The sequence below is a fragment of the Podarcis raffonei genome, chromosome 16, assembly GCF_027172205.1.
Source record: "Podarcis raffonei isolate rPodRaf1 chromosome 16, rPodRaf1.pri, whole genome shotgun sequence".
Taxonomy (NCBI): Eukaryota; Metazoa; Chordata; class Lepidosauria; order Squamata; family Lacertidae; genus Podarcis; species Podarcis raffonei.
The window spans coordinates 23,297,579-23,362,587 of record NC_070617.1 but is presented as its reverse complement, the minus strand read 5'-3'; the positions used below and the strand labels follow the sequence as shown (position 1 = coordinate 23,362,587).

General features: G+C 45.9%; 1 protein-coding gene across 3 annotated transcripts; it reads right to left on the bottom strand.

Moving 5' to 3' along the window:
• Nucleotides 1-19,069: 19,069 nt before the first annotated feature.
• Nucleotides 19,070-30,482, bottom strand: CIDEC (cell death inducing DFFA like effector c). Of its 3 annotated transcripts, none has more exons than XM_053369530.1 (6): nucleotides 30,323-30,482; nucleotides 24,882-24,965; nucleotides 23,432-23,540; nucleotides 23,194-23,343; nucleotides 22,052-22,239; nucleotides 19,070-19,631 (listed from the first exon to the last, which is right to left on the bottom strand). In XM_053369530.1, exons 2-6 carry the CDS (start codon nucleotides 24,932-24,934, stop codon nucleotides 19,463-19,465), a joined length of 669 nt encoding a protein of 222 aa, XP_053225505.1. In that variant the 5' UTR covers nucleotides 24,935-24,965; nucleotides 30,323-30,482; the 3' UTR covers nucleotides 19,070-19,462. The 3 variants fall into 3 exon arrangements, with proteins under 3 accessions (XP_053225505.1, XP_053225507.1, XP_053225506.1); XM_053369532.1 differs by lacking the exon at nucleotides 30,323-30,482 and adding an exon at nucleotides 28,301-28,377; XM_053369531.1 differs by lacking the exon at nucleotides 30,323-30,482 and having other exon boundaries at nucleotides 24,882-25,239.
• Nucleotides 30,483-65,009: the final 34,527 nt, after the last annotated feature.

Below are 65,009 nucleotides of genomic sequence, written 5' to 3'. Positions count from 1 at the left end.
TGGACCAGGAGCAGCTCACCTGAGTTTCAGACAGGGAGTTGTCCCTGTCCCCCAGTCCTACCTGGTGATGCCAGGTGGCACTTTCTGCATGCAAGGAAAGTGCTCTACCACTGATCTACAGCCCTTTCCTCTAGCAGGGAGGTGAATGTTGGTTCTGCATTTGACCATGACGACTGCTATTTATTTTCAGTTTTGTTTTTTTGCTGCAGAAAGGCCCCAGACAGGTTTTTAAAGAGGCACTTGCATCTGTTCAACATTCTCCATCACTTCCTCCCAGACTTAATATCCCTCTCATTCTCTCAAAGTCCACAGGATGCAGGACGTTCGCTCCTCAACCCCATCAGCGCAATGCACCAAAAAAGTCAGAGATGAATGGCTGCGTTTAAGAGACTTGATAGTGGCTTGACAGAGGAGTTTTCTCATCTGATGGTGAATGCACACATTTGTGTCTGGCTCCCTCCCACCCCGTTCTTCTTTCTTCTGACCACTGTTGCTTCGCGTCAAATGTTGCAGGGTTTTGAAATCATACGGAAGGCTGCAAGACCCATTCCACAGAGAAAAAAGTGGGACGATCATTCCATGCATAGTTAAACTATGGAAATCACTCTCACAGGAATCAGTGGTGGCCACCTACTTGGGTAGCTATGAAAAAACGACTGGACAAGTTCTTACACAGGCATAGGCAAACTCGGCCCTCCAGATGTTTTGGGACTTCAACTCCCATCATCCCTAGCTAACAGGACCAGGGGTCAGGAATGATGGGAGTTGTAGTCTCAAAACATCTAGAGGACAGAGTTTGCCTATGCCTGTTCTTACAGGAGAAAACTATTGATGGCTACTGGCCATAATGGCTGTGCTCTGCCTCCATGGTCAGAGGCAGCAATGCTTCTGAATACCATTTGCTCTTGTGCTCAGGTCCTGCATGAGGGTTTCTGACAGGCACCTGGTTGGCCATGGTGAGAACAGGATGCTGGCCATTGGCCTGATCCATCAGGCTCTTCTTATGTTCCTAAGATGTGTGCATACATCAGGGAACTTTTTCCCACCAGCGGTGTCACATGGTCCAATGGGGAACCATGTCAGTTGTGGGTGGGGCCAGAGGCAAAAGTGGGTGGGGCCGTGGATTAAAAACTCACCTATTCTTGCAAATGCCTAGCTCATGAGTAAGGCAATTGTTTCCATAACTGTTTTTATATGGGGAAGTGATGATATTGCACATTGTTTTCGAATGCCATATGGGAAGCAAATAATGATAATTGTAAGTGAGGCTCTTGTATTTAATATTGCACCACCATCAGGCCCGGATTTAGGTTTGATGAGGCCGTAAGCTACTGAAGGTAATGGGGCTCTTTATACGTCCAGCTGTCCTTTGTCAACAACAAATTGTCACTGTTTTTTGTGTTGAATATATGCTATAGGGTAATTTATGGACCTAATAGGTATCTAAAGCCATTTGCACATAACAAAATAGGAGCCTACACAACACAAAACACTGTTGCTGCATGTAGGTTTTATTTTATTTGTTCTTTATCTTATATTTTGGAAATGTACATCCATTTATTTTTCTTTAAATTTTTTGGGGGCCTCCAAGAGAGTGGGGCCCTAAGCAATAGCTTGATCAGCAATCGGTGCAAGAAAAGGGTGCTTTGCCTGCGGAATCAGAATCGCTGTCCAGGGTGCTGCTGCTGCTGGGATCAGCATTCCCCACTTCCAGATCTTCATTTCGGGCCCAATGCCTGAGGTTTCCGGAGGTGCCCCCTTCTGCATTCCACTCACATCGCCACCCTTCTCCTTCTCCCCGGCTTACCGCTGGCAGTAATTTCAGGCCGGAGAAGCGGCGAGAGGGCAGAGAGAAATATAGATTGTGTGGGTAGAGGGGACAATGCAGGTTGTCTGATTGGTGATCGAGAGCATTTATCTCCACTGCGGCTGGGAGATGGAAAATCACCTCCACTCACCGCGCACACAAAGAGAGAAACACACACAGCCGCATGCACACCCTGCTGATTGTTCAGCTCATTGACGGTCTCGCATTCAGAATGCTGCTGCCACGGCAGAGATCAGAAACTTATGCAACCATCTATCTGGGGGGGGGGGGGAGAGAAAAACCCTCTAGCTATCCAAGGATTGTCTGGCTCTCTCTCTCATGTGCTTTGGCGATCACTCATAGCTGAGTAAGATTGTCTTCCATAAACACAGTTTTAACAATGAGTCCATAAGTGACTGTGGAGGCCAGTTCTGGATCCACACATCCTTCCACAGTGAGGACATTGGTTTCCAGGCGGGAGCTGATCATGGTGTGGATTTGCCAGGGAAACCAAAATGCTTGTTTACAAAGCTATTGTACTACCAACCTTACCGTATGCTTGTGAAACATGGACCACTTATAAACACCATCTCCAACTCCTCGAATGATTCCATCAACGGTGTCTCCAAAAAAATTTACATGTCACTTGGGAAGACAGGCGAACTAATATCAATGTACTGGCAGAAGCAAAGATCACCAGTGTTGAAGCAATGATTCTTCAACATCAACTTCGTTGGACTGGTCATGTTGTGTGGATGCCTGATGATTGTCTTCCAAAACAATTACTCTATTCCAAACTTAAAAATGGAAAGTGTAACGCTGGTGGTCAACAAAAGAGGTTTAAAGATTGTCTCAAGGCAAATCTAAAAAAATGTAGTATAAACACTGACAACTGGGAAACACTGGCCTGTGAGCACTCCAGTTGGAGAACAGCCTTTACCAAAGGTGTCATGGGCTTTGAAGACACTCAAACTCAAGACGCAAGGGAGAAACATGCTAAGAGGAAGGCACGCTTGGCAAATCCACACAGTGATCAAGCTATCGAGCCAGTGTAATAAAGGCATCAGTGGTGGCTGATGAATGTTGACATGGGGGAGCACAAGGAAGGGCAACTTACGGCTGGTTAAGGCCAATTCATGCTTTTGAATTATGGTGCTGGAGAAGACTCTTGAGAGTCCCATGGATGGCAAGAAGATCACACCTATCCATTCTGAAGGAAATCAGCCCTGAGTGCTCCCTGGAAGGACAGATCCTGAAGCTGAGGCTCCAATACTTTGGCCACCTCATGAGAAGAGAAGACTCCCTGGAAAAGACCCTGATGTTGGGAAAGATGGAGGGCACAAGGAGAAGGGGATGACAGAGGACGAGATGGCTGGACAGTGTTCTCGAAGCTACTAACGTGAGTTTGACCAAACTGCGGGAGGCAGTGGAAGACAGGAGTGCCTGGTGTGCTTTGTGATCTGAGGATGAAGGGCAGTATACAAATTATTTTTTAATATATATATATATATATTATTAGATGCAGAAAGACTTTTTTGACCAGTCACTGTTCTCAAATACAGGCATGGGGAACGAGTCACCCTCTGGGCATTTCTCTCCAATCTGTGGCCACCCATCCCCGTTCCCCCCCGAACTGAGAGGCTTTCTGTGACTGCTCCGCTCGGGCCCCATCCTGCCAATGTGTGGTTAGGAGGCTTGGTGTTATTAAAAGGATGCCTGCTCCCCATTACAGCCGGTGACTCGGTGCAAGGCAATCTTGCCCAAGCAGGTTTCCGACAAATTGAATAAACTCTGCCGCTGTTTTGCCGGCTGTTACTCTGATTGTCAGCTCACTTTATCTCTCCCGCCATGTCTTTGCAGCTTCCCTGCCTAATAAGGGAATCTCTCCTGCCCTCAATTTGCAGGCGTCTCTGTCTCTCACCCTGCTTTCTCCCTCTTTCCTTCGCTGAAGGAATAAAAATCATCCAGGCACGTTTCTGTGTCAAAGGGAACATGGATTTCATATCAGGAAGGGGCAGGATCCTTGCAAATTGCGTATAATTGATGCAAAGCCAAGCCAACCACTTTGCATAGCTTTTGCTTACTTGGCTTCTGCTGGTCAGGAGGGCATGGAAGACCCAGCCTTGATCCCTGGAAAAATCTTAGCTCTTCCTTTGACATAACAACATCAGCAAGCCAGTGGTCCATCTATTCCAGCATCCTGTTCTCACAGTGGCCAGCCAGGTGCCCCCTCAAGCAGGACCAGAGAACAACAGCCCTCTCCCCACTTGTGACTCCCAGCAGCTGGCGGAGACGTTCTGCTTTCATACTGGGCCAAATTCAAAGTGTTGCTATTATTATAGGAAGTCATTTAAGAACTTGGGGCCAGTTTACTTGCAAGATCACCTTACCGTATGTACATACAGTCGGCCACTTTGATTGTCAGAATTGACACTGTTACAGGTGCTGCATCATACCCGTTCCACATCTGTAAGATTTTTTTTTTTAGTGTGAACTTTGGAACTCCCTGCCAATTGATACTGAGCATTTTACTTTTTTTACAGTGCCTGCCAAAAATATTTTTTGTTTTGACAAGCTTACCCAGATATGTAGAATGTTGATGTGCATTTTAATCTGTTTTTAGTTTTGCTGATTTTTAAAAAAAGTTTTAAATAGTTGCTTTTAACTGTTTTGACCAGTTGTTTTATTCTCTTTATAAACCACTTTGAGGTTGTTGGGTGTGTGTGTTTTTTATAATCACGTGGGGTATAAATTGTGTGAAATAAAGAAAACTATGGAGGGAGGTATCATGGCTAGAAGCAACTGATAACCGTATCTTTCATGAAATTGCTTAATAGGTGGCTGCTCCCAGACTCTGGAATTCCATCCCTAGAGAAGATAGACTGGCTCCTTGTTGTCTTTCCGCCGGCAGGTAAAGACTCTTATTCCAACGGGTGTTTGGGAACTGACTTTTTTTTTTAATTGAAAAGCTTTTCAATAGCAGTGTGCTGTCTGTATTTTAAGAGGTGTTAAAATATTGTTTTAATTCTATTAGAGTTTAATTGCTTTTAAAAGATGGTTTGTATATTTTTTTTTAGCTTTTTTATTTTATTTGTGCTTTTTTAATTTGTGTAAGCCTCCTTGAGTTCCACAGTTCCCTAACCCTCTATTCTATGTAGAAGAGCCTCTTGATTCCTGTCTTAATTCATTCAACATTCAAGAAGAAGAAGAGTTTGGATTTGATATCCTGCTTTATCACTACCCGAAGGAGTCTCAAAGCGGCCAACAATCTCCTTTTCCTTCCTCCCCCACAACAAACACTCTGTGAGGTGAGTGGGGCTGAGAGACTTCAGAGAAGTGTGACTAGCCCAAGGACACCCAGCAGCTGCATGTGGAGGAGCGGGGAATCGAACCCGGTTCACCAGATTACGAGTCCACCACTCTTAACCACTACACCACACTGGCACTGGTTCATTGGATGGCCCTGAGTTCTTGTATTATTAGGAAAGAGGGAGAAAAACTTCCCTCTGTCCATTCTCTCCCAACCACGCATCATTTGGGGCACCACTTTAAGAACATAAGCTTCGCTGAATGTTCATTTGAAATCAGTTTCTCTGCAATCTCCACCCATTGTCCTCCCTGAGCAACAGAGAACAACCCAGATCTTGTCTGTTATTCTCAGCTGAACAAAATTTCATTACTGTCCTAATAGAAATCCTTTCCCCCACTAGATCTGTCCCTCCCTCCCCTGGAATTGTCGGCAGAGCTTCATTAATTGCAGAATAATGCCCCCTCTTCAAATCCGGCACCTCCTAATTTCATAAAACTGGTAACATTCATGCAACAACGGAGGCGACAAATTGCCTCAGATCAGGCTGCAAAAAAAAAGGCCTTCTAAGTGCTGTTTCTGTGACGGCACAGCTTGGTGTGGCATTGTGCTGGGGAACTGTTTTTGTGAATTGATTCCTTTCAAACAACAACAGCAAAGGAGGACTGAGATGAATTTAAATGGATAATAATTGTGTGCAACTTTCAGTTGAAGTGGGTGATAATTGCACCAGACCTCCCTGACAAGGATGGAATATGTGCAGGTAAGAGATAAATTTGTGATGTGTGGTCTGCAAAGTCCTTTCATATGAACATAAGAGGAACCTGATGGACCAGGCCAATGGCCCATCTAGTCCAGCATCCTGTTCTCACAGTGGCCAACCAGAAGCCGGTGGGAAACCCGAAATCAGGACCAGAGAACAAGATCCCTCTCCCCTTCTGTGGTTTGCTGCCTCCAACTGTGAAGGCAGAACAAAGCCTTCAGGGCTAATAGGTCTCTCCTCATCAGAGTTCTCAATACTCTTTTAAAGCTATCTGGGTTGCTGGCCCTCACTGCCTCCTGTGGATGTGAGTTGTTGTTGTTTTTAATTTACCGTATTTTTTGCCCTATAGGGCGCACCGGCCCATAGGGCGCACTTATTTTTTTGGGGGGGGGGAAATAAAGGGAAAAAAATTCCCCCCCCCAGCCCCAAAGAGCAAAGAAGCCATGACAGCGAGGATCCCGCTCGCTGTCCTGGCTTTGTTTTTACCCTCGGGGCTGGGGTTCCGGGAGCGAAGGCGAGGTTGCGCAACCTCGCCATTGCTCGGAGCTTGCCGGGCTAGGTGTGCACCGACCCCTCTCGCTCTCCAGGCTTCAGCGAAAGCCTGCATTCACCCCATAGGGCGCACACACATTTCCCCTTCATTTTTGGAGGGGAAAAAGTGCATCCTATAGGGCAAAAAATACGGTATTTAATCATTTTTTCAATACAATCAACAACCACAAAAAGCATTACAACACAACAAAAACCATAATAACAATAATAACACAATTTAACAATTCGGATTTAAATACACTGATATACCTATGACTGCAGCCTTTTAACAATATTTCCCACCACTCTCTCCTCCCTCCATTTCCCACCACTATCCGCCTTATCACTTAAATATTCATTCCAGATTTCTTCATATTTATCCATTCTTAATTTGCGTCGACACGCAATTCGTTCATATGTAGCTAATCTGTCCATATTATCAATCCATGTGCTCAATGGAATCTTTTTGTGGATCTTCCAATTCATCAAAACAAGTTTTTTTCTTCTAATATACCACAGGACATCCATTTTTTTTTTTACCCCTGTGGATATGAGTTTAACTCTGCGATGTTTCAGCCAGTGGTGGGTAGGTTGAGATCTGATGATATATGGCATGATTTGTGGGAGAATAGCAAGAATTCTGACTCCCAATTCTTTAACAGTAGTATTGTTATGAGTTTGTACGTGCTGGACTCCTATAATCCCTGGATCCAGCAAGTGTTAGAATTTAATCAAGGCTTGGGGTGTTAAACTGCTTGCCAGGCCTGTCGAATCCCTGGATCTAGCAAGTGTTGAAAGCTGATGAAGCCAAGTTAGCTTCCTGTTTTGAGGTGAGCAGCTGGGTGATGGGCCATTAAAAGGACAAAGGACCAAGGACAAAAGATCATGGGGGCTTGGGGTGAGGTGGCAAATGGATGGGGGTCCCACCCTCAACAGAGAAGGCTGGAGTTTAGCGTAGAGAGGTTAGAGACTTAGGAGTTATGTGAGCTAGAAGCAGGAGAAGAAAAAGCTGCGTGCTGGAAAGGCAGGGAGATAAAAAGATGAGGCGTTCACAAAGTAAAGGAAGGATTGAACTCTGATTAATAAGAATACACACAGAGGCTTGAACCAGCAAGACTCTGGGAAGGGTCCGTACAATCGCCTCCTGTCCATGTGCAGCCCCTGGCCCAGGTCTTTTTATTCACACACAAAAAACTTTTTACAGAGTGTTCGTAAGAACCAATCAGATTTCTTCTGAGCATTTCAACAAAGCCATGTGGGGACAAGTTAAACTACTAAAACTAATTAAGCACAAATATTTCTGGGGTAAACGAAGAACAGAACTACAAAGAAGAGCATTTGGCAATCCAGGAGGGGATAAACAAGCAATATACATGATAAGGAGGATGGCCAGGAGGACAGCGATCATTATCACCTTCATGTGAGATCCGTTTCCTAAGATTAACATCTTAAGATTAACATATTAGAAAGCTACATCAGACCTCACCTGGAGTACTGTGTCCAGTTCTGGGCACCACAGTTCAAGAAGGACACTGACAAACTGGAACGTGTCCAGAGGAGGAACACCAAAATGGTCAAAGGCCTGGAAACGATGCCTTATGAGGAACGGCTAAGGGAGCTGGGCATGTTTAGCCTGGAGAAGAGGAGGTTAAGGGGTGATATGATAGCCATGTTCAAATATATAAAAGGATGTCACATAGAGGAGGGAGAAAGGTTGTTTTCTGCTGCTCCAGAGAAGCAATGGTTCCAAAACTACAATGGTTCCAAGTACAAGAAAGAAGATTCCACCTAAACATTAGGAAGAACTTCCTGACAGTAAGAGCTGTTCGACAGTGGAATTTGCTGCCAAGGAGTGTGGTGGAGTCTCCTTCTTTGGAGGTCTTTAAGCAGAGGCTTGACAGCCATATGTTAGGAGTGCTCTGATGGTGTTTCCTGCTTGGCAGGGGGTTGGACCCGATGGCCCTTGTGGTCTCTTCCAACTCTATGATTCTATGATTCTATGATCAAAGAAGCTTGCCCACTATCTTGATGGCCCAAGATGCCTGCCTGGCGACAACTGGGCTGTGTACGTGACTTGTGAAGGAAGAGAGATGAGCAGTAGAGGAAATGGCCAGAGATGCAGAGGATTGTGGGATTTGATCATAAATTATTGTCAATATATCAAACCCAGTCAACACAATGCATTCATCGTCAACACGATGGCTTGATGTATATTTTATAATTCCTCATGGTAATCCCATCTGTCCCCACACTCTGGATATTTGCACTCCTACAAAAAGAGCCATGGCTGATCTCTGCTTGAATCCAAGGCTTGCACCCCAAGCAAGACCCCTTTTTCGGGGTGTTACTGCTGCGAATCCCCCCCCCACTGTAAATATGTGTAACTAATCCATATATCCTAAAGACACTACAGTCTCCATTGTGCCTTGTTTCCAAAAGGAAACATGGACCCTGGGTAAGATTCCTGGGACTCCTGGCATCTCTCACTGCTGAGAGATTGGGATGGAGAGCAACAGGGTCAACAAAAAGCTTATTCTTCTCACTCCTTCTAAATTAGGCCGCTGAGATGTGGAAGGATGGTGGAGGATGCAGGCAAGGGAGCCAGGAGTTTATTGTTAATGACTCAACTGGTCCTCAGTCTGAATTGGTTGCCTAAAACAGGGACCAGGGACCTATTTCAGCCCGAGGGCCACATTCCTTTTGGGGCAACCTTTGGAAAGTCACATGGTGCTGGTGGGCGGGGCCAGAGGTGCATCAACACCTGCAATTTTTGCCTGTACAATTTTGCCTGCTATTCCTTTTTGGGGTTTGAAGCAATATGCTAGCTGCAGAGTCACTGCCGTTTCTACCCAAGACTCAAACCGCATTCCTTGACATTTCATTTTACTTAACATGAAAGCACTGGTGCTGACCTTATAATAGCAAGCTAGGTGTGTGCATGTGCAGGAGTTTAAATACTGTGACCTAACAAATCTTTGCTGGAATGCCGGTTACAGTTTTGGATCAATAGAAGAGAAAAGAAGACTCTGTTTAGAGAGTCTTGAGAAATTCAAGACTAGCTGAAAGTCTGGTGGGCCACGAATCCAGCAGCAGGACAGAAGTCAAGCCTTTTCGCTCTTTTTTTTTATTCAGCACAGGCGCTACAGAGTCCAGGTTGGGCCAAGATATTTTGCCACCCGAATCTGGAGATGGTCAGATCCAGAAGGGAAGTGGGAAGAGATCAGGCAGTTAGATGACCTCAGGGAGGGCCCTAGTAGGATGGGGGAAGGAAAATTGTGATCACAACAACCGCCTGAGCCTGAGGAGGGGGCCAGTGATTTAGGGAGTAAGGAGCTAGATTCAGGAGAGGGACCAGGCAGGATTGTTGGTGTGTGTGTGTGTGTGTGTGTGTGTGTGTATCTAACGACTCTATTCCGAACTTAAAAATGGAAACCGTAATGCTGGTGGTCAACAAAAGAGGTTTAGAGACTGTCTCAAGGCAAATCTAAAAAAAGTAGTATAAACACTGACAACTGGGAAACACTGGCCTGCGAGCACTCCAGTTGGAGAACAGCCTTTACCAAAGGTGTCATGGGCTTTGAAGACACTCGAACTCAGGACGCAATTGGTCTCCACGGTCACTTACGGACTCACTGTTAAAACCGTGTTTATGGAAGACAATCTTACTCGGCTACGAGTGATCGCCAAAGAATTAGAAGAAGAAGATCTATATATCTCTATCTCTGTATAATGTTATTAATTTTTATTTCATGCCATTTATGTTTATTTCCTTGACATCTGATGGGAGGGTGTTCCACAGGGTGGGTGCCACTACCGAGAAGGCCCTCTGCCTGGTTCCCTGTAACTTCACTTCTTACAGTGAGGGAACCGCCAGAAGGCCCTCAGCGCTGGACCTCAGTGTCCAGGCTGAACGATGGGGGTGGAGACGCTCCTTCAGGTATAGTGGGCTGAGGCAGTTTTAAAAAAATAATGAAACAATAACATTACCGGTGAAAGATATCCCAGGAGCGCAGAGCTTTGTCATGCAGAGCTGTGTCTGTGTTTCCCCCATACAGTTTTTGGCGAATGCTGAAGACACCCCTCTTTGACCCCTGAGATGTGTGCTTATAGGTCCCACCCTATGCTTGTGAATACAATCTGTTTTAACTTCTGAATTTAAAATGGTTTCAGCCCGCCCTGGGGCCTGCTATTGAAGGGCCGGTAATACACTGGAGAAGAGGAAGAGGAAGTACTAATAGCTGGCAAAAGTTTGACCAACAAAGCCCAGTCTACACGACACTTTGTGGTCAACTTTTCTGGAAGATTGAAAGCTTTAAACCACTGGACATGTCACGCTCCTGACCTCTTGGACGCTTAAAACTAATGAGGGAAAGAGGCAGGAGCAGATGGCTTCATTAAAGAGCGGCTGACCTTAGATTAGGGGGCAGTTGCTGGCTAATTGCGTTGCTTCCTTTCCTACAAGACACAGCCTCAGTTCCTGCCTTGGAGAACAAAATGGACAAGGCAAACTTTGTCCATCTACAGGAAACGACGTCTCGATTTGCTGCATGCGACGAGCTGCACCTGTTGAATTTCTGGCTTGCCATGTTATGCAGCCATTTCGCACCCGTTGCAGAGGAGCGGCTAGAGTGTTGCGCTGGGAGACCTGGGTTCAAACCCTGTTGCAGCCATGTGAAGCTCACTGGGTGATATTAGGCCAATCACTGTTTCACAGTCTGACCTACCTCACAGGGTTGTTGTTGAGATGAAATGAAGAGGAGGAGAACTGTCATCTTGAGCTTCTTGGAGGAAAAGTGGGATCCGATATCCAATGCCCTCTTTCATGTCTTGTTTGTTGTTATCTTTTTATAATGCATTTTGTGTTTTTTATATTGTAATTTTATATTATGGACTGAGATCTATGGATGAATGGTGGTATATGAATTTAATAAAGAATAATAATGATCACAATATTTGTAATAGTAACAACAACAACAACAAATTGCTCTAAGAAATAGTTATAATAGTTGTTTATTCCACAAAGAGACTTAGCCAATTAGGAAGCATAGGAATATAAGAATCAGAGTCAGACCATTGGTCAATCTAGCTCACTGTTGTTCACACTCATTGGCACCAACTCTCTAGGGTTTAAAGATAGGACAATTATCAATCAATTATATGCCAGAAAGTGTGTTAAAACACATCAGTGTTCTACATGTCTGGATAGGCTTGCTTAAACAAAAACATTTTAAGCAGATGCTGTAAAGAGTACAGGGGTGGCCACGCCTGCCTGGTGTCAAGTGGCAGGGAGTTCCACAGTGTGGGTGCTGCCATATTTTTTAAAAAAAGCAAAAACATTTCTTAAAAGTGTGGAGGGTGTAAAGCACCATTAACAGCACCCAATCCTCCTGTCCTTACTCCCAAGGAAGCACGCAAAGAATGGCACCCTCAGCCAGGCAGCACTGGGCAACGAGAGACAGGCATCCGTTCTGACCCATCTTCTCCCTGGTAAGCCACACCTGTGTGCCCACGCTTGGCTCCTCTCTGATTACTCTTCCCAGTGCGCACTTTACAAGATGGTTCTTTGAAGGAACAGACGGAAGCAGCAGGTTGCGCTGCAAATCCCAGCGCCTCCCTTGTTTCCCGGCCGCTTGAGGTTGACAGCTTTGCAGAAGTGGTATTAATTGCCTCTTAAAACATGCTGGCTCCCAGGTTGCATTCCCTCCATGAGATGGAGAATGCCGGGGGGGGGGGGGGGCTAGCTCCTAGATGAACATCCAGGCAAGGATAAACATAAGAAAATGGAAAGAGCCTCTCTGGTGGAACAGAGCAATGGCTCATCTAGCACCCTGTTCTCATACTAGCCAACCAGATACCTACGGGAAGCCTGTAAGCAGGACCCCAGCACAAGAGCCCTCTCCCCTCCTGCAGTTTCCAGCAACTGGTATAATAATAATAATAATAATAATAATAATAATAATAATAATAATAATATATTATTTATACCCCGCCCATCTGGCTGGGTTTCCCCAGCCACTCTGGGCGGCTTCCAACAAAACACTAAAATACAATTACCTATTAAACATTAAAAGCTTCCCTAAACAGAGCTGCCTTTAGATGTCTTCTAAAAGTTTGGTAGTTATTTTTCTCTTTGACATCTGGTGGGAGGGCGTTCCACAGGGCGGGCGCCACTACCGAGAAGGCCCTCTGCCTGGTTCCCTGTAACTTGGCTTCCTCCCACCATCATGACCAGCAGCCATGAGAAGCCTTCATGAATTTGCCCAATCCTCAATTAAATATTGCATTTGTTAATTGCTGAAAGTACCTGAAAGCAATCAACACTGAATCCCATAAAAAGGTGGAAGCACAATTCAAATAAGAGAGTAGGAAACACCTAAACGGCCTCTGTCCAGCATACCTGAAGGAGCGTCTCCACCCCCATCATTCTACCCAGACACTGAGGTCCAGCTCCGAGGGCCTTCTGGTGGTTCCCTCGCTGCAAGAAGCCAAGTTACAGGGAATCAGGCAGAGGGCCTTCACGGTAGTGGCACCCGCCCTGTGGAACGCCCTCCCACCAGATGTCAAAGAGAGAAATAATTACCAGATTTTTAGAAGACATCTGAAGGCAGCCCTGTTTAGGGAAGCTTTTAACATTTAATAGGTTATTGTATTTAAATATTCTGTTGGAAGCCGCCCAGAGTGGCTGGAGAAACCCAACCAGGTGGGCGGGGTATAAATAATAAATTATCATCACCATCATCATCATTAATAGATGATTGTCTTAGAATTAGTTGGCTCAGACTGTCATTAATGGTGGCGCCACCTACTGTTGGACTCCCAGCCTCCCGCCCTACCAGTCGCGATGGGCACCAGCCACCACAGCTCAACCTTTCTCTTCCTCCTTTTCCTCTGTTAATGACCTCAGCTCCATCACTGCCCAGCTAGAACGCTGCCTGCGTATTACCTCTCTCTCCTCATCTGAGAGCCGTTGTTTTGTATAAACACGCTAAAATTAGCTTCACGTTTCACTCAATTAATTGCTTCAGCGGGGACACACCTGTGCAATCAGCACTCAGACACCGTGGGATGGATGCGGTCTCCTTTAACCTGTTGGCTGCTCACAGCTGTTCCTAATGTCTCCCTGGGGTGGGGAGTGATGAAGGCGGATGCAAGTGCAGATACCAAGATACCATTTGGTGCCACTTGTGAGTGAATTGGACCATGTCATGTTTTCAGGGGAAATGTGACCCTGAGGGTTAGGGCACCGAGGGCTCATTTTATGGGGTGCCATGAAATCAGGGATTTTCACCACAAAACGTTGCAGGGGGGCTGTTACCATTGTTTGGCACTGCTTGGGAGTGAATCAGGCGACATGAATGCCCTGATATTACCCTCCAATATAGGAATGTCCTATTCAACAACTATGCGGGTGGCACTGTGGGTTAAACCACAGAGCCTAGGGCTTGCCAATCAGAAGGTCGGCAGTTCAAATCCCCATGACGGGGTGAGCTCAGTCCCTGCTCCTGCCAACCTAGCAGTTCAAAAGCACGAAGTGCAAGTAGATAAATAGGTACCACTCCGGCAGGAAGGTAAATGGCGTTTCTGTGTGCTGCTCTGGTTCGCCAGAAGCAGCTTAGTCATGCTGGCCACATGACCCGGAAGCTCCCTCGGCCAGTAAAGCGAGATGAGTGTTGCAACCCCAGAGTCGTCCATGACTGGACCTAACGGTCAGGGGTCCCTTTACCTTTACCTATTCAACAACAGCATTTATACCCCATCCATCTGACTGGGTTGCCCCAGCCACTCTAGGCAGCTTCCAACATATATAAAAACATAGTAAAACATTAAACATTTGAAAAATCTTCCCTATACAGGGCTGCCTTCAGATGTCTTCTAAAGGTTGTATAGTTTCTTATCTCCTTGGCTTGGGGGTTGCATAACTCTCTCATGAAAATAGGGACGTCTTAAGGAAAAGTGGGACATTCCAGGACCAAATCAGAAACCGGGGCGGCTCATGTAAATCTGGGACTGCGCTTGGAAAATAGGGACACTTGAATATCTCCTGAGTGTTTGGATATCTGTACTGGATGCCCCTGAGGTGTTATTTTGCTTCTGGATAGAAGACATGAAATGGAGTAGACCCAGAATGGGAGATCTGTAGCCATGGGTGGATGATGGGGGTTGGAGTTCCTCAACATCCAGAGGGCCACAGTTTCCCTATCCTGGACACAGACTTTTGTATTTCCCAAGTTTGTTTCCTTGACCCTTCAATCGTCAGCTTCATCTGTATTAGCTCTGCCTCCTGCTGTTGATTCTTAGCTTGCTCTGCAATTGCCCAGCCCAGCCCTACTCAAGAAGTAAACCACACTGGTTGGGGTTCTGCTGGACTTGTAGTCCAAAATATCTGGTGGGCACCAAGTTGCCAAAGGTTGCATTAGGTTTTCCAGACACCATTTCTTGTGTGGCACGAAAGAACCAGAAAGGGCTTTGCTATCCTTGGGCTCCATCTCTCCAGGGCCTCCAAGGCATTCGAGATGCTGGAAGTGTCTGAGGGTAGCTGTTAATTAAAGCCACTGTGGATAACGGGCAGCGTAAGGTTGGCGGCAGGGCTGAGAGTGATTTTTAATCTTGCCAGTGCCTCTGCCTTGTCCCGCTAAGCTACTTCCAACCCTGGGTGCTAATGAATGTTACTCACACTTCCTGAAATGTGTGGGAAGCACTGTCCTCCTGTTCAACAGAGAAGTCCTGACTCTGTTCCCCTGGGGGGGCAAGTAGCTCTGCTGGAAATCAGTAAGGACGTCCTTGAAGGATAACGCTGATGAAGCCAGGTGAAAGCTGGGAAGACACTCTGTCTGAAGGAGATATTCTGTGCAAAGTGAAAGCTCGCATCTTCTTGTATCATGAGATGTCTTACCAGAGGAAGGGCAGGCAACCTCAGTCTCCAGGCTCAAATCTGCCTGTCCAGACCTCTGGTCACCTCCCCTCAAAAAGATACTGTAGATTTGGAAAAGGGCAATCCAAACGATCAGCAGGGTGCAGCATTTGGGGTTTTTCAGTGTAGATCAGGGACTCCCAAACTTGCGTCTCCGGCTTTTTTGGTTCTGGAGCAATACCTATTTATCTACTTGCACTTTGACGTGCTTTCGAACTGCTAGGTTGGCAGGAGCAGGGACCGAGCAACGGGAGCTCACCCCGTCATGGGGATTCAAACCGCCGACCTTCTGATTGGCAAGTCCTAGGCTCAGTGGTATAACCCACAGCACCACCCGCGTCCCATAGTGATAGTCAGTTAGAGCCATAACACTATAACTCATTGGGCTGCCAATGAGGCTGAGTGTTGGAAGGTTCTTTGATCCATGCTGAAAGGACTTCTTCACACTGTGCATAGTTAAAGAACTAGTGTGGCATAGTGATTAGTGAGAAACAGCCTCGGTCCAGTATACCTGAAAGAGCGTCTCCACCTGCATCGTTCTGCCCGGACACTGAGGTCCAGTGCCTAGGGTCTTCTGGCGGTTCCCTCACAGCAAGAAGCCAAGTTACAGGGAACCAGGCCAAGTTACAGGGAACCTTCTCGGTGGTGGCACCCGCCCTGTGCAACACCCTCCCACCAGATGTCAAAGAGAAAACAGCTACCAGACTTTTAGAAGACATCTGAAGGCAGCCTTGTTTAGGGAAGCTTTTAATGTTTAATAAGTTATTGTATTTTAATATTCTGTTGGTAGCTGCCGAAAGTGGCTAGGGAAACCCAGCCAGATGGGCGGGGTATAAATAATAATTTTTAAAAGATTATTATTATTATTATTATTATTATTATTATTATTATTATTAGTTGGACTAGAACCTGGGAGACCAGAGTTCAATTCCTCACTTGGCTGTGATGCTTATGGCGTGACTGCAACCCACCCAAGCAGCTGTACAACAATCTCCTTCCAACTTTTGAGAGGTTGGTGGTCCAGCCCACTGAAGGTGGGAGGCCGAGGGATCCGGCGCACTGGTGGAATCCAGTTCCCAGTCCCTGGGATATAGCAAAGGTGTGTGAAAACTTCAGGAGAATATCTCCTTTGAGCCTCCCAACAGCACTGGAAGGCCCCCGTTCAGTGTGGCTGGAGCCCCAAACAGGAGAGAAGGGGGATACGCTGCAAAATTTTGTTGCAGCTCCCCACCGGTTTGTTCCAGGTGTTTTCATCACTGCATCTTCCTTGACATGGAAAGGCTCGGCTTGCTCTGGAAATGGGGGGTGGGGGGTGGGTCGGGGGCGAGACATGAGAGGCCTGCAAAATGAATACACACACTTACACAATCAATAGAGAGCAGAGTCAAAATCACTCTTGCAATTTCAGGTAGTTACAAACATTTCTGAAAGGCCATCAAGCTCTCAAGGCAGAGCCAGTTAAATTCCTTTTCCCGGACTGTCCATCAACTCAACTGTCGGCTGCCAGCAACTGCCTAGCTTGTACAACTCTTTTTGGGAGCTTTCAAAACAAACTTGCATTTTGCAAGCAGGGGAAAAAAACCCCAATCATTGAGCATCCTTAAATGCCTCTAAATGAAGCAAAATAGAGCAAAAGTAACTTATTTGTTTTTGTTTGTTTCTTTCTTTTTGGCTTAGCATGTTGGGCACATCACACTTACCCTGACATAAATAGGATCTATATTTCATTATCTGTGCCAGAGGATAAATGCTGCACACATTTCCTAAGGGAAGAAGCTGGTGCAAGGCTGCCTCTCTAACACAGCTGGCTTCATCACTAACTTAGAGATGGAGCAATCACAGCTCTGTGTATCATGGTGCAAGGGCTAAGAGCAACAGGAACCTGAACTTTTCTCCAGTTTGTCTTTTGCTAAAGCAGGACTTTTTTATAATCCATAAACTAAAGTCACATCCACACTGGATATGTGAAGTGTTTGGCTTTAGAATCCAGAGGACTGTAGTTTGTTAAGGGTGCTGGGAATTGTAGCTCTGTGAAGGGGTAAACTATAGTTCCCAGGGAAGTTTGGTGGGAGAAGCCTTGACTGTTAAAGTGTTATAAATGTACTTTAAATGTCCAGGGTGGATGTAAGATAAAGGCTAAAAGAGGTTCCATCTATGTTTTTTGAAGACCTGGGGACTACCAACGACAAAAAAAAAGTTCAAAAATGTGTTCTGTTTGTGGAAACTGCTTGAAAAAAGTAATGTGTGCAGAGGTTGATTTTTAAAGCAAAGCGATCTGCAACTGAACTTAAATGCTTAGGTAAAATGAGAAATGGAGGGAAGTGAAAAATACACCCTCCCTAGTTATTAGGTCAAATACAAAGTGACCACAGATCAGAAATATGAAGTGACCCATCCCTAACTCCTCTCTGATCACACTGGAGAGGAAACGTTTAACGCAGGGAAATGGAGGAAGCCAGTGTGCCCCCTCCAGATCTTGGTGGACTGCAACTCACACCACCCCCAGAGATGAGGGGGAAATTCAGTTTGCATCTAAAACAGCATCAGATTTGCACTTCCTGTAACATGAGAACCAACCCTGAGCTATCCTTTGAAATTTGCACACATCCAGATTTTGCAGTGCGGTTCTGCCATAAAAGGTAAAGGTAAAGGGACCCCTGACCATTAGGTCCAGTCACGACCGACTTTGGGGTTGCGGTGCTCATCGCTTTATTGGCCGAGGGAGCCGGCATACAGCTTCCGGGTCATGTGGCCAGCATGACTAAGCCGCTTCTGGTGAACCAGAGCAGCGCATGGAAACACCGTTTACCTTCCTGCTGGAGCGGTACCTATATATCTACTTGCGCTTTGACGTGGTTTCAAACTGCTAGGTTGGCAGGAGCAGGGACCGAGCAACGGGAGCTCACCCCAACACGGGGATTCGAACTGCCGACCTTCTGATTAGCAAGTTCTAGGCTCTGTGGTTTAACCCACAACTCCACCAGCGTCCTCGGTTCTCCCATAAGAGACTACAAAAACACACATATCGGGGAACGCATATGTATATATAATATGACCCCTGGACAGTTAAGGCCAGTCAAAGGCAACTATAGGGTTGCAGCGCTCATCTCGCTTTCAGGCCAAGGGAGCAGGCGTTTGTCTACAGATAGCTTTCTGGGTCATGTAGCCAACATGACTAAACCACTTCTGGTGCAACAGAACACCGTGATGGAAACCAGAGCGCACTGAAATGCCATTTACCTTCCTGCCACAGCGGTACCTATTTTTCTACTTGCACTGGTGTGCTTTCAAACTGCTGGGTTGGCAAGATATGGGACATAGCGATGGGAGCTCACCCTGTTTTGGGGATTTGAACTGCCGACCTTCTGATCAGAGAACCCAAGAGGCTCAGCGACTTAGACCACACAGACACCCACATCCTAAATGTGTGTGTGTGTGTGTGCACGCCTGTACATACATTTATGTATGAAAATAAAATGTGTGCATTAGTAAAAAAGAAGTGTTTATTAGCAGTAATTTGTACTAAAACACTGAAGAAATTCCAGGAAGATCTTTTTAAAGGAAGAAATTGGCAATTCAATGAAGAAATATAGAGAACTGAATGTATGGATTAGAAAAGAAGCAAAACAGAGAAGTGAAACTGACAGATTCTTCCATGCCTAGCCAGGGATGAAGGCCATTGTAGACTGAAACAATCTGGAGGACACCAAGGCCACATTCACACCATACATCTGAGAGAGAAACAGGCGGTTTAAGAAAATCCTTTTTAATGCAATATTTATTAACAATGCAATGCAAGCCCACGTGAACAAGACTTGACACCATGCAGGCTAAAATCCCATATCTAAAATAAATACATGGAGGTGAAGGGGAGGCTGGGCTCTGCCCGGCAACCAGCTTCCGCCTGGGAGTTATGGCAATGATAATATCCCATTAAAGAGTAATATAAATTAGAGTGTGGTTAAATAATACAGCAGCAGTGAGACTTCCTGGATCCCCAGCAGTTTCTGCCCGAGGGCCAGGCAGGGGCGTGAATGTTCGTGCTCCTTCCTACAACACCTTAGTCCGCGTGGCTACATTGTGCAGGGGATATCAAAAGTCTCAGCATGGAAAGTCAGAGGCAGGCAAGATTCTCCCCAAACATTACTGCAGCATCTTCCTGCTGGGAGGGGACTGCAGGAGGCACCGAGGGGACGCATCTTCCACCTTTGGCTCCTCGGTGGCATCCAGCAACTGCTGCATGTAACAGGACGTGCCAAGCAACACATGACCCGTCGCTTGCATGGTGAAGAGGGTCCAGCGTAGAGCTTCCCTGGGGGTGGGGGAGAGAGACAGGAGCCTTGTCAAAGATTTGACTTTGTGATGGCCTGGGATTTGGACTCGGAGGCTGAACCTGAGGGATCCCAGCCTGCACAGGATTCCCCGCCTCCAGAACCAGCTGAGCTGGGGCCGGGGCTTGAGCCTGAAGGGTCCTCACCTGTACTGGATCCTCAGGTGCAGGCACCAGCTGAGTCTGCTCTGGCTCCTGAGGTGATGGAGGACCCATTGCTTGCAGGTGCTCCACTCTCAGCCCCGTCAGGGGAGGCTGAGGTTGCCTCTGGGTCCGGTAACCCTCCAGCCTCCCCTGAGCTGCAGAGGCTGAGGGCAGAGAGGTGGAGGGAACCAAGTTCCTGCAGAAGGAGTGCTTGCCTCCAGGCCAGGAGAAACAAGTCACCTGAGGATCGGGGTCACCCTATGCCTCAGGGCAGATAAAAGCCAGCCAGCCCCAGTCCCAAGTTGCGGAAGCAACCTTGTTGGTTGCCAGTTCCTGCCTGAACCCTGCCCTGCACCTAGATTCAGCTTTTACGGACTGCCTCCATATTGCTCCTTCGACCTCAGACTGGACTTGGACCTTGCCTCTCGATTAACCCATGGGACCAGCACAGACTTGCATTCAGGTAGGACTCTGAGCAGAGTTCTGAGCGGGTATGCACAGCGGCAGAGCAAGCCCAGGGGCGGGGCCAGCTGCCCACAGGGCGGGGCGATCCGGGGCAGGACTCTCCACGGGGCCAGTATGGTATAGTGGTTAACAGCGGTGGACTCGTAATCTGGTGAACCAGGTTCGCTTCCCCGCTCCTCCATATGCAGCTGCTGGGTGACCTTGGGCCAGTCACACTTCTCTGAAGTCTCTCAGCTTCACTCACCTCACAGAGTGCTTGTTGTGAGGGAAGAAGGGAAAGGAGATTCTTAGCCGCTTTGAGACTCCTTAAAGGTAAAGGTAAAAGGGATCCCTGACCATTAGGTCCAGTTGTGACTGACTCTGGGGTTGGAGCACTCATCTCGCTTTATTGGCCGAGGGAGCTGGCGTACAGCTTCCGGGTCATGTGGCCAGCATGACTAAGCCGCTTCTGGCGAACCAGAGCAGCGCACGGAAACGCCGTTTACCTTCCCACTGGAGTGGTACCTATTTATCTACTTGCACTTTGACATGCTTTCGAACTGCTAGGTTGGCAGGAGCAGGGACCGAACAACGGGAGCTCACCCCATCGCGGGGATTCAAACCGCTGACCTTCTGATCAGCAAGTCCTAGGCTCAGTGGTTTAACCCACAGCGCCACCTGCGTCCCTTTGAGACTCCTTAGGGTAGTGATAAAGCAGGATAACAAATCCAAACTCTTCTTCTCTTCTTCTTCCAAGGAGTCTGCCTGCCTCATCCCACTCAGTCGCCCTACAGCTGAGGGGGAGGCAGAGGGCAGACCATTTGGGGCAGAGCAGAGCCTGCAGGCGCCCAAGCCACCGCATCACTACTGGAAGAGACATGTCGCTCGGGCGCGATGCAGGCCTCACGGTGAGTGCCGCCCGGCATTTTGTCACCCCCCTCAGTGATGACAGCCGGGGCGGTCCGCCCTCACCATACACACCCCTTCCTCTGCCCCTGGGTATGCATGCTCAGGACACAGTTATGCTTCAAGGGCAAATCTATTTTTGCAACTGGGCAGGGAAGGCAATGCCACTGTCCTCGATGATCGCCCCATGCTTGAGCAACCGGAAGCAGCGGCAGTGGCTACATTCCCATTAGCTACTGGTTTTCTGAAATGCTACAGGAGGACAATGATTTGGCTAAAAATTGGGAGGGGCAGTGTGTTTTACTGATAGCTCAAGTGTTTGAATGAGATAATGTTCTCTCACTTTATATTAATGTGATCTGATGCATGAGTGCAGCATGAGCCCCCTGTTAAGGGGGGGGGATGAAATATAAAATTGGAATCTAAAAGCAAGTTATCTCCAAAACAGTTAATATCCAAATCAATGGGTGAACCCAACTATTCCAGTTTCTAATTTATCCCAGTCCTCAATTCTCCAAATTTCACATTAGTTTGCATTTTTTTAAAAGGGTCCTCATGAAAATCTATCAGCGAATTTCTCTTTATATACAGGTGCTTATCTGCAATTTTGCCCAGCATACACATTTTTGCAATGCAATTTTCTCATTTTCAGTATTATATATATTTTTAGGCAGACTTTACCCTAGTCATATGCTGTTTTCTTTTTTCTTTTTCTTTTTACACATTGCTTGGCTGGAGGACAGCACTACAAAAAGTGTGAATTTTGCAGAAAGACCACATTTCGGTCCACACATTTCAGTTCCAGAAGTGTGAATTAGATAGGTTTGTCTTTAATGTGAACTGTATTGAATTTCTCCTCCATCAGGTAGGTCTAATTCAGTTGAGCTGAGAGACAGACTGATACTCACATCATTATCCTCTTGGCTCCATAGCACTGTACATCATAAGACATGCTGTACGTCCCATAGAGCGTGGCCTTGACATTCAGGCAGCCAATGAAGTCCCGAGGGTCAGTCTTGTAGAGGTCAAAGGTTACACAGGCCACGTCAATCCTGCGCCGGGGCTTGTGGGACAGAGAGAGCTGGTAACCTGCCGTCTACCAGGAAACAAAAAGAAAAGTAGGCTTACAATAGGCCCTGTATACCTAAAAGTGTACCAGTGAAGTCTCCAGGGGCAGCCCCATATGTAAAGCATTGCAGTAGTCAAAACATGTTGTGCACATTAAAATAGCGGCAACAGGAGTAAACATCATTTGCTTAATCCAAAGTCAGAGAAAAAAAATGGACCAACTTTGGCCCTAAATAGTTTATTTTAGAAGAAATCTGCATTGCTTAGACCAGGTGTCGCCAACCTTTTGAGGCCTACGGGCACATTTGGATTTTTGAGCAGCTGCAGTAACCCCCCCATCACCTCTTTCTCTCTCTCCCTTTTCCACAGATCACCTCGCCAAAGATGCAGAAAAAGTGCACCCTTCGTTTCCCAAGAGACCTGGGAATATTTGTTTCCAGTAGATTTTGCTATGCCTCAAGAAAGCACATAGAGTTGGAAGAGAAAATGGGATAGAGACTGGCACTTTTCCCCAACTACAGTCATACCTCATGCTATGTCCATTTCATGTTATGTTCTTTCAGGTTACGTCCCACAGCGACCCAGAAGTACCGGAAAGGGTTACTTCCGGGTTTCACTGCTCACACATGCGTAGAAGTGCAAAATGACATCACGCACATGCGCAGAAGTGGTGAATTGCAACCCGCGCGTGCGCAGACGCGCCGCTGCGGGTTGCATTCTTTTCATGTTGCGAATGGGCCTCTGGAACAGATCCAGTTCACAACCAGAGATACCACTGTACCTCCTTCAGCAATATGTGTTTTTCAAGGGAGAAAAAAGGTAAGCTCTCTCACCAGCTGCCAGGGACTGGACTGAACAGGAGGAATGGGAATTGATCGGCTCCTCTCAGAAGAGGAGGAGGAGTGGGGAATTTTGACCCCCATGTCTCCAGCAGTTTCGGGAGGAGAGGGAGATAGGGGTGATGTACAGCCCACTGGCTCACCTTGGCTGGGCGCCATGTCTGTCCTTTGGTCAACACCAGCAAGACCGTCCCATCCTCCAGAGTCTGGAAGAACTCCTCTGTCTCGACGGTGGTGCCATCTTCATCCAGGACAATGGAGATATTGCCTGCTAATAGTAGGGCACTGCGTACCTAGAGAAAAAACACCGGGTTCAAATTCCACCTGCCCCTTCGCCCCATCCCACCTTGCTCCTGGCAGAGGGCTCCTAGAATCGCTCACCTTCTCGTGGAGATCCCTCAGGCTGTCGGCCATGATCCCTTTGCGGACGGTGCGGTCGCAGTTGCTGACTCGGTAAGGCCGGGCTTGAGGAGCGTTGGCTGACACACACCTGGATGGATGGATGGAATCCATCAAATGTTGGTTTCTCAGTTGGTTCCCCAGTTTTAAGGGCCACTAGCCACCTCACTGCACCGGTTGGAGGTTATTGAATGATAGCCAATGTTTGTTGTACTCAGAGTAGACCTATTACACTGAATGGGCACGACTAACTTGAGTGCATTCATTCCGATGGATCTACTCCAAGCCAAGGTTAGCTGGATAGAGCTCATCATGTAAATTGCCTTGATTAATAAGTTGATGGACTACGCCAAATTGGCAAAAGTGATGGGTAAAATCAGAAACCAGGGAGATGAAAACTTTAATAAGGAATGGGGGAAATTTATAAGTTATCCTGGAGAACACTGTAAACAATTAAAAACATTAGGAAGATTGTGACAACACTTGTAGCAAGAACTAAGGATATGACGGAGGTTTTTTAAAAGAAAAATGGAGGACAATATAAGATGCAACAGAAAGTGGCTACAAGATAACCCACCGGGGGGGTGAGGGTGGAGGGAAGTCCAAGGATTCAGGGAATCCTATATTTTTGTGATGTTAACTCATATTTGAATGTAAACTTTAATTGTAAAACTATTATATATATACACACACAATACGATATATTTATTGTCATTGTCCCATACAGAACAATGGAACTGAAAAATCTACATAAGACATTCAACAAGCCTGCTATTCCAGCTATCCCAGCCTGGTTAGCCCCCCAAAAAACTCTGATACCCCATTTTTAAATACAATATACTCCCATACAGACTGCTTACAGCGTGTTTAAAACCAAAATTGCATTTGGGTAGAAACTGTTTCTCAGGCAGGTAGTGCTAGTCTTTATAACCCTGCACCTTCTTCCAGAAGGCAAAAGCTCAAAGAGATCATTTCCGGGCTGTGCACTATCCTGCACTATCTCTGCAGCTTTCTTATGGCACCTGGAAGCATAGATTTGATCCAAGGTGGGAAGAGCGCACCCAGTTATTCTCTCCGCAGTCTTTACAACCCTGGACAGCACTGTTTTTCCCCTTACCGTGCAGCTCCCAAGCCACACACACAGACCATAAGTTAATACACTCTCAACAGTACAATGGTAAAATGCCATCAACAGGTCCTTGGAGATTGTTTTTCTGGAGGATTCTCAGAAAATATAACCTCATATATATGAAGGCAATTAATAAATTAATGGTAATATTGTGGGGAAGGAGGAGAAGGAAGTTAAAGCCATCACGAATATTCATCAGCATTTTTAGCATGCATTTATTATTACATTTATAGCCCCCCTGTCTGCTCAAGGCAGTCACAGCTGACCACCCTCAGTCGCGAGGACTGCCCTGCAGGTACTTACTTGGTGAGCGACCGAGGGGATAGCAAGCACAGAGACTTCTTTGCGTAGTCCATCCTTGAGAAAGGGTGAATTTTTTGGTCCAAACTGCAGGGAGAGAGAAAGCTTGGTTAATAGAGCTCCGTAGGAAGCTGCCTCTCATGGGAGTCTTTTAAGCTTGATATTGCCCGCACTGATTGGCAGCATCTCTCCGGAGTTTGAGGCAGGCGTGTCTCCCAGTCCTAACTGGAGATGCCAGTAATTGAACTGGGCATATTCTGCATGCAAAGCAGATGTTCTGCTACCCCTTTGCATCGTACCCTTTTGGAGGGTATAGTGTATGACCCTGCCGGCAGCATTAAGGATTGGAGTCAGCAGTCCTCTTAGGCCCCATGTGCACTATATATTTAAAGCAATATTATACAACTTAGTGACAGCTTCCCCCAAGGAATTCTGGGAGATGTAGTTTGTTAAGGGTGCAGGCAGTTGCTAGGAGACCCCTATTACCCTCACAGAGCTACAATTGCCAGAGTGATTTGCCAATCCAACCCTGTTCCCCAAAGAACTCTGGGGATTGAAGATTGGGGAGGGAAAGAGCCCTCGAATAGCTCTTGCAAGTTCCCAGAATCCTTTCTGGAAAGCCATGACTGTGGGTCATCATACTGTTAGATGATGGACAGGTGATTGGTCCTGCTCACCTGTCAAACTTGGCCCGCAGGGATGGGAAGATAAATATGTGACTCTCCAGGCTAAAGATGTCCACCATCTCTGTATCAAAATATTAAGACTGGTGGATATTTGTGGGGGACTGAAACCGGGAAAGGGGTGTGTGGGGCTTGGGAATCCAAAGGGTACATAATTATAATGTGTTTTTGCTTTCATTTTGTTTTGGTAATGTGTATGAAATTTGGGAAATTCGTGGAAGGGAATCTGGGTCGACTTTAGAAAGAATGTCTTAAGAATGTGTATTGAGGTACAAGTGTTGATGTTGAAGTTTGGATAAGGTAAAATTGGTTTGTTTTAAAACGGACTAAATTAAAGGAAAATAAGGTTAGCAAAAATAAATTGAGGAAATGAATGAAAGAGAAAAAGTAAAATAATAATATGTTAAATTAAGCATAGAAATAGGTTAAAAAATATGGATAAGGATTTGCTGAATTAACAATTTGAATTGGAATACAAGAAAGGGGGGTATGAGGAGGTCAGGGAAATATGTTATTGAAAAATAGATTTTGTGAACTTTATGTGTTTTTAATTTTTTCTGCTTTTTGTTTTTCTTTTTTTTCTTTTTGACTTCTTGTTTTTTTGTATTGTATTAAATTCAAAAATCTTAATAAATATATATTTTTTTAAAGAAAATGTTAAACAAAAAAACCCCCAAAATATTATTTGGGCCACCCAAGAAAAAACAGTTAAATATGAAAATCAGTAGACCTAACATTCATATTAATACAGGACATCAATTTGAAAAGCAATTCCTCTCCAACATAAGGTGCCAGCCAATCCAGCAACCTTTTGTTTCAGCAAGTACAGTGGTACCTTGGGTTAAGAACTTAATTCGTTCTGGAGGTCCGTTCTTAACTTGAAACTGTTCTTAACCTGTAGCACCACTTTAGCTAATGGGGCCTCCCGCTGCCGCAGCACAGCCAGAGCACGATTTCTGTTCTCATCCTGAAGCAAAGTTCTTACCCCAAGGTACTATTTCTGGGTTAGCGGAGTCTGTAACCTGAAGCATCTGTAACCGAGGTACCACTGTACACAAGATGGTAAATCCAAAGAGGGAGAACTCAGAGCAGAAGGAAAAGTACAGTAATATAAGGATCGAAACCAAGGCCAATCCAGTGTTTCAGTGGGGCAGGTTTTTAGAGTGTAGTGTTCAAAGGAATGCAGCAATTAGACTTTCCCAGTTGAAAGGCAGCCTGCTGTGCCCCTCACTTTGCACCCAAAATTTACCGTAACTGCACATTCCAGAAGCAGAAGACTTTTGGTACAGCAAAGAGTTCTTGCCAATTGCAGAGAAGACGTGGAAGTCTCATGATAAGGCAGCTCATAAATTGGGGTGATTGGGGAGGGAAGGGACATGATGTTCCAGCCCCAAGTAGAAATGTTGGCAGCTGCCCTATAATGAGTCAGACCAGCAGTTCATCAAGCTTAGTGTTGTCTACACTGACTGGCAGCTGGTCTCAAGGGTTTCAGGCAGGGAACATTCAATCCTGAATGCAAAGCAGATGCTCTACCATTGAGCTACAACCTTTTGACTAAGAATAAATCAAGATTCTAGTCCTTATGGGTCTATAAAAAAAATCCAACAGAAATGAAGTAAACAGGAAGCTGCCCGGTACTGGATTAGCCCATTGTCCCATCTACCTCAGTGTTGTCTACACAGACTGGCAGCAGCTTTCCAGGGTTTCAGGCAGGGGACATTCCCAGCCCCACCTGTTTATTTGTATGTAGCTGAAGCCATTGCAAAACACACAAAATTCATAGATCAGAATAAAATACACAGTTTTGCAAAACTTACCGGGAGAATAAGAAATCAAGATAACAAACTTTTTATAAAAGAATGGAAATGGTTTGTTGAATGTTTACAGATAAATTGTAAACAGATAAAAATACCTGCAGTATATATTTAAAGAAAATAAATAAATAAGTTAAGTTAATTTGGATATGCAGAAGATATTAAAAATAATTTTAAGGCACCACAGAAAGAGGGTGAAGGAAGTCAAGTTTTAAAATATCAAAATGATTGTAAAATCAGCGAAATGTATATATCTGAAAAGTATTTAATTTTTTTTAAAAAAAGAATAAAATATACAGTTAAAATAATGTTTAAAATCAGGCATTATGTCAGAGAAAGAGTTTGCTCCCCTGAAAAAAATTGACTCGGTATCCCCCCAAACTTTCCTCCTTAAAATTGCTGCTCTAAAGACAGAACGGGTCACTTTTTCAGAAAGGGGGGGGCATGGACGGACGGACCTGTTTCTTACTAAAAAGTTAATCAGATACCCAATCAATCTGTCAACCTACTGACTTAAATCTTTGCACAGGGCTGCCTATAAGCCCTTGTAGATTGGGAAAACCAGTAAGTACTGGGGTGAATCTTCAGGCAAACCAGTAAGTACTGGGGTGAATCTTCAGGCACACAACCTACCTGGAGAGACTTGAGGATTGAACCTGTTGTACAAAGCAGATGCTCTATTTCCCAGTAAGCTATAAAACCCGTTCCCCAAAAATAAACTTTCTAGTCCTTAAGGTTAAAAAGAAAAGACCTGAATGAAATAGGAATCTGCCTGATCTGGAGATGCCAGGATTTGAACCTGGGACCCTTCTGCATGCAAGGCAGATGCTGTGCCTCTGAGCTTAATAATATAACTGGCTCTGCTGTCTGGCATGAGACTGACAGACGACCCAAAGTCAAGCAACGCCCGTGGCCTTTTACTTACTTTCACCAGCTGCTCTGCCAGCACTACTGGATTTTGTCCCAGTGCCCTCTCTGTTTATAGAAGCAAAGAACCTCGTCTGCCCTTTGAACAGGGACAGGGTGGGGCTGCCAAAAGGGACAGAGTGTCTGCCAGCCTCACCAGCCCAGTTGCGTCAGGTGGCAAGGAACAGCAGCAGTTGGGCAATCGGGCCAGATTGCTGGGCACTGAGCAGCGTCACCCAATTCTGGGGGCAGGGAGAAAGGAGAGTCATCATGATGACTCAGATCCTGTTATGCCAACAAAGCCTGAATGAATGAATGAATGAATGAACCAACCATTGACCCATCTAGCTCAGTAATGTCTACACTGACTGTCAGCAGCACTCCAGGGTTCATGCAAAGAGTCTCTCTCAGTCCCACCTGATGGGACCTTCTGCATGCGACTTCTGATGCTTCAAGTCATAGCATCAAATAAGTTCCTCATGGTTCTAAAATAAAGGGGTGATTTTAAATTAGAAGCCATTGGTCCATCTAGCTCAATAATGTCTACACTGACTGGCACCAGCTCTCCAGGGCTTCAGGCAGGGGGACACTCGCAGGCATATCTGCAGATTGAACCTAGGACATTGAACAAAGCAGATGTTCAACCATTAGGCTATGGCCCTTCTCCTAAAAACAAAGCAAGATTTTAGTCCTCATGCTTCGGAATAAAGGGATGATTTAAGCGAGAAACTGCTTTATACCAAGTCTAAACATTGGACTGTTTAGCTGAGTGTTGTCTACAAGGACTAAGAGAGACTGTCCGGGGTTTGAGGCAGGGGGTCCCTCCCAGCCCCACCTGGGGATTGAACCTGGGACCTTCTTTGTGCAAAGTAGATGCTCTGCCACTGAGCTATAACCCTTTCCCTAGGAAAAGGAGGAATCCTAAGGTCATATAGGGCTTATTCCTCCGCTCTTTCCAGGCACAGCCCATGCTTTAAAGATCCATGTCTAAGCATCCTTTTTTTCCCCCTCTCCAGAAATTTCCAATGAAACCCTGCTCTTTAAAGCTCAATCGGAGCAAATTGCAGTCTGCAGACAACTCGAATTGACGTTTTAATCTGATTGAGCACTAAAGAGCGGGTTTTCCTGGGCAAACCAACCAACCAGTCTGACATGGAGCTTTTAAGCACAGGCCTGTGCCTGGAAAGAGCAGGGCAAAAGCTAAATGAGGATAATCCCTTAGTCCAGAACTGTGGCACAAATTACCCGAGCGGCCATTCCTGCACTTGGCTACACAGCATATCTGGAGTCCCAGAGCTGAGGAGAGCTACAAAATCACAGAGGAGAGGTGAGACTGGATGGAGCCAGTTGCCCATTTTCCCAGTCCTAAATTCAGCCCTCCACATTCTCATCTCAATTTGCAATGGGGGGGAATCATCATGAAGATTCACCAGCATTTTCGTGCGAACTTCTGTTAATATGCACATTATTGTAGGCAAAGCATTATTGTATGCAATGGGGAACATTATTGTATAAAACTCTCCTAAAGCAATTTAAAATGCTATTTCCACTAATATTGCATTTGCGCGCATGCACACACACACACAATTTATCACAGCATGTGCCTTTTTGTACTTATTCCTAGGCTGAAGAATCACATTGCAAAATTCAGAGGCGGGCGAATTTCAAAGGGCAGCTATGTCTTGCATAGCATATTAATTTGGAAACTGTGAGTTGGGCAAGTTTGCTTTCAAATGCAAACTGGATTAAACCTCCCCTGCCAGGAATCAGTAGTGCAAAATCGCTGCCCCACCGCTGAGCACGGCTTGCCCACAAAAACCTAGATTCAGTCCTGCACATTATCATCTGAAGTTGCGGCGAATCAGAGTTAGTTGGAAGGGACCCAGGGATCATCTAGTCCAACCCCCTGCAATGCAGGAATCACAACTAAAGAATCCTTAACAGATGGCCATCCGACCTCTGTTTAAAAACCTCCATTGAAGGAGAGTCCACTGCCTTCACTATAAGATTATTAAGTCTAAAACTGCCCTACGGTCCTTACCTGCAGTCTCAGGTTGGTACAGTGTGCAGACTGAGACTTATTCCCTCACCAGCTCCTTGCAAGAATGAGGCTTCTGTTTACACCCCAGAAAGCTGAATGCCCATCTCCAGATTACTAGAGCAAACCACTGGCTTTGACTTCAATATCCCTTCTCCACCCTCAAGACGTCAGCTCTTTCCTTCCCCGTCACAAGATGGCCGTGAACTCTGTACTCCTCAAACTTTAGCCAGATGCTATCACATGTTCACTGTCTCTATTCTCCCCGGTTTAGCAACAACTCTCTTCCGCTAGCATCTTTTTTAAAAAAGTATAATTAGAGTTCATAAAGAGAAATACAAAACTTCAAAGGTCTTTTTTATCCAGCGTTAATCTGAATAAGATCACATGATGAAAAAGAGAAAGAAAAAAAAGAGAAATAAGAAAAGAGCTTAAAAGAGGAGATAGAAAAGATAAGGTTCAGAGAACTTCCAATTCTTAATCTGTCCACCATATATAAACATATTGATTGGCAGCTGCCTTTTAAAAAATAAAATAGAAATAAAGGAAGAGTTTATAAAGGCCTTAACAGCTTGGGACCAGTCTGCCTGAGAGATCACCTTACTTCGTAACCACTTCATCCGGTGGAACTGGTGTGATAACAGGTGCCACCTGTTCCGCAGTTGTAAGAAATGCATATTTTAGTGTGGCAGCACCTACACTTTGGAACTCCCTGCCTATTGAGAGCAGGCACGGACCTTCACTGTACTCTTTTCGGTGCCTGCCAAAAACATTCCTCTTTAGAAAAGCCTAGCCAGAGCTTTGTGAAGTTGATGCGCGTTTTCGTCTCTTATTCTTTTAACTTTTTGAAAGTCTCTATTATCGTTGCTATTTTTTTCTTATTGATAATTCAATTGTTTTCTCTTTCTTGCAAACTGCTTTGAGGTTCTCCTTCTTCTTACAATCCAGCAGTGCATGCGTTTTATGAAATAAATAAAATAAATGAAACTCCACGACGAATAAGAGTACAGAATGCAGTACTGGAATTGCAGCTCTTGTGCTAAGAACTAATAGCAAGTTTCTGGTCCTCATGGTTGAAAGAGATGCACTCATGCTTCCAAGGGTATTACCTCCCCAATGTGTGACCACCAATACATGAGTTCTGCAAATTTCATGCGCTATACAGACCATCACCATAGCTGTCAACTTTTCCCTTTTCTTGCGAGGAATCCTATTCAGAATAAGGGAATTTCCCTTTAAAAAAGGGAAACGTTGACAGCTATGATCATCACACATATACAACACCTGGATAAGGTTAATACCAGGTTGTTGGAAATACCTAATTGCAAGGAGCAGAAGCAGCATCACAGAGGTTGAAGATAACAAATGCTGAAAGAATTCAGGACGTGTATGACTCAAAGACATCCAATGCATACTGCAGTTTAAAATTGAATTTAAAGTTGTGCATTGTGTGGGAAGGCAGATAGGGAGAAGTCATGCCCCGCCCCTCTTCTCATAATCCCAGAGCTCAGAGGCATCCAATGAGACTGAATGCTGGAAAACCCAGGTCAGAGAAAAAGTTTTCTGAAAACAGCACCTAGTAAGAAGGATGGGATTTGCTCCCACGAGATGTTGCAATGGCCACCAAGTCAGGTGGGTTTCTAAGAGGTTTAGATAAGTCATGGAGGAGAATAACGCTCTCAGGATGCCTACCTGTCGCTGGGAACTGCAAGGAGTTAAAGAGCGCTGTTGTGCGTGGGTCCCGTTTGTGAGTTTCCTGGAGGCATTTAATTGGTCACTGAAGAACGGGATGCTGGACTAGATGGGCCTTTGACCTGACCAGGTAAGGTTATTGTATTCTTATGGAATTGCATTTGAGTCCAATCACAGAAATGATAAAATAAAATCATAACGTAACGTAACATAATAATTTATTTATACCCAGCCCATCTGGCTGGGTTCCCCCAGCCACTCTGGGTGGCTTCAACTGGATATTAAAAACACAACTAAACAGCAAACATTAAAAACTTCCCTAAACAGGGCTGCCTTCAGATGTCTTCTAAAAGCCAGATAGTTGTTTATTTCCTTGACATCTGATGGGAGGTAATATTTCTGGGTTAGCAGAGTCTGTAACCTGAAGCGTATGTAACCCGAGGTACCACTGTAGTCATAATTCAATCTGGTGGTCAACCAGAAGGTTTGTGGTTTGAGCCCACCCATGGATGGCTGTGCGCAGAATTCCTGCATTGCAAGGGGTTGGACTAGATGGCCTCTTGGGTCCCTTTGCACTCTAGAATTCTGTGATTCCATGAATTTGCCTAATTTTTTCCAAGTCATCCAGATTGTGAACATTACTGCCTCCTGCAGGAGTGAGTGCCACAGTTTAACTATGCGCTTTGAGGCCACGGATCAAACGCCACAGTCAGAGAGAACTTTATATTACGCCATCTCATTCACACATCAGCCTTTTCCCAAGGCTTCCAAGCCACACATTCAACAGCCAAAATAGGAAAGGAGATCAACCGAAGCCTAGAGACAGCCTTGCGTCAACTAGCCCACAGACTTGCAAACTTCAAAGTTACCAGCTTCTATAAATATTTATTATTATTATTATTATTATTATTATTTCAGTACACTAAAGTTTCTATATAAGACTACCTTAAAAGCAATTATAAAGTAAATGTCACAGTCATTGTAAGTAAATGTTAAAACACAGCAAGCTTGCTAAATCATACAAATTCTGTAACACAAATCAAGGCACTATAAAAAGGGCATATAATCGATAAGGCGGGGGAGGGGGACATTAAGTCATTCTTTTGAGTTCTCTAAAGGGCAAGTGGAGAATACAGAAAAGCGAGGGATGGAAGTTTTTAGCTTTCAAAAAGTGGACGGCGCTTTGTCCTGGATCTTAGGCAAGTCAATCAAAAAATCGGTTTTTAAAAAATCAGAAAAAGCTCAGGAACTTTCAGGATGTCCCAGTTTTCACCTTTTTGAAATATGGGAACCCTAGGTCAGTCGGTCAGCCAGGTTATTGTGTTTTAGCAGACAGCCATTTTACACATGAAAAATGATATTTATTATTATTATTATTATTATTATTATTATTATTATTATTAAGATTGACATTTCTGCTCCTTGACTTTTAAAGGATAAGTCACTTCCCAGGGAGTGATCAGAGCTGAAACTCAATAACATTTACAGGACACCATGCTGATTTCTGCTAGGCTCCGAGGTTGCAACTAACCCATGGTCAGGCTGCAAACCCCATCCATGCCTAAATAAGGATTTGAACCCAGGCCTCTCCTGTCCTGGTCTGCCACTACACCACATAAGCAAAGGCAGCCATGTTGGTGCACAACAACAAGCTCTAAAGTTCAAAGTATGGCAATATAGAACCAGTATGGCCTAGTGGTTAGAGCATAGGACCTAGGAAACCAGGGTTCAAATCTCCACTCAGCCAAGAAGGCTCTCTTAAGCCAATTGCTACCTCCCAGCTTTGCCTACCTGTTTTTGTGGGGATTAAATGAGGAAGCGGAGAATCCTTTAAGCCACCTGGAACTCCTTGGAGGAAAAGATGGGCTATAAAATCCAGTAAACAAAATAATTATAACAAAAATAATTGGGGGTTTTTAGGGCCAATCGTTAGAGCTTCCTCACGAGTGGAACAGATGCAGGCAGTTATAAGAATTCTAAGGTCTCAAATATAGATTAAATGTTCACAAATGTACAAGGCAAACACATACATAAGTATATAAACCACGTGTCTGAAATAGTACAGGAGAGCAATCCTGAAGCCGTTTTGACTCTTCCAAATTGACCTCAAATATTTCTCTGTAAGGAGGAAGGAAATCGGAAACCCTCCCTGTGGTCTTTTGCTTACAAATCCTGTCTTAAGGGTGTATTTGTGTATGAATAGGGTGAGCCTGTGACCTGGGACTCAGGAACTAAAGTATTAACCATCACAAAAGAATGGCCAGGCTGCCCAGGTAATGCAATCAGTGACCATTACTCAGGTATCCTAGCAGACAGGATTTCTGCTGTAGACCTCCTCCTTCTGTGATGTATGTATGATATTTTAGTGGGGTGGTCTTGGGCTACAAGGTGGGCAATTTCAAGAGTCTGTATGAGGGCTTGCCCACCATTGTTCAGGGTTCTCCTCCCTCCTATGTGTGGTGAGTGGGGACCCTGTTGCAACAGTTGAATAAAGATCAGGCTTACCAGCCGCTTTGCTTCTCAATATACTCTGGTTGTCCTCTGTTATTTTCCCTTCCGATAGGGGACCCACTTAAGGACTCTATATGGGCTCTTGGATACCCCATAAGGGAAAAGGAGCAGTTTTTTTTTTCTTATAACAAGGCAAAGGATTGCAGCTTTATTAAAGTGCTGGCAACCAGCCCCCAAATTTTTTAGCAACAAGCCCAGAAGTCAAAAGAAAAGCTTATTTGTGGTCAGGAAGCAACGATAAGAACAAGAGGTCACTAGAGCTTAGCAAACCCACAAACCACCATGACTCAGTCACAGCCTTTCAGTCACTTACCAGGCTTCCGGGTCCCAGGCAGAGAATATTTTGCTGATTACTGTTTAGGGCAGAGGCTTGGCTTATATACCTGGACAAATTCTGCCTCCCCTAAATTAAGCCAGCCTCCCATCCTATAGACAAGCACTCTGGGGCGGGGCAAAAGCAAGTTTGGCTCAAAGTGGAAATGATTACTCCGACCTCTGTTTCCACACAGATATGTCAGGATCAAGCCCCTTTGGGAAAGCAGCTTAACTCTCCTCCAGTGAGAAGGAAGGAGCAGATTAAAGAAAGAAGCTCTGCGCAGGAGATGTTCTCTGCCTTCTTCAGATGCAGAGGGGTCTTGGACCTTTAAGAATTGCATACAAGGGTTGCGTCCGTTTAAGGAGATTGTTGCGCAACAAAGCAGCGACAAAGACCTTAGTTCAACAATTTTGAACTGGCAAAATAAGCTTTTGAGAGCTGGCATCCACTTCTAAGGTGCATGGAGTACATTGGTGTATATTTGTCAATGTGCTTTGTATTTCGTTGGGTGTGTTGGCAGGAACTGGTACACAGGGTTGTAAACAGAACACACACACACACATTGTGTGTGTGTGTGTACAGTGCTTTATTCTGGGGGGACGCAGGGGGACGCATACAAACATTTTGTGAACCTTTGTACTTTTGTCCATTTACTGTATTTATTTTCCCCAAGCTGAACTATAAAATGGTGATTTTCTTGAGTCAAAATGAGAGTACCCCTAAACATTTTTTAAAGAAAAAAAGCGCTCTCTCTCTCTCTCGCTCTCTCTCTCTCTCTCTCTCTGTGTGTGTGTGTGTGTATAAACTTCCAGTATGAATTATTGCAATGCATTCTACGTGGGGCTGCCCTTGAAGACAACTGAGAAAATTCAATTGCAGCAGCCAGAAAACTCGCCCAGGTTCCCTTTAGATCTTCACAACTCCTGTTTTAAAACAGTGGAACTGGTGGCCAGTTCGTTTCCAGGCCCAATTTCAAGGCAATGTTAGTGTTCTAATCCTGAAAGGACTCAAATACCTGAAAGACAAATCACTTTCCTATGGACCTTCTCAGGTGCTAAGATCAGCACAGGGGGCCTTCATGGTAATTTTTTCCCCACCCTCAACAGGTGCTGGTGTGGGTGAGGGCCTTCTCTGTGGTGGCCCCTAAGTTATGGAACTCCCTCCTCACAGAGGTGCAAATGGCACCTTCTTTATGCAGCTTCTGGGGATTGCTGAAGATGCACCTCTTTACCCTGGCATTTGATACATGAGGAGTCTATTTTCAGGACCCACCTTGTATATGTGAATGTTAAGTAGTTTTAAGCTGCTTTTAATATTGTGTTTTAATATTGCCTGGCATGCTCTGGTCCATGGGGTCATGAAGAGTTGGACACGACTAAACGACTAAACAACAAATATTGTGTTTTAATGAGTTTGGGATTCCTCCCCCCCACACACACACACATGGGCCACTTATTTTCGGGCAGAAGTGTAAGGATTGCAGCCTAAATTAGAAAGAGAAGAGCCTAAAGGCTGCAATCCCTTACTCTTACTCATGAGAAAGTCCCATTGGACAAGGTGGGCTTTAGGCTGCAATCCTAGCCTCACTTCCCTGGGAGTAAATTCAATTGAATTCAGTAGGAATAAATTTATAGAGTACCTTAAATAACATTGTAAACAATTAACAACGTTGGCAGGATTGATATAACACATAGTTTAATATTTTTAAGGTTGAAAGTGGATATAAACAAAATTTGGATAAGTGTAATTAGATGCAGTGGGAAAAGATATATATTTGAAACCAGGAGTGAGGCAGGGCAGGTCTGGGGATTCCAGGAATCCAATATTTGTCTTTTTTATGTTTGAATGCAAATGAAATGTGGGGAAAAAACGAAAAAGAAGAAGAAAGAGAATTCAGTGGGTCTTACTTCTGAGTAGACATGGTTAGGCTGACAGCCTCAGTTCTAAGCACAATTTCTGTTCTCATCCTGAAGCACAATTTCTGTTCTCATCCTGAAGCAAAGTTCTTAACCCGAGGTACTATTTCTGGGTTAGCGGAGTCTGTAACCTGAAGCGTATGTAACCCGAGGTACCACTGTATAGGAGGTTGGCCTGCTAGGCTGGTTTTTTTTGGGGGGGGGCAACCCACACCCATCTTTCCCTAATGCTGGCAGAGCATAAATTTAAGAACATAAGAGGGGCCTCCTGGATTAACCCAGTGGCCTATCTCGTCCAGCATATCCGTCAGAGCCCGGCCAGCGGATTGGCTGGGGTGTGTGTGTGACCGGGTCCATTTAAATTGGAGGAGCGAGCTGGAGGAGCGAGCTGGAGGTTTCCTCTTTGGCTCGCTTCCTCAATCACCCGCCCTCCCTCCCTATTTTGCAGGTTAGGCAATGGCCTTGCTATGGACTTCGGTTGGTCGCCTTGGTTGTCCGAGGGGCCTGGTAGGAATTTTTCCACTTGCCAAATTGGCACTGGCCACTTGGTTTTCGCCTACCTCGTAGCAATTGTCACAACTTAGTTAGGGTTGCGGTTAGGCATTGTTTGACCTTGAGGGGGGAGGGGAGGTGTGGCCATCACCTGCCCCTCCAAGCTTAAGGGTATTCCGTTAAAGGAATCCGGTGGTGTTGATCTTGTCCGAAGCCCAGGTCGGGGGCTAGGGCCATGACACAACCCCGACGGGAACACCAGGGGGAGCTCGCGTTGGTACGCATTGACAGGGCTCCTCCATCCAGTGGTTTACCCATACCGGACTTCCTGCACATCGGGCAGGAGTCAGATATAGTCGGGTCCAATCAATGCCTAAACAATACCGCTCACATTCTGTAATTCAATAAAGTTGTGGCCAAATTTGCCCAATAACATAAACCTAATATCCTTGTCCTTGTGTGTGTTATTTCCCAATGAGGGGGTGGGATGTGGGTGGCGCTGTGGGTTAAACCACAGAGCCTAGGACTTGCTGATCAGGGTTCGAATCCCCGTGACAGGGTGAGCTCCCGTTGCTCGGTCCCAGCTCCTGCCAACCTAGCAGTTCGAAAGCACATTAAAGTCAAGTAGATAAATAGGTACCGCTCCAGTGGGAAGGTAAACGGCGTTTCCGTGCACTGCTCTGGTTCGCCAGAAGCGGCTTAGTCATGCTGGCCACATGACCCGGAAGCTGTCTGCCGACTCCCTCAGCCAATAAAGTGAGATGGGCGCTGCAACCCTAGAGTTGGTCACAACTGGACCTAATAATTGTGTGTGTTGTTTCCCAATGAGGGGGTGGCTGTGGGGTCTTGATATGCAACCTGTTCTCACAGAGGCCAACCAGAAGTCTCTTGGAAGCCAGCGAACAGGACCAGAGCACAAGAGCCTTCTGCCCTCCTGTTGCTTCCAGCAACTGGGATTCAGAGGTACGTTGCTTCAAGCCATGGAGGCAGCACATATTCTTCAGGGTTAGCAGCCATTGCTAGTTTTAACATCAGTCCATTGGCTTTAGCACTGGTTCTCCCGGGTCTCAGGAAGGGGACATTCCCAGCCCTACCAAGAGTTGCCAGGGATGTCACCTGAGGCTGTCTGCATGCAAAGCAATTTCTCATTGACTGTCAGATAATTGATTCATTTTGTTCAGTATTGTCTATACTGACTTCCAGCAGTTTTCCAGGGTTTCATAGGACGGTCTCTCTCCTAACCCTACCTGGAGATGTCAGGATTTGAACCTGGGACCTTCTGCATGCAAAGCAGATGCTCTACTGCTGAGCTACGGCCCCTTTCCCTGCAGCATAGGACTGCCTTCTAAAATGGTATCTTATGAAACACTGGTGAAGAAACACATTCCTTAACTTTGTATTTAAAATCCAGGTTTTTTTAAATAATAAAAAAACGCACATCACCCATTATGTCTGAAAGACTGTATTTCGTCTAAGATGGTATTTCTTCAATATTGGATTCCCTGAACTTTTGAAAAGCTGCACATCCCGACCCTTTCTTTCTTGAGAATAAAACACGACAGGTGAGGGATTTCTCCCAAACCCAGTGACAGAAAGAGGGGGAGAGATTTGTGCTGAAAACCTCTTTTACAGACAGAATATTCAACCAAGAGGCTGAATCCTTCTGCCAGCCTTCGACTAGAGCCCTTCTTGCGTCGAGGACACATCCAGAAAGGGCAGCAGTCCCTTTTTTTCCCCTCCCTTGTAAATCTCCAGCTGCAGTCCTTTGTACACCTTTAACTACAGAGTCACTGGTGGCTTCTCCATAACTCTCTGCCAGCGCTGCCTTTGCCCTGTCAGTTCCAATGACAGCGAGTCGTGTCTGGCTTTCAAATAACAGCAATTTCTCCAACCGGCGAATCTCCTTGCCCTTGAACGGCTTGCCTGTTGCATGAGACAATGTCACAATCCATCGGATCTCTCTGCCAGCATTTAGAAGATGCTTATCAGGGCTGGTATCTAAGCGCCAGGCACAGGACCTCGTCACTCCCCACATCCCAGATGGAGAGAGTGCCTGCGGCTGAGACAACCAACTTCTAACTTGAATTGGGAGGAGGTGTGATGTGATTTCAATGGTGGATTGGAAAGGCAAGAAGGAATAGCGAACCGTCTTCAGAATTAGCTGTTCATAAGGACATTGGGTGGTGCTGTGTGTTAAACCACAGAGCCTAGGACTTGCCGATCAGAAGGTCGGGGGTTTGAATCCCCGCGGTTGGGTGCTCTTGTCCCCGCTCTTGTTGCTCGGTCCCTGCTCCTGCCAACTTCGAAAGCACGTCAAGGTAAACGTAAAGCATGTCGGGAAGGTAAACGGCGTTTCCATGCGCTGCTCTGGTTCGCCAGAAGCAGCTTAGTCATGCTGGCCACATGACCGGGAAGCTGTACGCCGGCTCCCTCGGCCAATAAAGCGAGATAAGCGGCACAACCCCAGAATCAGTCACTACTGGACCTAATGGTCAGGGGTCCCTTTACCTATTAAGGACATCGAGAGAACCTGCTCAGCATCCTGTTTTCACTGTGGTCAAGCAGAGTCCTGTTGGAAACCTGCAAGCAGGATTCCAGCACAAGAGCCCTCTCCCCTCCTGCGGTTTCCAGCAACTGGTTGTTGGAAGCATTTTTGCCTCCAGGAGGCTGAGCATGGGCCTTCTGGCTATTAGCCATCAATAGCCATCTCCTCCATGAATTTGTCCAATCCTCTTTTAAAGACGTCCGAGTTAGTGCCATCACCATAGGAGCGAGTTGGTGGAGATGGAGACAGTGTCATCTTTAGGAAATACGGTTTTATTTGCAGCCCCGTGGGGTTGGTTTAGGGCCCAACGGTTCTCAACCTGTGGGTCCCCAGATGTTGTTGGACTACAACTCCCATCATCCCTGATCTCTGGCCTTGCTAGCTAGGGGTGATGGGAGTTGTAGTTCAACAACATCTGGGGACCCACAGGTTGAGAAAGGCTGGTTTAGGCCATGAGCAGGCAAACTAAGGCCCAGGGGCCGGATCCGGCCTAATCGCCGTCTAAATCCGGCCCGCGGATGGTCCAGGAATCAGTGTGTTTTGACATGAGTAGAATGTGTCCTTTTATCTAAAATGCATCTCTGGGTTATTTGTGGGGCCTGCCTGGTGTTTTTACACGGGTAGAATGTGTGCTTTTATTTAAAATGCATCTCTGGGTTATTCGTGGGGCATAAGAATTCGTTGCTGTTGTTTTTCAAAATATAGTCTGGCCCTCCACAAGGTCTAAGGGACAGTGGACTGGCCCCCAGCTGAAAAAGTGTGCTGACCCCTGGTTTAGGCTGAGAGGCAATGATAGGCCCAAGATCACCCACTCAGTGAGTTTCATATGGCCAAAGGGCATTCGAAGCCTGGTCTCCCAGGTCCTACTCTGATACCAGTGGTTCCCAACCTTTGTTGGCCCTACCCTGTCTAAGCATCTCTAAAATCCTGATGCCACCTCCCCATGACATATAATTGTTATTATTCGAAAAGTGAACTATTCAAGTGGAGGAAGCCTAAAAGGCTATTAACTTGGTCGAAATAAGCTTCCAAAGAACATGGCATCCATGAAAGAGAAAAATAAAAGAACGAGAGGACAGTTGAAGTACTGAGGAAGAAATCACTAAGAAATTGCTAAATAATAATAATAATAATAATAATAATAATAATAATAATAATAATTCATGCTTAATAACTCATTCTCAAATTGTTGCCCCCCCAAAAAAAAATCAAATTGCCCCCCTGTGGGGCATGTGCCCTATGGTGGGAACCATAGCTCTAACCACCGGTGAAGAAGCTGGTCCCCTTCACAAGGCCTACTGCGTGTGAACAGAGGCGCTTTTGCCTGAGGTGACAGGATGTGTGAAAAATAAGGCATTGCTTACTTTTGGTTTCTCTCCCTGTACAGTATGTTCACTTTAATTCCAGTGGCAGGGAAAGCAGAGTGAAGTGTGCAAAGTGTCTCTGTGTGGAGAGAGAGAGAGAGCGCTTGATACAGCTCCCTTTGGAACTTCTTCATCGACTAGAGTGAGTGGAGTCGCTTGATTGAAACACAGCTCTTTGCTTGCCCAAAGGCTCACATCCAACTCGGCACATTTAATTACTGAAACCCCTGCCTGCCTCCTTCTAAGAGCAAGCTTCTAATCTGGAGACAGAAATAGCCGGGTCTTACTGCTCTGGCATGTAACTCTGTGCTGTGCTGATGGCTAGCAAACACCCCATGTCAGAGGCAGCCAAGAACACCCCCTTTTGAATATTTCCTCCCACTCCACATGTGTCTCAATTTCTTTTCATCTTAAAACCTGTTCCTGCTTCTCAGACACAGTCTGCTGATGTTTCCTCTTTTTCTCCAAGAAGGAGAAAATTTCAGGGCCTTTGGAGAGAGGGATGGATCCAGCTGCCCATTTCACTTTATCTTGGTTTCTCGTTCTTCCTACCTGAAATCCACTTCTTCCTTTTTCTGCAGTGCTAACGTGATTTTTTTAAAAAAAATCCCCATGAAAATTCATCAACATTTTAAAGAGCCAGTGGTGCTGTATGTAGTGGTTAGAATGTTGAGCTAAGTCCTGGAAGAGCAGGGTTCAAGTCCCCACTCAGCCATGAAGCTCATTTTGTGTGACCTTGGAGGCCAGTCGCTGCCTTTCTCAACCTAGGACTCAGCTACACAGCTACAAATAAAACGTTTTAAATGTGTTGTAAAGAGCAATATACAAACAGAACGCTAGATGGCGACAGTGAGCTATGCAAAAATTCAATGTATTTTTCAAAACATTTTTTTAAAGCATTTTCACATTGTTTTTTATATGTGTGTAGATTCCACCCAAATCTACCTTGCAGGGTTGTTGTGGGGATTAAATGAGGAAGGAGAGAACCATGAACACTGCCTTGATCTCCTTCGAGAAAAAGGTGGGATATGAATGAATGAATGAATGAATACTGTGCGTTTCCCCTAAAAAAGACATTTGTGTGCAGCTTTGACAAATACATATTCATTTCACAAATCACGTCCTGTAATATAATAACATTTTTGTACATTGTATTCTCTAATGTACACATTTTTTGTACAGTTTGGTTGGAGAACAGCGTTGCAAACGTCGGGGAATTTTGAAGGATAGCTGTGTCAGCCTATGCACTTGGCTGACAGTTCTGCAAGGAAGGAGGCCAATAAGAGAGAGGGGGGGGGAGGAAATAGTTGACTTGATGTATGGATTAGTTAATCCACTCATTCCTGGGAACATCTGGCCTGGGAGACAGATCACTGTCAAGCTGAGGGTTTGGCCTTTGCCCATAATTCATGGCACAAACCGCGCAAAGGGACGGCAGCGTTAATCCATTTCTGCCTTGACACACAACTGTGCCAGGCTTTTCTCTGCTGCAGCCCGAGGCTCTGAAAATGTCTTCAATAATGTAAGACACTTAAGAACAGAGGGGAGTGCGTGATCTGTTAATTAAGAGCTAGTGGCACATCTGCAACTGAACTTTTAAAGTCCAGGATGGAGGGAGGAGAGCAGACTGGTCATTTGAAGCCAGTGTCCTGGTCAGGCTCTCAGACTGGAGGTGCGGTGGCTGAGCTCGCTCCTCCATCAAGAGCGGCCTCCAATCGCGACTCTGTGGTCACCATCTGTTAAGTCATGGCACTGCTGCTTGCCTGACAATAGAGGGCAGTAGTGTAGTGGGCAGATTCAGGGGTGCTGGGTGCCTTCACCCACGCCCTCGCATAGCCACACCCTCTTCTGAAATTATACAACTTTCTAGGAAATCGTATTATTATTATGCAGTAATAATAATAAGGGGTGCATGCCTGTGTTGCCTTTTAGACACAGTTGTACCTTGGAAGTCAAACGAAATCCACTTTGGAAGTCCATTTGACTTCCAAAATGTTTGGAAACCGCAGCGCAGCTTCTGATTGGCTGCAGGATTCTCCTGAACCAATCGGAAGCAGTGGAAGCCCCATTGGATATTCAGCTTCCAAAAATAGTTCGCAAACCGGAACAGTCACTTCCAGGTTTGTGGCATTTGGGAGCCAAAACGTTTGAGAACTAAGCTGTTTGAAAATCAAGGTACAACTGTAGTTCTATTTTCTGCACATACACACGGGCAAATGATTTGGAGTGCCCCAATATTTTATTTAGGTTGCGTTTTCCTCGAATTCCTATTGTACATAACAGAGGTTGCACCTCATTCTCGTGAAACTGAAGCACCTTGTGTTTTCAGGGTTCCTAAATGCTAAGCTTTGGAGCATACAAAACAACAACTCCTATGTGTTCTTCCTATGTACCTTTCCCTAGATTGGCCCATCAGCAGAGAACGAATTACCGTATTTTTCACTCTATAAGACGCACTTTCCCCCTCCTAAAAAGTAAGGGAAAATGTATGTGCGTCTTATGGAGCGAATGCAGGCTGCGCAGCTATCCCAGAAGCCAGAACAGCAGGAGGGATCGCTGCGCAGCGATCCCTCTCGCTGTTCTAGCTTCTGGCTTAGCTGTGCGAAGCCTCTTCAGGGCAGCGGGATGAAGGCTCCCCCTGCCCTGAAGAGGCTTCGTGTGGCTATATGTGTGTGTATGTATTCCACTTACTTATACTTACACACACACACAGTCAGCATATGCAACAGAACATGTCTCTGGGATTCAGAATTTTTTTCCCCTTGTTTTCCTCCTCCAAAAACTAGGTGCGTCTTATGGTTTGGTGCATCTTATAGAGCGAAAAATACGGTACCGCCTTTCACTCTGATTGGCTCCAATCAGCACAAAGGGTGAGAAGACTTCCTCTCATTGGCTAAAAAGCTCTGCGTACATGCTGATTGGGTGCCTCTAGGATGCTGGAGACAGGGACCCCGCTGCAGAAATAGCACTGGGTCTTCGACCCTGCCCTTCCCCTTGACCCTGGACCATTACTCCATTGTGAGGAGGGGAGGGAGGAGGGGGAGGCAAAGGGAACCTGGCTTGGCATATGCACTGCGCCAACCTGGCTATCCCGCTGGTATGTCAGCACCATTCAAACGTCCCTGCTTCCCCTCCACCTCTGGTAATCAGCAGGAACCTGGAGGTCAAGTGAGCACTGCTGCCACCAAAAGGCCACCTGCTGGTGACAACTCTGGCATGAAGGGCCTAAATAGCTACTCTGCAAGCTATCAATCAAAACAAACTCAAGCTGCATCTGGTCTCTTAATTAGAACTCTTCACCGCAAAGGTCAGCCTAGTCTTCTAGTGAATGCCTTTATTGCAGAACTCCCAAGGCACCATGCAAAGAAGCTGATTTGCAAAGTTGTATGCAACGCTTGCAGCACAATCGCCGTTTAACAAGCCTTCTCAGTGGAGATCTTTATCCCAGCTGGTACCTGAATTGGATTTGAATTGATTTTGCCTATGTAGTGTGTCGTTCTCTTAAACTGAGATGTGTATACTCTAGGGGCAGCCTTTCTCAAGCTGCGGGTCCCCAGATGTTGTTGAACTACAACTCCCATCACCCCTAGCTAGCAAGGCCAGAGCTCAGGGATGATGGGAGTTGTAGTCCAACAACATCTGGGGATCCACAGGTTGAGAACCGCTGTCTAGGGGCTGCTGCCCCTCCCATGCTCCACTTGCCAACCTCACTGACCTGCCGACCTGTCTTCTCCCACACCTGCAGGCAGGTGAGGGTAGGCTGAAGTTGGTGGTGCGCTATCCTGATTTCCCTAACAGAGAAGTCCCCACTGATTCTGCCCCTGGTGAATGTGATCCACAGCCACTCTTCGCTGCCAGGGTCGCTTTTCCAAATCCACTCCCTTGCTCCTGAATTTCTGTGTACGATGCCGCTGGCATCCCTCCTTGTTGGTGTTTTGACCATTACATTCCTCTCTCCCCGTCGTTCCATCACAAGAGCTTCCAGTGCAGCTTACAACCCACATCAAACAACCAATTAAAACCCAAAACAGTCATTAAAAATGGAATATACTACAAAGCAGTCCTAACGGCACCCTCTTCCTGCTTCAAAGAGAATTCTAACTTCCCACTTTATCTGGTGGGTTTCCCCCCATTGGATTTTTCATGGGGTCAGCCCATCTCTTTCCCCAAAAAACTTGAGTGTACCAACATCTGAGTCGAGGGCCAAGCCTGACATTTTGCTCCCTGGAGCTCACAGCTCTTGAATCCCCAGAGAGCAGAGTCCAAAAGCATAAAGGAAGAGGAGGAGGAGGAGGAAGCGTTGGGCGTGGGGCTGGGATGTGTTTTGAGTTCTCTTGGTGATCAAAGCCCTGCCTGTTGATGGGTAAAGAGACCCCAGAGGCCTTTCTGACTTGGGATCAGCACAGATCAAAGGCTGCATTCTGTGGGGGCTTTGCAATGTTTATTAATTAAAGCAAGGGAACAGAAAAATGAGCATTGATTGCTCAACTGAGGATATAAGGTGGTGGTGGTGAAATAAGAAAAAGGGGATGATTATGGGCAGAGCCACACTATACATTTAAATAATATTCCATGCATATTTAAAGCACATGGCTTCCCCCCAAATGATCCTGGGACCCCTTGCAGAACTACAATTCCCAGCGCCCTTAACAAACTACAGTTCCCAGGATTCTTTAGGAAGGCCATGTGCATTGACTAGGCTTTAAATGTATTTTGTGGATCTGCCCTGTGTTATTGCTCTGCACTGGGGAGATTATTTCTTCCTTTCTTTTTTCTATTTGCTTGAGCACAAGTGAAACCTACTGCACAATTAAGGACCCTGCTTTCTTCCATCTATACACAGCTAAAAGTCTAATCCCCTCAAAAAATGATGGACTTTTCTTCATCGGAGCTTTTTAAGCAGAGTTTGGATGGCCATGTGTCATGGATGCTTTAGCTGAGACCTCTACATTCATGATTCTATGAAATAGATCAAATATTGTTTGCACAGCAATGCAGCGTTCATAAACATATAAGCACTTGATATAATAACTGTATTAATGTTATAGGTTTAAAGGGCTGAGAACCCCCTTGAACTCCCTGGAAGAAAGACAGTTTGTTGTTTCATGCCATTTCTATCTTGCCTTTAAAAATATAACTTTTATCCAAGATGGCTTGCAATGCTAAACTAAAACCATATGGGGCTCTGCCCCTTTGAAATCCTTGCTAGCGCTCAGCTTAGGGGCAGGGTTAAGGTAATCAGAAGGCATGCTTCAGTATTTAAGCACTCAGTTACAGCCCTGACCAATGGAGCAATGTCTGCCTTTCTGGGGAGCTCTCCAAGGTGCTGAAAAGCCAAGACATGCCATCCCTCTGCAACCCTTTGACAAATGACCTGGCTTGGAATATAATGGCCACACAAGCATCATGGCAGGCAAGTAAGTATGTGTGGCTGCAACTTAGTTGTTCTTGACATGCTTTCCTGGCCGCTGATATTAATAGTTGTGTTGCAAAGTGCAGTGCAATAAAGGTCTGCTGTGGTGGCTGCTTCCCCCAACCCCTGGCAACGCAGTGTCCCTCACGTCTCTCCCGTTAAAAGAGGAAATGAACTTTTCGATGAAAGAACTGGCTGTTCTGTGTCCGCTGGACCTGCCAAGAAGGCAGGCAAGACGTGCATCTACGTGTGTAAGTGTGTAAGAAAATGGAAGAATATTGCTCAAGGTAACCAAGGCTGGGTGCTAATCATGCCAGTTCTTCTCTCCCCCCCCCCATTCCTCTTAATGTTTAACCTCATCATTGGCCTGAGTGATTTGGGGTTTTTTTAGGGGGTGGGCTTTCTAAAGCAGCACAAGTCATGTGTACAGTTCAACACAATAGGAAGACAGAAATAGTGCAGTGTAGCCATTAGAAATCCAGTGCTTCACTTAGCAATGAAACTCAGTGGGTTGACCTTAGGCCAGTTAAAGGTAAAGGTAAAGGGACCCCTGACCATTAGGTCCAGTCGCAAACAACTCTGGGGTTGTGGCGCTCATCTTGCTTTATTGGCCGAGGGAGCCGGCGTTTGTCCACAGACAGCTTCCGGGTCATGTGGCCAGCATGACTAAGCCACTTCTGGCGAACCAGAGCAGCGCACGGAAACGCCGTTTACCTTCCCACCGGAGTGGTACCTATTTATCTACTTGCACTTTGACGGTCTTTTTGAACTGCTAGGTTGGCAGGAGCAGGGACCGAGCAACGGGAGCTCACCCCGTTGCGGGGATTTGAACCACCGACCTTCTGATCAGCAAGTCCTAGGCTCAGTGGTTTAACCCACAGTGCCACCAGTTACAGCCTCTCAATTTAACCTACCTTGTAGGGTTGTTGTGAGGATGAAATGGGGATGGGGGAGACCCTAAAACCCCCTAGGGGAAGATGTTACCCACTCTCATAGACCCACTCTCATCCCTTTATATACGGACCTACGTGCAGGGGGTGTTCATTCCTGTCCCATAATCCTGGCTGCTTCCTGGTCCTTCTATTGTAACTGAAAATAAATCCCTAAGCAGTTTGCCTAAAATGGTATGAAATATTTATTAAGAACAGAAATAAAAACAGACTTTAATAGCAGCTGACACAATATAGGTAATATACACAGATTTTTACTAACTGATGTGCATAATAAAATAAGATGTCTGGGTAGCCTTGCTTAAACCACCACACACAAAAAAAATATTTTAGCTGATGCTGAAAGCAGTAAAGAACTTGCCTGCTTAATATAAAAAAAAAATCAGTGTGGGGAAGGAAAGAGTCTTAAGAATGGATAAGAGACACTCGGCTTTCCCCTGGAAACTGAATTAGGCTGAAACATAAACTGTAGCCCATGAGTTTGTGAGTCAAGTGAATCTTGGGCTTCCTTTGATGAATGGTGAGAATCGTTTCCTCGGGGAACCACAAAAAGAGAATGTTAAGTCCATTCAATTCAATTAGCAAATTCTAATGCAGGCTCTGGTTAGTTATGGACTCTCCAACATCTAAAGGAGCTTTCTCCCAACTTGGCACCCTCCCCTGCTGGCTGGGGCTTGATGGGAGTTGTAGTCCAAAACATCTGGAGGGCACCAGGCGGTGGTTGGTCCATTGAGATGGCACTGTCCCATCATCCTCTGCCTGCCTTCACCAGCTTGCTTTCTTGCTTACAAGCTTGTCTGTCAGCTTCCTCCTCTTCCCCATTAGTCTCTGGGTTGCCCTTGTAGAACTCAGCAGACAGGGAGAGGGACAAAGCTAGACTTAGTTGGCTCCATCTGTCACTGGCTCTCTGGCGCCACCTTCTGTTGGGCTCCCTGCCTTCTGCCCTACCAGTTACGATGGGCACCAGCTGCCATTGCTTATTCCTTCCTCATTTTCTCCATCGAACCACTTAAGCAATGCGCTCCACATCCAAAAACACTATCCAAACACTACATAATGAATGCAGATGGTGTGTACTTTGTAAATGATTTATAGGTACACATGTATGCAGTTCATTTATAAAATGCAAGTGATCCACTTCCAGACTCATCAGGCAACCTTGATGAAATATGCAGAGGGACAAGAGTGTTTCTATGGTGGGTGGACTGGGAAGCCAACACCACAACCATATGCTGGAGAGAGAGAGATGTGCATTGTTGTTGGAGTCAGAGAACGTGGGAAAGAAAGAGTGCAAGGTTTCATTCTTGAAAGTCTCCTGTAAATTTGCAGCTGAACATCAAAGCATACCTTGCAAGACCTCAGCTGCTTTGCAAAATATACTTTTGGAAACATGAGTTGCTAGAGAGTTCAAAGAAGACTCACTAATAAGTAGAATGGACCAGACTTGGACAATATGGTGGCACCTTGGTTGTCAAACTTAATCCGTTCCAGGAGTCTTTTCAACTCCCAGAACTGTTTGAAAACCAAGGCACAGCTTCTGATTGGCTGCAGGAGCTTCCTGCACTCAATTGGGAGCCACAGAAGCCGTGTTGGATGTTCAGCTTCCAAAAAAGGTTCGCAAACTGGAACACTTACTTCTGGGTTTGTGGCGTTTGGGAGCTGATTTGTTCGGGAGCCAAGCCGTTCGACAACCAAGGTACCACTGTAATTTATAAGATGGAAAAGGAGTTTTTAAAGAAGAAGAAGAAGAAGAAGAAGAAGAAGAAGAAGAAGAAGAAGAAGAAGAAGAAGAAGAAGAGGAGGCGGCGGCGGAGGAGGAGGAGGAGGAGGAGTTTGGATTTGATATCCCGCTTTATCACCACCCGAAGGAGTCTCAAAGCGGCTAACATTCTCCTTTCCCTTCCTCCCCCACAACAAACACTCTGTGAGGTAAGTGAGGCTGAGAGACTTCAGAGAAGTGTGACTAGCCCAAGGTCACCCAGCAGCTGCATGTGGAGGAGCGGAGACGCGAACCTGGTTCCCCAGATTATGAGGCCACCGCTCTTAACCACTACACCACACTGGCTCCCCAAGAAGACTTCAGGCGTACTCCTAAGTAAGGGAGTAAGCCCAATGAACCTAGTGGGATCTGGCTGCATACTTCAGCAAACCTGAAAACACATCTTGATGATGTGTTCAGTTCTAGGACACCACCTGAGGCAGTCAATTCTAAGAACATAAAAGCTGGAACAGACCAAGAGCCCATCTGGTCCATACCCTCCAACATTTCTCCGTTGAAAATAGGAATATCCTGTTCCATACCCTCCAACATTTCTCCGATGAAAATAGGAATGTCCCAAGGAAAAGCGGGACAATCTCGGATCAAATTGGAAACTGGGATGACTTCTGTAAATCCAGGACTGTCCCTGGAACTTGGGGGCACTTGGAGGGTCTGCTAGTCCAGCATCTTCTTCTCACAGTGGCCAACTAGATGCCCATGGGAAGCCTATAAGCAGGTCCCAGAGTACAACAGCATTTTCACCACCTAGAATTCCCAACGGCTAATTGGAGTTATATGCATCTGAGGTATATGCATATGTAGATGCAGAACGTAGCCAATGTATCTAGTGGCCAATAATATCCTTATTCTCCTCCTCCAAGAATTTGTCTACCGCTGCTTTAAAGCCATCTAGGTTGGTGGCATCGCTCCCTCTTTGTGGGAGCAATGCAACTTGAAACGCCATAAGTCAAAACTGCCAATCATTGTTAAGAGGAAAGGACATCTGTAAATTACATTTCGTTCCATTAACTTGCTGGATCCATTTCCCATTGCACTGACTCTCTAGATGCAAAACAAGGCATCAAAAATAAATGAGCAAGCCCTTCACTCCCCGCCTCTCCCAATTAATCAACTAAAGCTTCATATGACTAACCCACTGATTATGGTAGATTAATCTACTGATTAATTGGATGGATAATCTTGCAGGGCCCTGTCATAAGAGAACAGGATGCTGGGCTGTGTGGGTCTTTGGCCTGATTTTTATTTTTATGTTCTTATTTTTAAAATAATAATAATAATAATAACAACAACAACAACAACAACAACAACAACAACAACAATTCCTTTAGTCACTGAGAATTTTGATCAGATCCAACCGATAATGTAGGAAACAAAGTACAAGAAGCCCTTGGGAAATACAATTTCTCCAGGGCAAACTACAAGGTCAGCAGTTCTTAGGAAAACTGCATTTCCCAAGGCTACTGAGCTATCATGCTCTGCAGCACACACTGGACCTGTGAGTCTTGCCTCCATCTCTAGCTATGAGGGTGCCTCTAGAAAATCCTGACTTGGGCACCAGTTGAGGATTTGGCAGTGTGCATGAGCATTTAATTGATGAACTGCCCAATTAGCTAATAGCTCCTTCATTAGCTGGCAGCCTGAGAGTAGATATCATGTGACATACTTAGGCAGGACTTTGTGACATGAAGAGCCGTTCGACAGTGGAATGGACTTCTCTGCAACGCTACAGTTCTGTGATTCTATGATTCTCCCAGCATATTCCAGACTGTGGTCCAGTCTGTTATCTAGGACTGCGCAGCTGAGCTTCCTTTCTACTCTCCCCCACCGGCTACCCCATTCACGAATCGTCTTAATGCACGCCTCGCCAGAGGTAGCTAATGTCATGTCCAATTACGTCTCGTTAGGGGCTAGTCTTCTATACAGTAAGGCAGTGCTCACCTTGAAGGATTCCCAGCACTCATTTGCAATGCCAGGCCTTTGCTCACACCTGCGCTGATGCGGTAGGTACACAAATTAATCAGGAGCTCCAAAGAAGGAAGGAAGGAAAGGGGGGGAGGTGAGGGAAAGAAAGAAAATGTCCCTAAGTTTCTCGCCAATCAGCGATGACAAAGGCACTACAGCATGTGGGAAATGGTCTGCCATTCACTCCCGAACGAGCTGATTGCTCTCGACAAATGGCCCCTGAATAATAAGAAAAGGCACCAGCCGCGTACCAGGGATTCATCAAAGTCACAGCTGCATCAGTCCAACTGAACACAACACATAGTAAGTGAGAGATGGAGCCCTTTTGTGGCTTTCTGTGAGCCGCGGAAAGTTCCAGAAGCAGTCTTCGTGCATGGTAGGTTTGCCTGCAAGGCAGCAGTCCTGAAGACTCATGGCAATGTAATAATAATGATGATAATAATAATAATAATGCAAATCGTTCCCTCTAATAGCAAAGGTGGGTGGTGCGTGCCAATTTTTTCCCCAGCCAGAAATGAGAAACGAGAAGGTATCGACGTGCTCAGTGAAGTGTGGGTGGGTTCCCATGAGGGAAGACACAGCAACAACAGCAAGAACTTTGATTGAACTACATAACTAGGAAACAGAGGCAAAGCAATTGCTTATATACATTTCTGAAAGCCTGGGCCACTCCCACTCCCAACATGATTGGCTGTCTAAACTTCCAAACTGCAAATCATGGCATCAGAATTCAAGCGCCAATGGCAGAGGCCCAAATCCTGAAATGTTCTGTGATTGGACAACATGTATCGAATCAGAACACAGGGGCTCAGAATCCTTAGTCCAGACTCAAGCTCAGCCCAACACAGAATGCTGAATACATAACACTCAGGGCAACCTGAAGGTTTTCAGGGATGTGTGTGTGTGTGTGTGTTGTGCGCGCGTGCGCGCGCGCGCGCGCACAAAAAAGATGAAAAAAAGCCCAATGAAGACTGATTATGCTCAGGAATCATAGAGTTGGAAGGGACCACACAGTGCCGGGGAACCTTTTGCCCAACATGGGACTTGAACCCATCGCCCAAAGATTAAGAGGCTCTACCAGCTGAGCTATTTTTTCCCATAGACTGTTGCATACCAGCAGATTAAACTGGGGTTGGGGTGCGAATGGAGTATTATGGAGGAAGGAGTCACTGGCAGGATCCGACTTGAGGATGTACAGCAGCATTTGGTTGCAGGTCCTTCCACTTCTGTACGTTTGCAGATAAATGGAGTGCAGGGAATGGGGAGCAGAGAGACAACACCACACTCCCTCAAGTAGCCAGGGCGTGTTAGCCTTACCCTCCCACCATCCAAAGGTTGCTGCTTGTCGTCTGGAGGTAAAGATTCAGACGTCTGTCTTCTTCTCTGGCTATGTTCCAGTTGCCAAACCATTCCTCTCCAGCCGCCATGCAAGCAGGTGGGATGCACTCAATAGCTAGGAACTGTCAGCCGTGATTGCTCATTTTAGAAAGTATCTTCCAGCCACCAGTCCTCACTGCAAAACATTTTCCTGCAAATAACATTCTTTTGTACTTTGCGTAAGGTGGTCAACCAATTTGCTGGTTCTGCCACCTACATTTGGGCTTGGCCGCACTTTGACATAAATTTGAAGTCCATTCCTCTGACCCCAAAAATGCTGGGAACTGTAGTTTACCCCTAGCAGAGCTACAGTTCCCAGCACCCTGAACAAACTACCATTCCCAGGATTCTTTGGGATCCTTTAGATGTATGGTGTGTGTACAACCTTTGATTCTGTGATACATTTAGCGGTCTTTAAGGTGCCATTGGAGTCCTCTGTGGATTTGCTACAGCAAACAAAATCAGGCATCCTTTGGGAAGGTGGGGCGTGACAGAATTAGTGTTCCCTGCGAAGAGGAACTGATCATTAACCTGCAGTGTGAACTGTAGCAATGTGTTTCTGAGCACAATTCAAAGTGTTGGTGCTGACCTTTAAAGCCCTAAACAGCCTCAGCGTAGTATACCTGAAGGAGCATCTCCATCCCCATTGTTCAGCCCGGGCACCAGGGTCCAGCGCCGAGGGCCTTCTGGCGGTTCCTTCACTGTGAGAAGCGAGGTTACAGGGAACCAGGCAGAGGGCCTTCTCGGTAGTGCCGCCTGCCCTGTGGAACGCCCTCTCATCAGATGTCAAGGAAATAAACAACTATCTGACTTTTAGAAGACATCTGCAGGCAGCCCTGTTTAGGGAAGTTTTTAATGTTTGATGTTTTATTGTGTTTTTAATATCCGGTTGGAAGCCACCCAGAGTGGCTGGGGGAACCCAGCCAGATGGGTGGGGTATAAATAAATTGTTGTTGTTGTTATAACTCTCAGCACCCTTAACATAATACAGAAATATTGCAAAATTAAGGAAAGTTGAATGGTGTTGGATTGAAATTGAGTGGTTTCTAGCTGTAATGATATAAAGGAACATAGATGGGAAAAAAGGGTCTGGAAAATAAGGTAATATTATAAGCTGTAATGCTTTAAGTGAAGGATTTGCTGAACAAATAATTTTAATTGGAATACGAGGAGGAGAAGTATGAGGAGGTCTGAGAAATTTGTTATTGAAAAGTATGTTTTATGAACTATATGTCTTTTTTAATTTTTTTGTTTGTTCTGTTTTTGTTTGTTTGTTTAAAAAAATTGGAAATTTTAATAAATATCTTTTTTTAAAAAAAACATAATACAGCTCCCATGATTCTTTGGGGGAACACATGCCTCTTTAATGTGGCATGATACCACATTAAATATATAGTGTAGATGGGACCATTTGGTGATCATAAAGACTCAAGAAACCGGAAATGACATACTTGCTCATCACTGCGGAGTGGGATGTTCTAGAGGTTGCTCATTCTGGAGGATTCTCTGCAGCATCAACCAAGCACCTGCTTCCCATCCGGGCCTTATGGGGACTAAGCCCCCCTTGCCTGGAGTCCCTTCTCTGCCCTCCCTCCCTCCCTCCTCCCCTCCCTTCCCACTCCTTTTCCTTTGGCGAACACATCCTGATTTCTCCACTTTGGGCTTTGCCTCCCTCTCCGTGCCCCAGTGCATGTCAGAATGGATCAGATCTAAAGTGGGACAGCTCAGAGCGTGGCTTTAATCTGATACTCTTTCCTTGTTATTTTAAAAGGCAGCCACCACCTTTACATGCGCTCGGGCCATGAATTATTCATGTGCCAAACTTGCCGCTGTCCTATATTCCTGCTCGCTCCTCAGACTTGGGCGGCGGAGACATCTGCTGCTCTGTCCCTCTTGTAAATGAACGAACAAACAAAAAACACCATCCAGGTGAGAGTTGGATTGCCTCTTAGTAAGTCACAAATCTGCTGGGAGCTCAACAGTAGGTGGCGCCAGATCTGACGATAGACAGAGCCAGTGTTGAGCAGAGCCAGATGATTCTGTCTTTGTCCCCATTCTCCTCCCTGCTGAGTTCTACAAGGGCAACACTGAGACTAAGGAGAAGGAAGAGGCCAGCCAAGACCATTCTCTAGTCTGGATTTGTTGTTCTTATTGTTTGCTTGTTTTTTAATTATTTTCTTGGTTGACAAAAGTAGATGCCTTGTGCCTCTTTTTTCAGGTTGTACAGTCTTTCTTACAAATCAGTTGCATTTGTTGTGAGATGTTAGTGCTGAGTACAGTACAGTGGTACCTCTGGTTACGTACTTAATTCATTCCGGAGTTCTGTTCGTAACCTGAAACTCTTCTTAACCTGAAGCAGCGGCATCCTGCGGCATCCTGCTGCCGCTGCTGCACGATTTCTGTTCTCATCCTGAAGCAAAGTTTTTAACCTGAGGTACTATTTCTGGGTTAGCAAAGCCTGTAACCTGAAGCGTCTGTAACCTGTAGCATCTGTAACCTGAGGTACCACTGTATAAGGTTGGGGAAGAAGAGGAAGGGTAGGGTGGTGAGGCATATATTATTTTGTATAGTGTACCTGTGGGGTTTTGTGGCAGCATCAACTGGGTAGATTCTCTTTCTAAATGTTTATTACATTTCCTTGGTAGTGAGGGGTATTGGGGGGCAGGGTGTGGTTGGTTGTCTGTGGTCGGCTGCAGTGGGGTCTGTTTGCATTTGTGGGGTGGGGGGTGGTTGGGTCAGGTTAGCCAGTCTGATTCATATGGATCCTTGTCGTTTTCTTGTTGGGCTGTGTATGTGATAAAGGGGAGACATACTGGGGTGAAGGCGTCCTCTTCTATTTGTCCCCGTCTGGATTTAATTGAGAAGGCAAGTAGGCTGGCTGAGAGCATGTGGAGGCTGCTTGGGGCAGTGACCCCTTTCTCTCTACTTAGCCAGCTTTCACTGACTCCCTGTGTGTACCAAACTAGCAGGAAGAAGAAATCTAATTTTATCACTCTTCTCCCCCATGCATGCTACCTTTCCACAAAGTAGGCATTTGGGGGGGTTTCAAACATGGGTTCCCACACTGGCATCTTGAAGTGGTACAGTCCCAGCAAAGCTGTACCACATCTATTTTCTGAGCATGGATGCCGGCTGGAGGAAAATGCATTTGGCGTCCTGCTACTATTTTAATTGTTTTCTCCCGGCTGTGTGTATAATCTGCAATCTTGGCGCAGAGTGCCTTGCCAAGAAAAGCCGAAGTCTTCCCAGCCTTCGGGGCTAGAAATCTGCTTTCTGAGATGCTCAGAATGCAAACACGATAGGCAGTGTCAATATTTGTGCATTGCTTGGTACAGTCGTGGGATGTGTACTGCACACTGATCTCCCTCTCTCTCTTCTTGTGACTCTCCGTAGGCCACGCCTCCTCCCTGGCCACAAACCTCTCTCTAGCCACACCCACTTCCTCCCAGGCCACACCCATCACCAACTTCGCTTGACGTCCTCGCTGAATGTTTTTGCCTGACTAGGAATGCGTCCTTCCAGTGCTTCTCAAACTTGGGTCCCTGGTTGTTGTGGGACTACAACTCCCATCATCCCTGACCACTGGTTCTGCTAGCTAGGGATGATGGGAGTTGTAGTCCAACAACAGCTGGAGACCCAAGTTTGAGAAGCACTGTTTTGAGCACTGGTAGTGTGACTCATTTGACTGACTGAATGGATGGAGGACAGAGAGGGGTGTGTAGAAACTAGCTACTCTACCAAAATAAAATATGCCCACATCGCTCCGCCCACTTTTCCCTCTGGCCCCACCCACCACTGGTATGCATACTCTCCAACATTTCTCAAATAAAACAGAGACATATTAAGTTAAGTACTTAATTCGTTCTGGAGGTCCGTTCTTAACCTGAAGCACCACTTTAGCTAATGGGGCCTCCTGCTGCTGCCGCGCCGCCAGAGCACAATTTCTGTTCTCATCCTGAAGCAAAGTTCTTAACCTGAAGCACTATTTCTGGGTTAGTGGAGTCTGTAACCTGAAGCGTATGTAACCTGAGGTACCACTGTACAGGGCTGCCTTCAGATGTCTTCTAAACGTTGTATAGTTACTTATCTCCTTGACTTGGTTGCATAACTCCATACCCTCCAACATTTCTCTGATGAAAATAGGGACGTCCTAAGAAAAAGCGGGACATTCCAGGATCAAATCAGAAATAGGGGAGGTTTCTGTAAATCTGGGACTGTCTCTGGAAAAGACACCTGGAGGGTCTGGCAATATGTAACCCTAACCCTAACCCTGGGGCCCAAGAGTCAGAAGACACCCTAAACACAATGTCAGCACACCATGCTTAACAAAAGCCCTACATGCTACCATGAAAACGGGTTGTCAGTTTGCCACACTGGGCCAGGACCACGGCCCATGGGCTAATTCACAAAACCTTGAGCAGCTTCATTCCAAAGTATTATAAGGGCTGCCTGATCTCTGTTTGTTTGTTTGTTTGTTTGTTTGATTATATTTATATCCCACTATTTTCTCCAAGGAGCTCGAGGTGGCATACGTGGTTCTCTGCCGCCCCCCCAATACTTCACATTTAATCTCTGCAACAACCCTGTGAAGTAAGTTAGGCTGAGAGAAGACAGTGATTGGTCCAAGGTGAGCTTTATGGCTGAGTTGGGGATTCGAACCTCCGTCTGTCCCAGGCCCTAGTCCAACACTCTAAGCAATACACCACGACAGCATTCACTAAGATGGGGCACTTCTTCTTCTTCTTCTTTTTTAAATGCTTTTTATTGACTTTTCCCCAAAAAATAAAATAAAACAATCTTTAGAATCATTCTTAATGTCATCTTATTTACATTGCGTAGAATCACGCCTCGACTTCCTTCCTTCCCAGTTGCGGTTTTCTTAATATGCATCTTCTCTTACAGTTTCTTCTACATTTCTATACACGTGTGGGGCACTTCTTGAGGCTCCTCCACTATGCTCCTGAGGTTCCCGGCGGCCATTGCTAGAGGCTGAACCTTTACTGTGGCAGGCCCTGCCCTATGGAACTCTCTGCTACTTGAGGTTTGGCAGGAACCGTTCCTGCCTCCTTTTCAACATCTCCTTAAAAAATGGCACGATTCAGGCAGGCCTTTGCGACGTGCTCTTCTGTTTACTAACCAGTATTTATTAATGCTTTAGCATACATTTTTACTGCTTTCATTGTTATTTAATATGAGATACGCTGCCTTGCTGTATTTTTTTAAAATGAAAGTTCAGCTGTGTGTGGGAAGGCACTGCATGCGCCCCCCACCCCCCGCTGTTGCCTAGCCAAGGTCCCTTCCAGCCGCAGAGGGGGAAAGTTCTAAGCCGCATCGACATCCTTCTTTGCAAGTCCCTAACAATGCAGACTCGTATTATTTATTAAGCACATCATCTAGAGATGCTCTCAGGCACATCTCTAGAGAACAGAGGCTGAGCCAGAGAGAAGATGGTGTGAAGGGAATCCAAATGCATTTGGAGAGACTGCCTGGAGTGGGGAAACTTTTCTCGCTCTCTGTCGTGGGTCTGCATTACAGTGGTACCTCGGGTTAAGTACTTAATTCGTTCCAGAGGTCTGTACTTAACCTGAAACTGTTCTTAACCTGAAGCACCACTTTAGCTAATGGGGCCTCCTGCTGCTGCCGCGCCGCCGGAGCACGATTTCTGTTCTCATCCTGAAGCAAAGTTCTTAACCTGAAGCACTATTTCTGGGTTAGCGGAGTCTGTAACCTGAAGCGTATGTAACCTGAAGTGTATGTAACCCGAGGTACCACTGTACTTCTTGCACCACCTGTTGGAGCCACCTTACCATACCCTCCAGCATTCTTCAGATGAAAACATGGACATTTCTCACTCTCCCACAACTGACCTTCCTTGACACACACACCCCACCATTTTGTGGTGAGTGCCACCCTTCTCTACCAACAGGACACAGCACACATGCTTTCCACCGTCCTGGGGAAGCCCCTTAATCCAGATTTTATTTTATTCTTTGGTAGATTTACAAAAAGCAAAATACACACCAGTAAATAAATGTTAGAAAGGGGCAAGGATTAGACACAAACGCGCGAAGCATTTTTTAAATGATCAGGACTCCTTGCGCTCTTCAGTGGCGGCGGTGATGTTTGGGGAAAGAGGGACATTCCAGAATCAAATCAGAAGCCAGGGTGGCTTTCATAATTCCAGGACTGTCCCTGGAAAATAGGGACAATGGGAGAGTATGCATTTCAGAGTCAAAGATGGAGGGCAGCAGAGCCAAATGTAGATAGGGCATCCACATTTTGTTGTTCCCTTCTGCCACCCCTGTTTTTCTCTCACGCTGTTACTCCAGGAGTGGAGAATCTCAGGCCCAGGGGACCAGATGCAGTCCTCCAGGTTTCTCTCTGTGACCCATGGAAATCTTCCTCAGGCAACACCCCCTCTCCACAGGCCACACCCCTCACTGGCACCACTTTGCACACCCATTTGTTTTTTTCTGCCTTTCTAGAATACAGTGGTACCTCAGGTTAAGAACTTAATTCGTTCTGGAGGTCTGTTCTTAACCTGAAACTGTTCTTAACCTGAGGTTCCACTTTAGCTAATGGGGCCTCCCACTGCTGCCGCGCTGCCGGAGCATGATTTCTGTTCTCATCCTGAGGTAAAGTTCTTAACCTGAGGTACTATTTCAGGGTTAGCAGAGTCTGTAACCTGAAGCGTCTGTAACCTGAAGCGTCTGTAACTCGAGGTACCACTGTATCTCCATGAATGCTGATAAATATGCATATAGACGGGGACGCGGGTGGCGCTGTGGGTTAAACCACAGAGCCTAGGACTTGCCGATCAGAAGGTTGGCGGTTCGAATCCCCACGACGGGGTGAGCTCCCGTTGCTCAGTCCCTGCTCCTGCCAACCTAGCAGTTCAAAAGCACGTCAAAGTGCAAGTAGATAAATAGGTACCACTCTGGCGGGAAGGTAAACTGCGTTTCCGTGCTCTGCTCTGGTTCGCCAGAAGCGGTTTAGTCATGCTGCCACATGACCCAGAAGCTGTACACCGGCTCCCTCGACCAATAAAGTGAGATGAGCGTCGCAACCCCAGAGTCGGTCATGACTGGACCTAATGGTCAGGGGTCCCTTTACCTTTACCTTACCTCTCCTCAAAACTAAAATGTCCCAAATGGTATAACTTTTCCTAAAAGGGGAGTTGCTCCCCTTTATCAATTAGAGGTTGCCATTTTCTGAATCTATGCCAGCTCCACAGTACTGTTTTGGGGACGAGGCAAGCAGAACTGCACACAATATTCTTAGTGCGAACACACCACAATTTTGTGTGATGGCCTGATGGTGTGGCCAGTTTTATTGTCATCCCTTTTCCTAATGACCGCTGGCATGGCATTGCCTTTTTCATAGGTGCTGTGCACTTCTCTGGCATCTGCACTAGGCTATCCACTATGACCCCTAATAAACAAACGGAGGAAAAGAAACCCAGTGGTAGGTAGGGCCAGCAGCTTAAGTGGGTGGAACAATGAAAGTAACATATAGCTTTGTATGGAAAGCTACTGTCTATATGCATCTCGCTTTATTGGTACAGCTTCCGGATCATGTGGCCAGCATGACTAAGCCGCTTCTGGCGAACCAGAGCAGCACACGGAAATACCGTTTACCTTCCCGCCAGAGCAGTACCTATTTATTTACTTGCACTTTGACGTGCTTTTGAAATGCTAGGTTGGCAGGAGCTGGGACTGAGCAACGGGAGCTCACCCTGTCACGGGATTTGAACCGCCGACCTTCTGATTGGCAAGCCCTAGGCTCTGTGGTTTAACCCACAGCGCCACCTGCGTCCCTTGAAGAGAGGTAAGAGGGGAGAAAATGAAATGATGCCCTTTAAAATTATATCCCTCTAGGATGGTGATTAATGGCAGGGAAACAGAAATGGGTTTGTTTTTTCTCTCTTTACTTTGTATTGTCTTGTTTTCTCCCCTCCCAATTTGTTGTTTGCAGATTGCAATAAGAAAAGAAGATCGAGCAGATGCTTGCTGGTGGGATGTTTGCAGTGATGTCTGAGTTATCCCAGGAATCTTAACTCCAGGGCTTCCTTTTGACACCACGAGGCTAGCAATTGGCCAGGCGCCCTTTCTCGGCAGCCTCTGAATCCCAGGAATGGCCAAGCTGTGCCCAGATGCAATTAAACTCGAGCTGGCTGGGCATCGCATGTCCTTGTTAGCACGCAGAGTGAGATTGTAAGTGCTTGGGCTTGTCTGAAAGCTGCCGCTTTCGACGGAGGCTCCAGCTGGCTGGGAGGGTTCTTCTTTGTAGTGTAGGGGCTGCTGAAGCGAGGCAAGGCCCAGCCCCTCCAGAATGACATGGTCCACATCCGATGCAGCGTCAGCCGCACGACAGGGATGGAAATTCCCAGACTATCTTCAGTGCTTTGAGCATCAGCTTCTCCAAATGTCACTGCACACCGAGACGTTGACCTGTGTGTTGAGGGATCAAGGAACCTGTTCCAGCCCAGGCTACACATGACACTTTCCCTGGTTATACAAACGCACACACATCATACTGTGCTATCAATGAGCAATGCGCTCTATGTGGGGCTGCGCTCGGGTCTGGTTTGGTAACTCCAGCTGGTGCAGAATGCAGAGGCCAAAATGCTGATGAGATCATTTGGCTGAGAACATGTGATGCCATTGTAAAAACAGCTGAGTTGGCTGCCTATCTACTATCGAGCCGGGTTTGAGGTTCTTGTGTTAATATGTGAAACCCTGAACTAGGGTCTAGGGTATCTCAGGGACCACCTGAGCCCTTATATCCAAGCTCAATCACTGAGATCATCTGCAGGAGCATTGCTGGTCGTTCCCCAAGTTGTAGAGGTTCATTTGACAGCAACAAGTGTCACTGGCCCAGTTGTCCCCTGCCAAATAACACCCAGCAGGTGCCTTCTGTGTCCACTTTTAAATGCCTGCTGAGAACTTTTCTATTCCGTCAGGCTGACACAGGCAAATAAGAATACACGTTTTGATAATAGTTAGCTGGTTTCTGGTTTTAATATTTTTAATCACCATGATCACAATCAATAATATTTATATACCACTTAATATGCAAAATCCTCAAGCAGTTTACGCAAAACACAGTAAGATAGTGGAAAATAAATAAATGTATCTACAACATGCAAAAATGCAAAGAAATACAGTGGTGCCTCGCAAGATGAAATTAATTCGTTCTGCGAGTTTTTTCGTCTTGCGAATTTTTCGTCTTGCGAAGCACGGTCAAATCACAACTGCACCTCTTCAAGCGGTTTTAAGAAAAAGGAAACAAACTTGCAAGACGTTTTCATCTTGCGAAGCAAGCCCATAGGGAAATTCGTCTTGCGAAGCAACTCAAAAAACGAAAAAATCTTTCGTCTTGCGAGTTTTTCGTCTTCCGGGGCATTCATCTTGCGAGGTACCACTGTACATCAGTAAAAGCAGAGACGCCACCAATAACACATCAGCAAATAATAAAACAGAACATTGTGGTGCTTTTTATATAGTTTTTATAATATGTTTTTATGTATAATTGTTGTAAACCACTGGATTGTTTTTGTTATTGATAGCGGCATATAACATTTTTAAAATACAGTGGTACCTTGCAAGACGAATGCCTCGGAAGACGAAAAACTTGCAAGACGAAAGAGTTTTTCGTTTTTTGAGTTGCTTCGCAAGACGAATTTCCCTATGGGCTTGCTTCGCAAGACGAAAACATCTTGCAAGTTTGTTTCCTTTTTCTTAAAACCACTTGAAGAGGTGCAGTTGCGACTTGACCGTGCTTCGCAAGATGAAAAATTTGCAAGAGGAAAAAACTCGCAGAATGAATTAATTTCGTCTTGCAAGGCACCACTGTAAATAAATAGACATGTTCACAATGCTTATCTGCAGCCTACGCTAAAAGGCTTTGCAGCACCATTAGATTCATTATCCCATCTGCTTGGCTACCACTAGCCAAGTGATATTCTGATTTGGCTGTTATGTACTGAAGTTCTCACCCTGGGCCAGCAGGGGGATACTGTAGATAGTTTTCACTCAGGTCCACATATGCAAATAAGGTATCGAAAGTGACGTTCAGTGATTGGATAGTTACAGAAAATGGTTACTGTTGCGTTGTAGTGGAGCTCTATATAAGCAGGCTGGCTGAACCCTTCAGTTCAGTTCTGTTCTGACCTGTGAATAAACAAGAGCTGTTTGAAGAATCGCTGTGTTGTCTGATATGTTCACCCACAACTTAACACTGGCTATGCCTTTTCTCCCAGCCCAGTAGCTGAGCATAAGAGCCCTGCTAGAATGAGCCAATGGCCCGTCCAGTCCAGCATCATCTTCTCACAGTGGCTGATCAGATGCCCGCAAGAAGGGCCTAGGTCCAACAGCAGCGCTTTCTGTGCTTGTGCTTCCCATCAGCTGGCATGAGCTCTCTTATGGTGGAATGTACTACCTCAAAAGGTGATGGACTTCATGGGAGGTTCTTAAACAAAGGTTGTGAGATCATCTGCCAGGGATTCTTTAGCTGTTATCCCTACATTGCAGGGGGTTAGAGGATGGCCTTCCAAGTCCAAAATTCTATGATGGCGTTCAGAGGCATATACAGTACTATCACTGACAGAGGTGGGAGAACACAGCCATGATGGTTAGCAGCTTCAAATCCAAAGTGCTTCCCTCCAGACTAACTCCCAAGGGAGTTGCCAAAGAAAGAAACACCAGCTGTTGTTAGCTTTCCTGAGCAGGCAGACAATTAGTGGAGTTCCTTCCCTGCTTGTCTGGCCTTCTCTTACATATGCCCCCCCCCCGGCTGCAGCTGAATTTCTTGCAGTCTTCAAACATCTGTTCTCCCAGGTGAGTTTCTTCCATGCTTGTGAGTCACCAGAACATTTCACATTGCTTGAGTCACCTCGGCTGAAGATGTTCTTCTGAAATCTTTGCTGGCTGGTCAGCAAAGAAAGTCTACCGTCCTTTCACGAGTGCAGAAACCCGTGAAGGTCTTTTGAGGGCTGAGCTGAATTTTCTCAGGACCTTTTTTCCTGCTGACTGGCAGAACCTCTCCAGGGTTTCAAGCAGCGTTCTCTCCTAGTCTTGCTTGAAGATTTTTGGTACAGTCGTACCTCAGAAGTTGAATGGAATCTGTTTCGGAAGTCTAACTGTTCTGGCAGTTCCCTCATTGTGAGAAGTAAGGTTACAGGGAACCAGGCAGAGGGCCTTCTCGGTAGTGGCGCCTGCCCTGTGGAACGCCCTCCCACCAGATGTCAAAGCGATAAACAACTACCTGACATTCAGAACACATCTTAAGGCAGCCCTGTTCAGGGAAGTTTTTAATCTGTGACATTTTAGTGTATTTTTGGTCTCTGTGGAAGCCGCCCAGAGTGGCTGGGGAAACCCAGCCAGATGGGCGGGGTACAAATAATAAATTATTATTATTACTATATTATTTGACTTTCAAAACATTCAGAAACCAAAGCACAGCTTCTGATTGGCTGCAGGAAGCTCCTGCAGCCAACCAGAAGCCACGGAAGCCCCGTCGGACATTCAACTTCCAAAAATAGTTTGCAAACCGGAACGCTCACTTCCGGGTTTACGGCATTCAGGAGCCAAAACATTTGAGAACTAAGCTGCTCGAAAACCAAGGTTTTTATTTCATAAAATTTCTATACTGCTTGATTGTAGGGTGGCAGCGCCTCAAAGCAATTTACAAAAGAAGATAAAACAATAATGTTACCACTGAAAGATTTACAACTGTAATGTTAAACATACTGAAGGTTAAAACCGCAATAAAATAGACGAAAGCAAATTAAGTCTCCTACAAACTTTCTAAACATCTGGGTAGGCTTGTCTAAATAAGAATGTATTTACCAGGCGCCAAAATGAATACATCTCCAAGCGTAATATCAATAGGCAGGGAGTTCCGAAGTGCAGCTGGTGCCACACTAAAAAGGTCAAGTTCTTACAGATGTGGTGCTGGTATTAAGTGCTGCCTGTAAAAGTGCCAATTCCACAGATCAGCGTTGTTGAGTGGGCACATATGGGGTAAGAGACACCTGGGATTGAACCTGGGACCTTCTTCATCCAACCACGTGCTGCTGTAAGACAGAATGCCTGGTCCCTAAGTGGGCTGAGACCTGTGCAAAGTGGCCTAGAGTGAGCTGCTTTCCTTTTGCACCAGAGCCAAGGACATGTACGACTACTTTGCACGCCAGACCTGTATTTGCTAATCGTGCTTGTCAGTTCCTGTGGATAGGAGGCCTCATTCATCTCACGCTCCCTTGCTGCTGATGTCTTCCTCTTCTTTTCTAATGGGAGGGAGCTGACATCTTTTGGGACAAAGCAACCATCTGCCTCCCTTCTCTCTCTACTGCCTTGTCTCTGATTCATCCCT

Bases quoted from the DNA above. Each gene is read 5' to 3' on its own strand.
- CIDEC (XM_053369530.1), bottom strand. From the start codon at position 24,934: ATGGACTACGCAAAGAAGTCTCTGTGCTTGCTATCCCCTCGGTCGCTC. The intron at 23,344-23,431 runs GTGAGCGATTCT...TTTTTTCTCTAG, and splicing joins TGAGGGATCTCCACGAGAAG to GTACGCAGTGCCCTACTATT. The intron at 22,240-23,193 runs GTGAGCCAGTGG...GTTTCCTGGTAG, and splicing joins AGACATGGCGCCCAGCCAAG to ACGGCAGGTTACCAGCTCTC.